A 72,089-nucleotide genomic window follows, 5' to 3' on the forward strand; every position below is an offset into this window, starting at 1 on the left:
ATATTGGGTGTCTTAATTTAATAAAATTAATATTTATTACATTTGATAATGATATAATTATTATTTTGATCTTTTCAGGGGTTAGTTTATTTAAAATACCGGTTTTGGGGACCGATGATGGAAGCTTTTCCACCTCTGAAGTTTTAAAAGTGGGGGCTGGACTTATTTCCGGTTTACAAGACCGGCGTTTTTTTTAAACTATTAAAACTAATGTTTATATTCTGTATTTTTACTTCTTTATTGATTTATTTTGCTGGTGTTTATGTTTTTTCTTCTAAACGTAAACATTTATTAATGGTTCTTTTGAGATTAGAATATATTGTTCTTTCTTTATTTATGTTAGTTATTGTTTTTCTTATTGAGTCTGATTATGATTATTTTTTTCCTGTTATTTTTTTAGTTTTTTCTGTTTGTGAGGGTGCTTTAGGTCTTTCTATTTTAGTTTCAATAATTCGTTCTCATGGTAATGATTTTTTTAATTCTTTTGGCTTATCTTTATGTTAAAGTATTTATTTATAACTATTTTTTGATCCCTCTTTGTTTATTAAATAATTGTTGATGGTTGGTTCATTCTTTAATGTTTCTGTCGGGTTTTGTTTTTATAATTTGTGTTTATTCATTTGCTGATTTGAATATAATTAGATATTATTTTGGTATTGATTATTTTTCTTTTAGTTTAATTTTACTTAGTTTTTGGATTTGTTCTTTAATAATCACTGCTAGAGGTTCTGTTTATTTAAGTTCATATCATTCAAATTTTTTTGTTTTTATGGTTTTGATTTTAATAATTATGCTTTATTGTTCATTTGCTAGATTAAGTCTTCTTTCTTTTTATATTTTTTTTGAGGCTAGATTAGTTCCTACTTTACTTTTAATTTTGGGTTGGGGTTATCAACCTGAGCGTTTGCAGGCTGGTGTTTATTTAATTTTTTATACTTTGGTTGCTAGATTACCTTTATTATTAGTTTTATTTAAGGTTTATGATTTTTCTAATACTTTATATTTTCCTTTATTGGTTGATTTTGGTTCTTATTATTTTATGTTTTATGTATTTATAATTTTGGCTTTTTTAGTTAAGATACCTATGTTTTTGGTTCATTTATGACTTCCTAAGGCTCATGTAGAGGCCCCTATTTCAGGTAGAATAATTCTTGCTGGTGTTTTATTAAAGTTAGGTGGTTATGGTATTTTTCGTGTTATAAAGGTTATTTCTTATTTGGGTTTAAAGTTTAATTATTTTTGATTGTCTTTAGGTTTATCTGGGGGTGTTATTGTAAGATTTATTTGTTTTCATCAGGTTGATTTAAAGTCTTTAATTGCATATTCTTCTGTTGCTCATATAAGAATGGTTATTGGTTGATTTATGACTATGAATTGATGAGGTTGTGTAGGTTCTCTTTCTCTAATGGTTGGTCATGGTTTATGTTCTTCTGGTTTATTTTGTTTATCTAATATTATTTATGAACGTTTAGGTAGACGAAGATTATTAATTAACAAGGGTATAATTAATTTGATGCCAAGAATGGCTTTATGATGATTTCTTTTAAGTTCATCAAATATGGCTGCTCCTCCTTCTTTAAATTTGGTAGGTGAAATTAGATTATTAAATAGAATTATATCTTGATCTTCTTTTAGATTCTTTGCTTTGATTTTTTTATCTTTTTTTAGAGCTGTTTATACTTTGTATATATATTCTTATTCTCAGCATGGGAATTATTATTCTGGTGTTTATACTTGTTCTCTTGGTTATTTTCGTGAATATCATCTTTAACTTTTACATTGATTGCCTTTAAATATTCTCTGTTTAAAGGGTGAATATTTCTTTGTTTAGTTTGCTTAAGTATTTTAATTAAAAATATTGTTTTGTGGAATCAATGATATGAAGTTTTTCATCTTAGGCCGTGAATTTATTTTCTATTTGTTCTTTGAGTTTTTTTTCTTTGTTTATTTCGAGAACTATAATTTTTATTTTAGGTATTTATTATTTAATAATTGATTATAGAGTTTTTGTTGAGTGAGAGCTTTTCAATTTAAATGGTTCTATAGTTGTTATAACTTTAATTTTGGATTGAATATCTCTTATTTTTATATCTTTTGTTATATATATTTCTTCTTTGGTTATTTATTATAGAGAGGATTATATATCTGGTGAAAAGAATATAAATCGTTTTATTATTATTGTTTTAATATTTATTCTTTCTATAGGTTTTTTAATTATTAGTCGTAATTTAATTAGAATTTTATTAGGTTGAGATGGTTTAGGTTTAGTTTCTTATTGTTTAGTTATTTATTATCAAAATGTAAAATCTTATAGTGCTGGTATATTAACTGCACTTTCTAATCGTATTGGTGATGTTGCTATTTTAATTTCTATTGCATGAATGTTAAATTTTGGTGGTTGAAATTATATTTATTATTATGATTTTATTTCTAATTCTTTTGAAATAAAGCTCATTACTATATTAATTGTTTTAGCAGCTATAACTAAGAGAGCTCAGATTCCTTTCTCTTCATGACTTCCTGCTGCTATAGCAGCTCCTACTCCTGTTTCTGCTTTAGTTCATTCTTCTACTCTTGTTACTGCTGGTGTTTATTTATTAATTCGTTTTAGACCAATATTGGATACTTATAATTGTGGTTGATTTTTACTTTTAATTGGTTGTATAACTATATTTATGGCTGGATTGGGCGCTAATTTTGAGTTTGATTTAAAGAAGATTATTGCTCTTTCTACTTTAAGACAACTTGGTTTAATAATAAGAATTTTGGCTATAGGTTATCCAAAGCTTGCATTTTTTCATTTATTGGCTCATGCTTTATTTAAGGCATTATTATTTATATGTGCAGGTTCAATAATTCATAATTTGAAGGATTCTCAGGATATTCGTTTTATAGGATCAATTGTTAATTTCATACCTTTAACTTCAGTTTGTTTTAATGTTTCTAGTTTATCTTTGTGTGGAATACCTTTTTTAGCGGGATTTTATTCAAAGGATTTAATTCTTGAGATGGTTTGTTTAAGATGAATTAATTGTTTAATTTTTTTTCTTTATTTTTTTTCTGCTGGTTTAACTGCTTCTTATTCTTTTCGTTTGTTTTATTATTCAATATCTGGTGATAATAATTTTTATTCTAGATTTTCTTTTGATGATAAGGGTTATTATATTTCATTTGGAATAATTGGTCTATTGTTTGTTGCTGTTTTTGGTGGTAGTCTTTTATCTTGATTAATTTTTCCTATTCCTCATGTGATTGCTTTACCTTATTATTTAAAGTTTTTAACTATTACAGTTGTTATTTTAGGTGCTTATTTAGGTTATCTTATTTCTAATTTTGATTTTTCTCATAATTTATTTTCTTTAAGTATACTTTCTTTTGTTAGATTTGCTGGTTCTATATGATTTATACCTTTTCTTTCAACTAAGTTTATTAGATATATTCCTTTAAAAATAGGTTATTATTCATCTAAGTCATTTGATTATGGTTGAGGTGAATTACTTGGTGGTCAAGGTTTATATAGATTATTTATTTATTTAATTGGTTATATTCAAGGTTGATATGATTCTAATTTCAGGATTTATCTTTTAACTTTTATTTTTTGAATATTTATTTTGGTAATATTGTTTTTCGTTTACTTAAATAGCTTATAATTAGAGCGTGACACTGAAGATGTTAAGGAAGTATTTTTACTTTTAAGTATTTATAAATATAGATATATTATTTTTACAGTGAAAATGTAATGTTTTATTTAAACTATATAAATTTTAGAAATGTTAACGGAGTTTAACCGCTAATATAAAAAGTTAGCCGCTTTCATATTGGCTTTACATTTCCTTAATTGGAACTATTATAGTTCAATTATATTATTAACAGTAATACGCCTCTTTTTGGATTCAATTAATAAGAATAAGGGTAGTACATACCAATCTTCCAGGTCGAAACTGACTGCAATATTTCGCTTCTTATTCTATTTAAGGTTGATTGATAATATCAAAACTTTTTGAATGCAACCCAAATGTTATATTTAACTACAACCCTTTATTCTGCTCATTGTAATGCTCCTTGGTTTCATTCATGGTATAGTCCTCCTAATAGAACTAGAATAAAAAATATTGTTGATACTGTTCAGATTATAATGTCTGAAGTTTTAAAAATAATTACAATTGGTAGAATTAGTGCAATTTCTACATCAAAAATTAAAAAGATTACTGCAATTAGGAAGAATCGTATTGAGAATGGTATTCGTGCTGATCTTTTTGGATCAAACCCACATTCAAATGGTGATCTATTTTCTCGATCATTAATTAATTTTTTTGATAGTGTTGTTGCCAGGATTATAACAATTATTGGAATAATAAATCTAATGAAAACTCTTGTTGATAGAATTAGAATTGTTTTTCTTGATTTATATCAAGCTTTCTGATTGGAAGTCAAATGTACTATTTATACTAGAAAAACAATTATCTACCTCATCAATTAATAGAGATATATAAGAATAATCATACTACGTCTACGAAGTGTCAGTATCATGCTGCTGCTTCAAATCCAAAGTGATGTCTTGGTAAAAATTGATTTATTGAGTGTCGAAGTAGACATGTTGATAAAAAGATTGTTCCAATAATTACGTGTAAACCATGGAATCCTGTTGCAACAAAGAATGTTGATCCATAAACTGCATCTGCAATGGTAAAAGGTGCTTCTCAATATTCATATGCTTGAAGTATTGTAAAGTATAGTCCTAATAACACTGTGAAGAATAATCCTTGTAGTGCTTGAGTATGATTAGATTCCATTAAACTATGATGTGCTCATGTTACTGTTACTCCTGATGCTAAAAGAATAGCTGTATTAAGTAATGGAATTTAATAGGGTTAAAGGGTTGAATTCCTATTGGAGGTCATAGTATTCCTAGTTCAATTGTTGGTGCTAATCTTCTTCTAAAGAATGCTCAAAAAAAGAAACGAAAAATAATACCTCTGATGCAATAAATAAAATTATTCCTCATCGCAATCCAATTGATACAAATCCTGTATGTAATCCTTGATATGTTCCTTCTCGTACTACATCTCGTCATCATTGAATTATAGTTAGTAGGGTAATTCCAAATCCAATTATGAATAAGTTAATATTAAATAGGTGGAATCATTTTGCTAGTCCTGATACTAGGACTATTGCTCCAATTGCTCCTGTTAATGGTCAAGGTCTATAGTCTACTAAGTGGAATGGGTGGTTTGAGTGAGTTGTTAACATAGGTTTAATATACTTCTCTAGAATATAGAGTTCTTAGAATTGAGAAAACATAGGCTTGAATTATTGCTACTGCTGATTCTAGAATTAATAGAAGTATTTGTCCAATAATTAGTAATGAGATTAAGTTTATTGCTATAGATGGTCCTGTGTTTCCTAATAAGGTTAATAATAAGTGTCCTGCAATTATATTTGCTGCCAACCGTGCTGCTAATGTACCTGGTCGAATAACATTACTAATTGTTTCAATTAGTACTATAATTGATATTAATGCAGGTGGTGTACCTTGTGGTACAAGGTGTGTAAATATATGATTAGTATGGTTAATTCATCCAAATAATATAAATCTTAGCCATATAGGTAGGGCAATTGCAAATGTTAATGCTAAATGTCTTGTTCTAGTAAAAATATAAGGGAATAATCCTATGAAATTGTTAAATAATATTATAATAAAAATTGAGATGAAAATGAATGTTGTTCCATTAAATGATTTTGGTCCAAGAAGTGTTTTAAATTCATTATGTAAGGTTAAATTATGTTTATTTCAGATAATGTTAATTCGTGATGGTGTAAGTCAAAATAGTGATGGGATTAATAATAGTCCTACAAATGTTCTAGTTCAATTTAATGATAAATTAAGGATGTTAGTTGATGGGTCAAATGTTGAGAATAGATTTGTTATCATTTTCAATTTAAGTTTTTTATTTCAATTGTTCCTTTTTCTGCTCTTTTAATAAGGTTAGGTTTAAATGAGAAGAAGTTTATTTGATTAAACAAGATTAATGTAGCTGAAAATATAATGAATAGTGAGAATCATATAAGAGGGGATATTTGAGGGATTTGGATATAATTTCCCCATCAGAAGTAGTCGTTAATTTACTATTATTTGGTTTAAGAGACCATTACTTACTTTCAGTCATCTGATGAATTTCAAGGTGTACTAATTTTTTTAGTTACTTTAGATTGACACTCTAATGTTATTTATTTTAACTAACTCCTTAAATTATCTTAGATAATCACTTAATAAATAAATTTACTGAAGTTCTTTCAATTACAATTGGTATAAATCTGTGGTTTGCTCCACAGATTTCTGAGCATTGTCCAAAGAATAATCCAGGTCGATTTATTGTGAATGTTCCTTGATTTAACCGACCTGGCGTTGCATCAATTTTAACCCCTAATGCAGGAACTGCTCATGAGTGTAGAACATCTGATGCTCTTGTTAATACTCGTACTTCTGTATTTATTGGTAGGATTGTTCGGTTATCTACATCTAGTAGTCGGAATCCATCATTTTCTAGGTCTTGTTCTGGTGTTATATAAGTGTCAAATTCTACGTCTATGAAGTCTGAATATTCATATCTTCAATATCATTGTCGTCCAATGGTTTTAATTGTAATAATTGCATCTACTGAATCATCAAGTAAATATAATAGTCGTAATGATGGAAGGGCAATAAAAATTAATGTAATTGCTGGTAAAGCTGTTCAGATTGTTTCAATTAAATGTCCATGAAGTATATTACGGTTAGTATAGGCAATAAATAATATATAACTTAGGGCACAACCTACAATTACTGTAATTAATAATAATACGACCATAGTATGATCATGAAAGAATGATAATTGCTCCATTAATGATGAAGCTCCATCTTGAAGAGATAAATTTGATCATGTTGCCATTAATAAATATTTTCTAATAAAAGGTCAAACCTATATTTGTAGAGCTTAAATCTACTGCACTAATCTGCCATATTAGAATCTAGAGATTAATGGTAATTCTGAGTAACTATGTTCTGCAGGAGGGTTATTTTGTAGTCATTCTGTTGATCTTCTTATGTTAGCTCTAAATATAATTGCTCGGTTTGTAATCATTCTTTCTCATATAATTACAATGAATATAATGATTCCTACAATAGAAATTGTAGACCCAATTCTTGATACTACGTTTCATGATGTATATGCGTCTGGGTAGTCAGAGTATCGTCGAGGTATTCCTGCTAATCCTAGGAAGTGTTGAGGAAAGAATGTTAAATTTACTCCAATGAATATAATTGTAAATTGGATTTTTAATCATGTATTATTTATAGTTAATCCTGTAAATAGTGGATATCATTGAATGACACCTCCTATAATTGCAAATACTGCTCCTATAGATAATACATAATATTAGATAAACAAAATAAACCAGAAGAACATAAACCATGACCAACCATTAGAGAAAGAGAACCTACACAACCTCATCAATTCATAGTCATCAATCCACCAATAACCATTCTTATATGAGCAACAGAAGAATATGCAATTAAAGACTTTAAATCAACCTGACGAAAACAAATAAATCTTACAATAACACCCCCAGATAAACCTAAAGACAATCAAAAATAATTAAACTTTAAACCCAAATAAGAAATAACCTTTATAACACGAAAAATACCATAACCACCTAACTTTAGTAAAACACCAGCAAGAATTATTCTACCTGAAATAGGGGCCTCTACATGAGCCTTAGGAAGTCATAAATGAACCAAAAACATAGGTATCTTAACTAAAAAAGCCAAAATTATAAATACATAAAACATAAAATAATAAGAACCAAAATCAACCAATAAAGGAAAATATAAAGTATTAGAAAAATCATAAACCTTAAATAAAACTAATAATACAGGTAATCTAGCAACCAAAGTATAAAAAATTAAATAAACACCAGCCTGCAAACGCTCAGGTTGATAACCCCAACCCAAAATTAAAAGTAAAGTAGGAACTAATCTAGCCTCAAAAAAAATATAAAAAGAAAGAAGACTTAATCTAGCAAATGAACAATAAAGCATAATTATTAAAATCAAAACCATAAAAACAAAAAAATTAGAATGATATGAACTTAAATAAACTGAACCTCTAGCAGTGATTATTAAAGAACAAATCCAAAAACTAAGTAAAATTAAACTAAAAGAAAAATAATCAATACCAAAATAATATCTAATTATATTCAAATCAGCATATGAATAAACACAAATTATAAAAACAAAACCCGACAGAAACATTAAAGAATGAACCAACCATCAACAATTATTTAATAAACAAAGAGGGATCAAAAAAATAGCTATAAATAAATACTTTAACATAAAGATAAACCAAAAGAATTAAAAAAATCATTACCATGAGAACGAATTATTGAAACTAAAATAGAAAGACCTAAAGCACCCTCACAAACAGAAAAAACTAAAAAAATAACAGGAAAAAAATAATCATAATCAAACTCAATAAGAAAAACAATAACTAACATAAATAAAGAAAGAACAATATATTCTAATCTCAAAAGAACCATTAATAAATGTTTACGTTTAGAAGAAAAAACATAAACACCAGCAAAATAAATCAATAAAGAAGTAAAAATAGAGAATATAAACATTAGTTTTAATAGTTTAAAAAAAAACGCCGGTCTTGTAAACCGGAAATAAGTCCAGCCCCCACTTTTAAAACTTCAGAGGTGGAAAAGCTTCCATCATCGGTCCCCAAAACCGGTATTTTAAATAAACTAACCCCTGAAATGATCAAAATAATAATTATATCATTATCAAATGTAATAAATATTAATTTTATTAAATTAAGACACCCAATATCAATAATGCTTTTTATTATCCTTCAAACCTTCCTAGTTGGATTAATAACAGGAACAATAATAGAAAGATATTGATTATCATATATTTTATTTTTAACATTTCTTGGTGGTATACTAGTATTATTTATTTACATTACAAGAATTGCATCAAACGAAATATTTCAGCCTAAATCAATCACTATAATTATTACATTAATAATGTGAGTATTTATCATATTAATATTAATTATTCTACATATATCTATATTTATAGACTTTTTCAAAAACACCGAAACTATAAATATTGATAATTCAATCAATTATCAAGAAATAACAATATCTTTAGAAAAATTATATAATAGACCAACATTCATTATTACAATAATAATAATAATTTATTTATTTTTAGCACTACTAGCAGTTGTTAAAATCACCAATATTAATCAGGGACCTATTCGTAAAATAAGGTAATTACTAATGAATAAACCCTTACGATTAAGACATCCTTTAATTAAAATTATTAATAACTCTTTAAATGACTTACCTGCCCCAACAAATATTTCATTTTGATGAAATTTTGGATCCCTATTAGGGTTATGTTTGGTAATTCAAATCGTAACTGGACTATTTTTAGCTATACATTATACATCAAATATTGAAATAGCATTCAGTAGTGTAGTACACATCTGCCGAGACGTAAATAATGGTTGAATTATCCGAACCTTACACGCAAATGGAGCATCTATATTTTTTATTTGTATTTACTTACATGTAGGATGGGGAATTTACTATGGATCTTATATATATATACATACCTGAATAATTGGTACAGTGATTTTATTTTTAGTTATAGCAACTGCATTTATAGGATATGTCTTACCCTGAGGCCAAATATCTTTTTGAGGTACAACAGTAATTACTAATTTATTATCAGCAATCCCATACTTAGGAACAGATTCAGTCCATATCCTATAAATGCAGTTGCTATAACTAAAAATAAAATCACTGTACCAATTATTCAGGTATGTATATATATATAAGATCCATAGTAAATTCCCCGTCCTACATGTAAGTAAATACAAATAAAAAATATAGATGCTCCTATAGATAATACATAATATTAGATAAACAAAATAAACCAGAAGAACATAAACCATGACCAACCATTAGAGAAAGAGAACCTACACAACCTCATCAATTCATAGTCATCAATCCACCAATAACCATTCTTATATGAGCAACAGAAGAATATGCAATTAAAGCCTTTAAATCAACCTGACGAAAACAAATAAATCTTACAATAACACCCCCAGATAAACCTAAAGACAATCAAAAATAATTAAACTTTAAACCCAAATAAGAAATAACCTTTATAACACGAAAAATACCATAACCACCTAACTTTAATAAAACACCAGCAAGAATTATTCTACCTGAAATAGGGGCCTCTACATGAGCCTTAGGAAGTCATAAATGAACCAAAAACATAGGTATCTTAACTAAAAAAGCCAAAATTATAAATACATAAAACATAAAATAATAAGAACCAAAATCAACCAATAAAGGAAAATATAAAGTATTAGAAAAATCATAAACCTTAAATAAAACTAATAATAAAGGTAATCTAGCAACCAAAGTATAAAAAATTAAATAAACACCAGCCTGCAAACGCTCAGGTTGATAACCCCAACCCAAAATTAAAAGTAAAGTAGGAACTAATCTAGCCTCAAAAAAAATATAAAAAGAAAGAAGACTTAATCTAGCAAATGAACAATAAAGCATAATTATTAAAATCAAAACCATAAAAACAAAAAAATTAGAATGATATGAACTTAAATAAACTGAACCTCTAGCAGTGATTATTAAAGAACAAATCCAAAAACTAAGTAAAATTAAACTAAAAGAAAAATAATCAATACCAAAATAATATCTAATTATATTCAAATCAGCATATGAATAAACACAAATTATAAAAACAAAACCCGACAGAAACATTAAAGAATGAACCAACCATCAACAATTATTTAATAAACAAAGAGGGATCAAAAAAATAGCTATAAATAAATACTTTAACATAAAGATAAACCAAAAGAATTAAAAAAATCATTACCATGAGAACGAATTATTGAAACTAAAATAGAAAGACCTAAAGCACCCTCACAAACAGAAAAAACTAAAAAAATAACAGGAAAAAAATAATCATAATCAAACTCAATAAGAAAAACAATAACTAACATAAATAAAGAAAGAACAATATATTCTAATCTCAAAAGAACCATTAATAAATGTTTACGTTTAGAAGAAAAAACATAAACACCAGCAAAATAAATCAATAAAGAAGTAAAAATAGAGAATATAAACATTAGTTTTAATAGTTTAAAAAAAAACGCCGGTCTTGTAAACCGGAAATAAGTCCAGCCCCCACTTTTAAAACTTCAGAGGTGGAAAAGCTTCCATCATCGGTCCCCAAAACCGGTATTTTAAATAAACTAACCCCTGAAATGATCAAAATAATAATTATATCATTATCAAATGTAATAAATATTAATTTTATTAAATTAAGACACCCAATATCAATAATGCTTTTTATTATCCTTCAAACCTTCCTAGTTGGATTAATAACAGGAACAATAATAGAAAGATATTGATTATCATATATTTTATTTTTAACATTTCTTGGTGGTATACTAGTATTATTTATTTACATTACAAGAATTGCATCAAACGAAATATTTCAGGCTAAATCAATCACTATAATTATTACATTAATAATGTGAGTATTTATCATATTAATATTAATTATTCTAGATATATCTATATTTATAGACTTTTTCAAAAACACCGAAACTATAAATATTGATAATTCAATCAATTATCAAGAAATAACAATATCTTTAGAAAAATTATATAATAGACCAACATTCATTATTACAATAATAATAATAATTTATTTATTTTTAGCACTACTAGCAGTTGTTAAAATCACCAATATTAATCAGGGACCTATTCGTAAAATAAGATAATTACTAATGAATAAACCCTTACGATTAAGACATCCTTTAATTAAAATTATTAATAACTCTTTAAATGACTTACCTGCCCCAACAAATATTTCATTTTGATGAAATTTTGGATCCCTATTAGGGTTATGTTTGGTAATTCAAATCGTAACTGGACTATTTTTAGCTATACATTATACATCAAATATTGAAATAGCATTCAGTAGTGTAGTACACATCTGCCGAGACGTAAATAATGGTTGAATTATCCGAACCTTACACGCAAATGGAGCATCTATATTTTTTATTTGTATTTACTTACATGTAGGATGGGGAATTTACTATGGATCTTATATATATATACATACCTGAATAATTGGTACAGTGATTTTATTTTTAGTTATAGCAACTGCATTTATAGGATATGTCTTACCCTGAGGCCAAATATCTTTTTGAGGTACAACAGTAATTACTAATTTATTATCAGCAATCCCATACTTAGGAACAGATTCAGTCCATATCCTATAAATGCAGTTGCTATAACTAAAAATAAAATCACTGTACCAATTATTCAGGTATGTATATATATATAAGATCCATAGTAAATTCCCCGTCCTACATGTAAGTAAATACAAATAAAAAATATAGATGCTCCTATAGATAATACATAATATTAGATAAACAAAATAAACCAGAAGAACATAAACCATGACCAACCATTAGAGAAAGAGAACCTACACAACCTCATCAATTCATAGTCATCAATCCACCAATAACCATTCTTATATGAGCAACAGAAGAATATGCAATTAAAGCCTTTAAATCAACCTGACGAAAACAAATAAATCTTACAATAACACCCCCAGATAAACCTAAAGACAATCAAAAATAATTAAACTTTAAACCCAAATATGAAATAACCTTTATAACACGAAAAATACCATAACCACCTAACTTTAATAAAACACCAGCAAGAATTATTCTACCTGAAATAGGGGCCTCTACATGAGCCTTAGGAAGTCATAAATGAACCAAAAACATAGGTATCTTAACTAAAAAAGCCAAAATTATAAATACATAAAACATAAAATAATAAGAACCAAAATCAACCAATAAAGGAAAATATAAAGTATTAGAAAAATCATAAACCTTAAATAAAACTAATAATAAAGGTAATCTAGCAACCAAAGTATAAAAAATTAAATAAACACCAGCCTGCAAACGCTCAGGTTGATAACCCCAACCCAAAATTAAAAGTAAAGTAGGAACTAATCTAGCCTCAAAAAAAATATAAAAAGAAAGAAGACTTAATCTAGCAAATGAACAATAAAGCATAATTATTAAAATCAAAACCATAAAAACAAAAAAATTAGAATGATATGAACTTAAATAAACTGAACCTCTAGCAGTGATTATTAAAGAACAAATCCAAAAACTAAGTAAAATTAAACTAAAAGAAAAATAATCAATACCAAAATAATATCTAATTATATTCAAATCAGCATATGAATAAACACAAATTATAAAAACAAAACCCGACAGAAACATTAAAGAATGAACCAACCATCAACAATTATTTAATAAACAAAGAGGGATCAAAAAAATAGCTATAAATAAATACTTTAACATAAAGATAAACCAAAAGAATTAAAAAAATCATTACCATGAGAACGAATTATTGAAACTAAAATAGAAAGACCTAAAGCACCCTCACAAACAGAAAAAACTAAAAAAATAACAGGAAAAAAATAATCATAATCAAACTCAATAAGAAAAACAATAACTAACATAAATAAAGAAAGAACAATATATTCTAATCTCAAAAGAACCATTAATAAATGTTTACGTTTAGAAGAAAAAACATAAACACCAGCAAAATAAATCAATAAAGAAGTAAAAATAGAGAATATAAACATTAGTTTTAATAGTTTAAAAAAAAACGCCGGTCTTGTAAACCGGAAATAAGTCCAGCCCCCACTTTTAAAACTTCAGAGGTGGAAAAGCCTCCATCATCGGTCCCCAAAACCGGTATTTTAAATAAACTAACCCCTGAAATGATCAAAATAATAATTATATCATTATCAAATGTAATAAATATTAATTTTATTAAATTAAGACACCCAATATCAATAATGCTATTTATTATCCTTCAAACCTTCCTAGTTGGATTAATAACAGGAACAATAATAGAAAGATATTGATTATCATATATTTTATTTTTAACATTTCTTGGTGGTATACTAGTATTATTTATTTACATTACAAGAATTGCATCAAACGAAATATTTCAGCCTAAATCAATCACTATAATTATTACATTAATAATGTGAGTATTTATCATATTAATATTAATTATTCTAGATATATCTATATTTATAGACTTTTTCAAAAACACCGAAACTATAAATATTGATAATTCAATCAATTATCAAGAAATAACAATATCTTTAGAAAAATTATATAATAGACCAACATTCATTATTACAATAATAATAATAATTTATTTATTTTTAGCACTACTAGCAGTTGTTAAAATCACCAATATTAATCAGGGACCTATTCGTAAAATAAGATTATTACTAATGAATAAACCCTTACGATTAAGACATCCTTTAATTAAAATTATTAATAACTCTTTAATTGACTTACCTGCCCCAACAAATATTTCATTTTGATGAAATTTTTGATCCCTATTAGGGTTATGTTTGGTAATTCAAATCGTAACTGGACTATTTTTAGCTATACATTATACATCAAATATTGAAATAGCATTCAGTAGTGTAGTACACATCTGCCGAGACGTAAATAATGGTTGAATTATCCGAACCTTACACGCAAATGGAGCATCTATATTTTTTATTTGTATTTACTTACATGTAGGATGGGGAATTTACTATGGATCTTATATATATATACATACCTGAATAATTGGTACAGGGATTTTATTTTTAGTTATAGCAACTGCATTTATAGGATATGTCTTACCCTGAGGCCAAATATCTTTTTGAGGTACAACAGTAATTACTAATTTATTATCAGCAATCCCATACTTAGGAACAGATTTAGTCCAATGAGTATGAGGAGGATTCGCTGTTGATAATGCAACATTAAATCGATTCTTCACATTCCATTTTGTATTACCACTTATTATTGCTGCTATAGCAGCAATTCATTTATTTTTTCTTCACCAAACAGGATCTAATAATCCTCTTGGAGTAAATGGAGATATTGAAAAAATTCCATTCCATCCATACTTTACCTTTAAGGATTCTATTACATTTGTAATAATAACATCATTATTAATTATACTATGTTTAATTAATCCTTACCTATTAGGAGATCCAGATAACTTTGTACCTGCCAACCCATTAGTAACACCAGTTCACATTCAACCAGAATGATATTTCCTATTTGCATATGCAATTCTACGATCTATCCCTAATAAGTTAGGAGGTGTTATTGCATTATTTTTATCAATTAGAATCTTAATAATTTTACCATTTTATAATAAAACACCATTCCGAGGCATTCAATTTTACCCTATTAATCAAATTTTATTCTGAATTATAGTAGTTGTTGTATGCTTACTAACGTGAATTGGTAAACGACCTGTTGAAGAACCTTATATTATAACAGGTCAAATCTTAACAATTATTTACTTCACATATTTCTTAATTAATGTCCATGTCGCAAACGCATGAGATAAATTAATTAAGGAATAAAGTTAATTAGCTTAGGAAAAGCATATGTTATGAAAATATAAAATTAGAAGTTTAACTCTTCTATTAACTTTTCTCAAAAGATTTCACTAAACAAATGAGATAAATAAAATCTTTAAACCAACAAAGAAAATAAAAAAATTCAAAGATAAAGGTAAAAAACTTTTTCAAGCTAAGTACATTAATTTATCATAACGGAACCGTGGTAATGTTCCACGAACCCAAATAAAACCAAAAGATATAATAGCAAGCTTAATAAAAAATATAAAAGAATAAAAATCACCGCCCAAAAAAATTAAAGCCAATAACATTCTTATGAAGACAATTCTAGTATATTCAGCTAAAAAAATTAAAGTAAAACCACCCACACCATACTCAATATTAAATCCTGAAACTAACTCAGATTCCCCTTCAGCAAAATCAAAAGGAGTACGATTAGTTTCAGCTAAGCAAGAAGCAAAACAAGCTAAAGCTAAAGGAAAAGAAATAATAATAAATCAACAATAAAGCTGATAGTTTATAAAATCAAACATATTAAAACTACCAATTAAAATAATTAAAGACAATAAAATTAAAGCTAAACTAACTTCATAAGAAATTGTTTGAGCAACAGAACGAAGAGAACCTAATAATGAATAATTTGAATTAGAAGATCAACCAGCAATTATAACAGTATAAACACCTAATCTAGTACAACATAAAAAAAATAAAAATCCATAAGAAAAAGAACACATATAAGTTAAATAAGGAAAAATTACTCAAACGGCTAAAGAAATCATTAAATTAAAAACAGGGGAAAAATAATAAAGTAGGTAATTAGATATAATAGGAATTGGCTGCTCCTTACAAATTAACTTAATAGCATCTCTAAATGGCTGAGGAATTCCAACAAAACCTACCTTATTTGGACCCTTTCGAATCTGAATATAACCTAAAACCTTACGCTCTATAAAAGTTAAAAAGGCAACACTAATTAAAACACAAATAACCAATAAAAGAAAATTCAAAATAAATATAAATAAATCATAAAGTATCAATACTATTTGTAGAAAAAATCTACATAAATGAATTCTAAATTCAACACATTAATCTGTCAAAATAGTAAATAAATTAATATTAATCAATATAACAAAAAATATTTTAACCATATGGTCCTTTCGTACTAATATGGATTAACAATCTTAGGATAGAAACCGACATGGCTCACGCCGGTCTGAACTCAGATCATGTAAGAATTTAAAGGTCGAACAGACCTAATCATTGGGCTCCTGCACCCAAAATTTTTCTTAATCCAACATCGAGGTCGCAATCTGCTTTGTCGATATGAGCTCTCAAAAACAATTACGCTGTTATCCCTAAGGTAACTTAATCTTATGATCATAAATTATGGATCAAAATAACAAACATAAATAAATGATATAATAATGAAGAGTTTATCTATTCTTCATGTCACCCCAACAAAACATCATCATTAAATATAGAAAGACAAACAAAAAACTATATAAAAGTAAAATGTCAAGCTCTATAGGGTCTTCTCGTCCTAAAGAAGAATTTAAGCCTTTTGACTCAAAAGTTAAATTCAAAAATTTATTAAGAGACAGTTGATTACTCGTCAAGCCATTCATTCCAGCCACTAATTAAGAGACTAATGATTATGCTACCTTTGCACGGTCAAAATACCGCGGCTCTTTAAAAATACGCTCAGTGAGCAGGCCAGACCTCAAAATATAAACAAGAGGACATGTTTTTGATAAACAGGCGGAAATCAATTTTGCCTAGTTCCTTATAATAAGTTCACAAGGTAAAAATTTCATACAAATAAATATACTAATTCTATCATTATTACAAAAATTTTAAAATTAAATTAATAATCTTAATAAAAAACCTAAAATATTTATAAAATCAAAATAAAAAATAATGAACTAAAACGTAATCTTAAAGATAGCTGGTTTAAAGCTTACTATTATATTTCTATAAAATAAATTATAGGTTATTAACTTCAAAGCTTATCCCTTAAAGAATAAATAAGTTAATATTTTTACTTAAAAAATTAAATAAAAAGAATAACTTTAAAAAATTAAATTTTTTCTTAAGAAACTAGATATCTTGGGAAACGATTAACATCTCATTTCTATAAATAATTTAATAATAATTATGATACATTAACTATAAATTATTTATAAATCAACCCAAATCGAGACAAGTAAAATAAATACTAAAATTTTGATAAACCCTGATACAAAAGGTACAATAAATAAAATCTACTTAAAAAAATTTAAAATAATATTTCATAAAACACTTACATTACCAATAAACTATAATTTAAAAAATCAATTCTATAAAATATACTAAGACAAAAATACAATAAAATTATTTATATTAAATAATTAAATAAACAAAAAATAAATATAATAAAATAAATAGTCAAGATATCCTGATTTGCACAGAAAAATTTTCAGTGTAAATGAAACACTTTACTAATAAGTTATATCTTGAAACTCTTCTTAGATACACTTTCCAGTACATCTACTATGTTACGACTTATCTCATCTAAATTGAAGCTACTTTAAAATAAAATAGAATAATCAATAATGAGAGCGACGGGCGATGTGTACACATCTCAGAGCCAATATCAGTTAAATTAAATAAATTAAATTACTATCAAATCCACCTTCATTAACAGTATTTCACTATCAAATCCGTTATAAACAAAAATCTATTGTAACCCACCTCCTCTTAACTATAAGCTGCACCTTGACCTGAAATATTTTATAATTATAAATCTTAAGAATTATAACTCTAAAAAGATTCTCTGATAACGGAGATATACAAACAAATAAATTAAGTAGAGTAAATCGTGTATTATCAATCATGGGGTAGGTTCCTCTGAATGGAATGAGATACCGCCAAATTCTTTGGGTTTAAAGACCTTAACTAATAGTACCCTGGTAAATATAATTAACATTTAAAATAATAGGGTATCTAATCCTAGTTTATTTTTTAAATTTCACAGATTCATAAAAAGGGCCACAAATAAATTTTAACATTTCACCTTACAAATTTATATTTCAACCCTAATAATATAAACAACTGTTTTAACCAATAATATTCACTTGTATCAATCGTATAACCGCAGATGCTGGCACGAATTATGCCGATACTAAATCAATTGCTAAATCCAAAATCACTTGATAATTAAATCAAATTACTGCAAAAAGAACATTTAGTCTAACAAAACTTACATATAATACAAAGAAAAAGTGAATAAACAAGCAAGAATAAAACTTTTAAAAATAAAAAATAAGAAAATTTTAAATCTATTAATTCAGGAAAAAATAAAAGATTCAAATATTTAAAGAAAAAAAAGAAAAAAACCACAAACATTAACAAAAAAAAAGAAACGCCCCTATGTATGACCACAACAACTTCTCTATTATATATAATTAAAGATTAATATGGAACATGTATAGCAATAAATGTATTATATTCTTTCTTATTTAATCTTTCTTTTCACTAATAAATAAAAAAAGATTAAATAATATAATAAATATATTTTATACAATTATGTAATTTAATATAATATGTTATTAATATGAATTCTTTTTTTTATATTAAGTTAACTTTCATATATATTAGTTAAATAATCTAATTATAGATAATTTACATAATTATATTATTATAATTAATATAATTATTTATATTAATTATAATATTTTATATTTAAATTAATAATTTTATTTATTATATCCAATTATAATAATATTAAATATTAAATTACATATTATTATATATATTATATTATAATAACCTATTTTAAGCTAAAAACATAAGTAGCTATTATCCTAGGTAAATAATTGCATTAAAATAATCAATTGATAATGGTAAGATGAACTTATAATACTTTAATTTCAATTAAATGTAATATATTAATATAAATTATTTATTATATATATATATAAAAAAATGAGCAGGATAACTTAATCCTAATTAAACAAAATAATACATAAAAGAATTTCAAAAAAAAACTTTCGATTTATATAATAAATAAATGAAGTGCCTGATTAAAGGGTTACCTTGAGAGGGTAAATAAAGTAAATAAAATTACCTTCATTAAAATTACATAAGATAGAATTAAACTACCTCCTTTAGTATCAAAAACTAACGTGCATCATACACCTTAATGTAAAAAGGTAAGCTAAACAAGCTAATGGGTTCATACCCCATTTATAGAGGTATCAATCCTCTCCTTTTTAATGACCAACAACTCTACAAAACTTCTCTTCCTATCAACATTAATGATAGGAACGATCCTGTCCATTTCATCAAATTCCTGATTTGGGGTTTGAATAGGACTTGAGATCAACTTACTTTCATTTATTCCGCTCCTAACAAGAAATAAAAATATAATAATAAATGAATCATCAATTAAATATTTTATTGTCCAAGCAATAGCATCGACAATATTATTATTTTCAATTTTGCTGATTCAAATAAAATATCCCATGGGATGGGAAACAGAATTTATCCCATCAATAATAATTAGATCTAGACTATTATTAAAGATTGGAGCTGCACCTTTCCATTTCTGATTTCCAGAAGTTATAGGAGCATCAAGATGAAATAATTATTTAACATTAATAACATGACAAAAAATCGCCCCAATAATGGCCTTATCTTATTGTATTCAATTAAGAACTTTTATTTGAACAATTATTATCTTAAGAACTATTATTGGGGCAATAGGAGGTTTAAATCAAACATCCTTACGACAACTTTTAGCTTATTCATCAATCAGACATCTAGGTTGAATAATTAGATCATTAACAGTCAGAGAAAACATCTGAGAACTATACTTCATTATTTACCCACTATTAAGATTAATTATAGTTTTATTATTTAAGCAAATAAATTTATTTTTCATAAATCAAATTTATTCAGCCAGAAATATAAAAACCGAAATTAAATTCATAATATTCTTATCTTTATTATCTTTAGGTGGACTACCACCATTCCTTGGATTCTTACCAAAATGAATTGTAATACAATCATTAATAGAAAACAATATAACAACTATTATAACTATTATAGTTGTATTAACTACAATTACACTCTACTACTATATACGTATTAGATTCTCAGCTCTAATTATATCATACACAGAAAATTCGTGATCTATAAAGATAAAGTCCCAAAAATCAAGAATCATTCTTCCTATAACAGTAATAATTTCAACAATAGGATTGATTTCAACATCAACCTTAATTTCATTATACTAAGGACTTAAGTTAATCAAACTAATAACCTTCAAAGTTATAATTAAAAGAATAATCTTTTAGGCCTTAGTAAAATTTTACACCTCTAGAATTGCAGTCTAGAATCATAATTGAATATAAGACCTAAATATGATAAGAGAGAAAACATCTCATAAGTAGATTTACAGTCTACCACCTAAAATTCAGCCATCTTACCGCAAAAATGATTATTCTCAACAAACCATAAGGACATTGGTACTTTATACTTCATATTTGGAGCATGAGCAGGAATAGTAGGAACATCAATAAGAATACTTATTCGTGCTGAACTTGGCCAACCCGGATCTCTAATTGGGGATGACCAGATTTATAATGTTATTATTACAGCTTACGCATTCGTAATAATTTTCTTTATAGTAATACCTATTATAATTGGTGGATTTGGTAATTGACTTGTTCCACTAATAATTGGTGCACCAGATATAGCATTTCCACGAATAAATAATATAAGTTTTTGATTACTACCACCTTCACTAACCCTTCTTCTTACATCTTCTATAGTAGATAATGGTGCTGGTACAGGATGAACAGTTTACCCTCCTCTAGCAGGAGCTATTGCACACGGGGGTGCATCTGTAGATCTAGCTATTTTTTCACTGCACTTAGCAGGTGTATCATCTATTCTTGGTGCAGTGAATTTCATTACAACAGCAATTAATATACGATCAGAAAGTATAACTTTAGATCAAACACCTTTATTTGTATGATCTGTAGCTATTACAGCATTACTTCTCCTTCTTTCACTTCCAGTTTTAGCAGGAGCTATTACTATATTATTAACAGATCGAAATTTAAATACATCATTCTTTGACCCTGCAGGAGGGGGTGACCCAATTCTATATCAACATCTATTTTGATTCTTTGGACACCCAGAAGTTTATATTTTAATTCTACCGGGGTTCGGAATTATTTCACATATTGTATGTCAAGAAAGAGGAAAAATTGAATCATTTGGAACATTAGGTATAATTTATGCTATACTATCAATTGGACTAATAGGATTTATTGTATGAGCACATCATATATTTACAGTAGGAATGGATGTTGACATACGAGCATATTTTACATCAGCAACAATAATTATTGCTGTACCTACAGGAATTAAGTTATTTAGATGATTAGCTACATTATATGGAACTAAATTCAAGTTCAATCCACCATTATTATGAGCTCTAGGATTTATTTTCCTATTTACAATTGGTGGATTAACAGGATTAGTATTAGCAAATTCATCACTTGATATTGTATTACATGATACATATTATGTAGTAGCCCACTTTCATTATGTATTATCTATAGGAGCAGTATTTGCAATTATAGGAGGTGTCATTCAATGATATCCACTATTTACAGGATTAACTATAAATAATACATGATTAAAAATCCAATTTACAATTATATTCATTGGAGTAAATTTAACATTCTTTCCTCAACACTTCCTAGGATTAGCAGGAATACCTCGACGATACTCTGACTACCCAGACGCATATACATCATGAAACGTAGTATCAAGAATTGGGTCTACAATTTCTATTGTAGGAATCATTATATTCATTGTAATTATATGAGAAAGAATGATTACAAACCGAGCAATTATATTTAGAGCTAACATAAGAAGATCAACAGAATGACTACAAAATAACCCTCCTGCAGAACATAGTTACTCAGAATTACCATTAATCTCTAGATTCTAATATGGCAGATTAGTGCAGTAGATTTAAGCTCTACAAATAAAGGTTTGACCTTTTATTAGAAAATATTTATTAATGGCAACATGATCAAATTTATCTCTTCAAGATGGAGCTTCACCATTAATGGAGCAATTATCATTCTTTCATGATCATACTATGGTCGTATTATTATTAATTACAGTAATTGTAGGTTATGCCCTAAGTTATATATTATTTATTGCCTATACTAACCGTAATATACTTCATGGACATTTAATTGAAACAATCTGAACAGCTTTACCAGCAATTACATTAATTTTTATTGCCCTTCCATCATTACGACTATTATATTTACTTGATGATTCAGTAGATGCAATAATTACAATTAAAACCATTGGACGACAATGATATTGAAGATATGAATATTCAGACTTCATAGACGTAGAATTTGACACTTATATAACACCAGAACAAGACGTAGAAAATGATGGATTCCGACTACTAGATGTAATTTTAATGAAGGTAATTTTATTTACTTTATTTACCCTATCAAGGTAACCCTTTAATCAGGCACTTCATTTATTTAATATATAAATCGAAAGTTTTTTTTTGAAATTCTTTTATGTATTATTTTGTTTAATTAGGATTAATTTATCCTGCTCATTTTATTTTTTATATATATATATATATATATAATAAATAAATTATATTAATATATTACATTTAATTGAAATTAAAGTATTATAAGTTCATCTTACCATTATCAATTGATTATTTTAATGCAATTATTTACCTAGGATTATAGCTACTTATGTTTTTAGCTTAAAATAGGTTATTATAATATAATATATATAATAATATGTAATTTATTATTTAATATTATTATAATTGGATATAATAAATAAAATTATTAATTTAAATATAAAATATTATAATTAATATAAATATTTATATTAATTATAATAATATAATTATGTAAATTATCTATAATTAGTTTATTTAACTAATATATATGAAAGTTAACTTAATATAAAAAAAAGAATTCATATTAATAACATATTATATTAAATTACATAATTGTATAAAATATATTTATTATATTATTTAATCTTTCTTTATTTATTAGTGAAAAGAGAGATTAAATAAGAAAGAATATAATACATTTATTGCTATACATGTTCCATATTAATCTTTAATTATATATAATAGAGAAGTTGTTGTGGTCATACATAGGGGCGTTTCTTTTTTTTGTTAATGTTTGTGGTTTTTTTCTTTTTTTTTCTTTAAATATTTGAATCTTTTATTTTTTCCTGAATTAATAGATTTAAAATTTTCTTATTTTTTATTTTTAAAAGTTTTATTCTTGCTTGTTTATTCACTTTTTCTTTGTATTATATGTAAGTTTTGTTAGACTAAATGTTCTTTTTGCAGTAATTTGATTTAATTATCAAGTGATTTTGGATTTAGCAATTGATTTAGTATCGGCATAATTCGTGCCAGCAGCCGCTGTTATACGATTGATACAAGTGAATATTATTGGTTAAAACAGTTGTTTATATTATTAGGGTTGAAATATAAATTTGTAAGTTGAAATGTTAAAATTTATTTGTGGCCCTTTTTATGAATCTGTGAAATTTAAATAATAAACTAGGATTAGATACCCTATTATTTTAAATGTTAATTATATTTACCAGGGTACTATTAGTTAAGGTCTTTAAACCCAAAGAATTTGGCGGTATCTCATTCCATTCAGAGGAACCTACCCCATGATTGATAATACACGATTTACTCTACTTAATTTATTTGTTTGTATATCTCCGTTATCAGAGAATCTTTTTAGAGTTATAATTCTCAAGAATTATAATTATAAAATATTTCAGGTCAAGGTGCAGCTTATAGTTAAGAGGAGGTGGGTTACGATAGATTTTTGTTTATAACGGATTTGATAGTGAAATACTGTTAATGAAGGTGGATTTGATAGTAATTTAATTTATTTAATTTAACTGATATTGGCTCTGAGATGTGTACACATCGCCCGTCGCTCTCATTATTGATTATTCTATTTTATTTTAAAGTAGCTTCAATTTAGATGAGATAAGTCGTAACATAGTAGATGTACTGGAAAGTGTATCTAGGAAGAGTTTCAAGATATAACTTATTAGTAAAGTGTTTCATTTACACTGAAAATTTTTCTGTGCAAATCAGGATATCTTGACTATTTATTTTATTATATTTATTTTTTGTTTATTTAATTATTTAATATAAATAATTTTATTGTATTTTTGTCTTAGTATATTTTATAGAATTGATTTTTTAAATTATAGTTTATTGGTAATGTAAGTGTTTTATGAAATATGATTTTAAATTTTTTTAAGTAGATTTTATTTATTGTACCTTTTGTATCAGGGTTTATCAAAATTTTAGTATTTATTTTACTTGTCTCGATTTGGGTTGATTTATAAATAATTTATAGTTAATGTATCATAATTATTATTAAATTATTTATAGAAATGAGATGTTAATCGTTTCCCAAGATATCTAGTTTCTTAAGAAAAAATTTAATTTTTTAAAGTTATTTGTTTTTATTTAATTTTTTAAGTAAAAATATTAACTTATTTATTCTTTAAGGGATAAGCTTTGAAGTTAATAACCTATAATTTATTTTATAGAAATATAATAGTAAGCTTTAAACCAGCTATCTATAAGATTACGTTTTAGTTCATTATTTTTTATTTTGATTTTATAAATATTTTAGGTTTTTTATTAAGATTATTAATTTAATTTTAAAATTTTTGTAATAATGATAGAATTAGTATATTTATTTGTATGAAATTTTTACCTAGTGAACTTATTATAAGGAACTAGGCAAAATTGATTTCCGCCTGTCTATCAAAAACGTGTCCTCTTGTTTATATTTTGAGGTCTGGCCTGCTCACTGAGCGTATTTTTAAAGAGCCGCGGTATTTTGACCGTGCAAAGGTAGCATAATCATTAGTCTCTTAATTAGTGGCTGGAATGAATGGCTTGACGAGAAATCAACTGTCTCTTAAAAAATTTTTGAATTTAACTTTTGAGTCAAAAGGCTTAAATTCTTCTTTAGGACGAGAAGACCCTATAGAGCTTAACATTTTACTTTTATATAGTTTTTTGTTTGTCTTTCTATATTTAATGATGATGTTTTGTTGGGGTGACATGAAGAATAGATAAACTCTTCATTATTATATCATTTATTTATGTTTGTTATTTTGATCCATAATTTATGATCATAAGATTAAGTTACCTTAGGGATAACAGCGTAATTGTTTTTGAGAGCTCATATCGACAAAGCAGATTGCGACCTCGATGTTGGATTAAGAAAAATTTTGGGTGCAGGAGCCCAATGATTAGGTCTGTTCGACCTTTAAATTCTTACATGATCTGAGTTCAGACCGGCGTGAGCCAGGTCGGTTTCTATCCTAAGATTGTTAATCCATATTAGTACGAAAGGACCATATGGTTAAAATATTTTTTGTTATATTGATTAATATTAATTTATTTACTATTTTGACAGATTAATGTGTTGAATTTAGAATTCATTTATGTAGATTTTTTCTACAAATAGTATTGATACTTTATGATTTATTTATATTTATTTTGAATTTTCTTTTATTGGTTATTTGTGTTTTAATTAGTGTTGCCTTTTTAACTTTATTAGAGCGTAAGGTTTTAGGTTATATTCAGATTCGAAAGGGTCCAAATAAGGTAGGTTTTGTTGGAATTCCTCAGCCATTTAGAGATGCTATTAAGTTAATTTGTAAGGAGCAGCCAATTCCTATTATATCTAATTACCTACTTTATTATTTTTCCCCTGTTTTTAATTTAATGATTTCTTTAGCCGTTTGAGTAATTTTTCCTTATTTAACTTATATGTGTTCTTTTTCTTATGGATTTTTATTTTTTTTATGTTGTACTAGATTAGGTGTTTATACTGTTATAATTGCTGGTTGATCTTCTAATTCAAATTATTCATTATTGGGTTCTCTTCGTTCTGTTGCTCAAACAATTTCTTATGAAGTTAGTTTAGCTTTAATTTTATTGTCTTTAATTATTTTAATTGGTAGTTTTAATATGTTTGATTTTATAAACTATCAGCTTTATTGTTGATTTATTATTATTTCTTTTCCTTTAGCTGTAGCTTGTTTTGCTTCTTGCTTAGCTGAAACTAATCGTACTCCTTCTGATTTTGCTGAAGGGGAATCTGAGTTAGTTTCAGGATTTAATATTGAGTATGGTGCAGGTGGTTTTACTTTAATTTTTTTAGCTGAATATACTAGAATTGTCTTCATAAGAATGTTATTGGCTTTAATTTTTTTGGGCGGTGATTTTTATTCTTTTATATTTTTTATTAAGCTTGCTATTATATCTTTTGGTTTTATTTGGGTTCGTGGAACATTACCACGGTTCCGTTATGATAAATTAATGTACTTAGCTTGAAAAAGTTTTTTACCTTTATCTTTGAATTTTTTTATTTTCTTTGTTGGTTTAAAGATTTTATTTATCTCATTTGTTTAGTGAAATTTTTTGAGAAAAGTTAATAGAAGAGTTAAACTTCTAATTTTATGTTTTCAAAACATATGCTTTTCCTAAGCTAATTAACTTTATTCCTTAATTAATTTATCTCATGCGTTTGCGACATGGACATTAATTAAGAAATATGTGAAGTAAATAATTGTTAAGATTTGACCTGTTATAATATAAGGTTCTTCAACAGGTCGTTTACCAATTCACGTTAGTTAGCATACAACAACTACTATAATTCAGAATAAAATTTGATTAATAGGGTAAAATTGAATGCCTCGGAATGGTGTTTTATTATAAAATGGTAAAATTATTAAGATTCTAATTGATAAAAATAATGCAATAACACCTCCTAACTTATTAGGGATAGATCGTAGAATTGCATATGCAAATAGGAAATATCATTCTGGTTGAATGTGAACTGGTGTTACTAATGGGTTGGCAGGTACAAAGTTATCTGGATCTCCTAATAGGTAAGGATTAATTAAACATAGTATAATTAATAATGATGTTATTATTACAAATGTAATAGAATCCTTAAAGGTAAAGTATGGATGGAATGGAATTTTTTCAATATCTCCATTTACTCCAAGAGGATTATTAGATCCTGTTTGGTGAAGAAAAAATAAATGAATTGCTGCTATAGCAGCAATAATAAATGGTAATACAAAATGGAATGTGAAGAATCGATTTAATGTTGCATTATCAACAGCGAATCCTCCTCATACTCATTGGACTAAATCTGTTCCTAAGTATGGGATTGCTGATAATAAATTAGTAATTACTGTTGCACCTCAAAAAGATATTTGGCCTCAGGGTAAGACATATCCTATAAATGCAGTTGCTATAACTAAAAATAAAATCACTGTACCAATTATTCAGGTATGTATATATATATAAGATCCATAGTAAATTCCCCGTCCTACATGTAAGTAAATACAAATAAAAAATATAGATGCTCCATTTGCGTGTAAGGTTCGGATAATTCAACCATTATTTACGTCTCGGCAGATGTGTACTACACTACTGAATGCTATTTCAATATTTGATGTATAATGTATAGCTAAAAATAGTCCAGTTACGATTTGAATTACCAAACATAACCCTAATAGGGATCCAAAATTTCATCAAAATGAAATATTTGTTGGGGCAGGTAAGTCAATTAAAGAGTTATTAATAATTTTAATTAAAGGATGTCTTAATCGTAAGGGTTTATTCATTAGTAATTATCTTATTTTACGAATAGGTCCCTGATTAATATTGGTGATTTTAACAACTGCTAGTAGTGCTAAAAATAAATAAATTATTATTATTATTGTAATAATGAATGTTGGTCTATTATATAATTTTTCTAAAGATATTGTTATTTCTTGATAATTGATTGAATTATCAATATTTATAGTTTCAGTGTTTTTGAAAAAGTCTATAAATATAGATATATCTAGAATAATTAATATTAATATGATAAATACTCACATTATTAATGTAATAATTATAGTGATTGATTTAGGCTGAAATATTTCGTTTGATGCAATTCTTGTAATGTAAATAAATAATACTAGTATACCACCAAGAAATGTTAAAAATAAAATATATGATAATCAATATCTTTCTATTATTGTTCCTGTTATTAATCCAACTAGGAAGGTTTGAAGGATAATAAAAAGCATTATTGATATTGGGTGTCTTAATTTAATAAAATTAATATTTATTACATTTGATAATGATATAATTATTATTTTGATCATTTCAGGGGTTAGTTTATTTAAAATACCGGTTTTGGGGACCGATGATGGAAGCTTTTCCACCTCTGAAGTTTTAAAAGTGGGGGCTGGACTTATTTCCGGTTTACAAGACCGGCGTTTTTTTTAAACTATTAAAACTAATGTTTATATTCTCTATTTTTACTTCTTTATTGATTTATTTTGATGGTGTTTATGTTTCTTCTTCTAAACGTAAACATTTATTAATGGTTCTTTTGAGATTAGAATATATTGTTCTTTCTTTATTTATGTTACATATTGTTTTTCTTATTGAGTTTGATTATGATTATTTGTTTCCTGTTATTTTTTTAGTTTTTTCCGTTTGTGAGGGTGCTTTAGGTCTTTCTATTTTAGTTTCAATAATTCGTTCTCATGGTAATGATTTTTTTAATTCTTTTGGTTTATCTTTATGTTAAAGTATTTATTTATAGCTATTTTTTTGATCCCTCTTTGTTTATTAAATAATTGTTGATGGTTGGTTCATTCTTTAATGTTTCTGTCGGGTTTTGTTTTTATAATTTGTGTTTATTCATATGCTGATTTGAATATAATTAGATATTATTTTGGTATTGATTATTTTTCTTTTAGTTTAATTTTAGTTTTTGGATTTGTTCTTTAATAATCACTGCTAGAGGTTCAGTTTATTTAAGTTCATATCATTCTAATTTTTTTGTTTTTATGGTTTTGATTTTAATAATTATGCTTTATTGTTCATTTGCTAGATTAAGTCTTCTTTCTTTTTATATTTTTTTCGAGGCTAGATTAGTTCCTACTTTACTTTTAATTTTGGGTTGGGGTTATCAACCTGAGCGTTTGCAGGCTGGTGTTTATTTAATTTTTTATACTTTGGTTGCTAGATTACCTTTATTATTAGTTTTATTTAAGGTTTATGATTTTTCTAATACTTTATATTTTCCTTTATTGGTTGATTTTGGTTCTTATTATTTTATGTTTTATGTATTTATAATTTTGGCTTTTTTAGTTAAGATACCTATGTTTTTGGTTCATTTATGACTTCCTAAGGCTCATGTAGAGGCCCCTATTTCAGGTAGAATAATTCTTGCTGGTGTTTTATTAAAGTTAGGTGGTTATGGTATTTTTCGTGTTATAAAGGTTATTTCTTATTTGGGTTTAAAGTTTAATTATTTTTGATTGTCTTTAGGTTTATCTGGGGGTGTTATTGTAAGATTTATTTGTTTTCGTCAGGTTGATTAAAGTCTTTAATTGCATATTCTTCTGTTGCTCATATAAGAATGGTTATTGGTGGATTGATGACTATGAATTGATGAGGTTGTGTAGGTTCTCTTTCTCTAATGGTTGGTCATGGTTTATGTTCTTCTGGTTTATTTTGTTTATCTAATATTATGTATTATCTATAGGAGCAGTATTTGCAATTATAGGAGGTGTCATTCAATGATATCCACTATTTACAGGATTAACTATAAATAATACATGATTAAAAATCCAATTTACAATTATATTCATTGGAGTAAATTTAACATTCTTTCCTCAACACTTCCTAGGATTAGCAGGAATACCTCGACGATACTCTGACTACCCAGACGCATATACATCATGAAACGTAGTATCAAGAATTGGGTCTACAATTTCTATTGTAGGAATCATTATATTCATTGTAATTATATGAGAAAGAATGATTACAAACCGAGCAATTATATTTAGAGCTAACATAAGAAGATCAACAGAATGACTACAAAATAACCCTCCTGCAGAACATAGTTACTCAGAATTACCATTAATCTCTAGATTCTAATATGGCAGATTAGTGCAGTAGATTTAAGCTCTACAAATAAAGGTTTGACCTTTTATTAGAAAATATTTATTAATGGCAACATGATCAAATTTATCTCTTCAAGATGGAGCTTCACCATTAATGGAGCAATTATCATTCTTTCATGATCATACTATGGTCGTATTATTATTAATTACAGTAATTGTAGGTTATGCCCTAAGTTATATATTATTTATTGCCTATACTAACCGTAATATACTTCATGGACATTTAATTGAAACAATCTGAACAGCTTTACCAGCAATTACATTAATTTTTATTGCCCTTCCATCATTACGACTATTATATTTACTTGATGATTCAGTAGATGCAATAATTACAATTAAAACCATTGGACGACAATGATATTGAAGATATGAATATTCAGACTTCATAGACGTAGAAATTGACACTTATATAACACCAGAACAAGACCTAGAAAATGATGGATTCCGACTACTAGATGTAGATAACCGAACAATCCTACCAATAAATACAGAAGTACGAGTATTAACAAGAGCATCAGATGTTCTACACTCATGAGCAGTTCCTGCATTAGGGGTTAAAATTGATGCAACGCCAGGTCGGTTAAATCAAGGAACATTCACAATAAATCGACCTGGATTATTCTTTGGACAATGCTCAGAAATCTGTGGAGCAAACCACAGATTTATACCAATTGTAATTGAAAGAACTTCAGTAAATTTATTTATTAAGTGATTATCTAAGATAATTTAAGGAGTTAGTTAAAATAAATAACATTAGAGTGTCAATCTAAAGTAACTAAAAAAAATTTGTACACCTTGAAATTCATCAGATGACTGAAAGTAAGTAATGGTCTCTTAAACCAAATAATAGTAAATTAACGACTACTTCTGATGGGGAAATTATATCCAAATCCCTCAAATATCCCCTCTTATATGATTCTCACTATTCATTATATTTTCAGCTACATTAATCTTGTTTAATCAAATGAACTTCTTCTCATTTAAACCTAACCTTATTAAAAGAGCAGAAAAAGGAACAATTGAAATAAAAAACTTAAATTGAAAATGATAACAAATCTATTCTCAACATTTGACCCATCAACTAACATCTTTAATTTATCATTAAATTGAACTAGAACATTTCTAGGACTATTATTAATCCCATCACTATTTTGACTTACACTATCACGAATTAACATTATCTGAAATAAACTAAATTTAACCTTACCTAATGAATTTAAAACACTTCTTGGACCAAAATCATTTAATGGAACAACATTCATTTTCATCTCAATTTTTATTATAATATTATTTAACAATTTCATAGGATTATTCCCTTTTATTTTTACTAGAACAAGACATTTAGCATTAACATTTGCAATTGCCCTACCTATATGGCTAAGATTTATATTATTTGGATGAATTAACCATACTAATCATATATTTACACACCTTGTACCACAAGGTACACCGCCTGCATTAATATCATTTATAGTACTAATTGAAACAATTAGTAATGTTATTCGACCAGGTACATTAGCAGTACGGTTGGCAGCAAATATAATTGCAGGACACTTATTATTAGCCTTTTTAGGAAACACAGGACCATCTATAGCAATAAACTTAATCTCATTACTAATTATTGGACAAATACTTCTATTAATTCTAGAATCAGCAGTAGCAATAATTCAAGCCTATGTTTTCTCAATTCTAAGAACTCTATATTCTAGAGAAGTATATTAAACCTATGTTAACAACTCACTCAAACCACCCATTCCACTTAGTAGACTATAGACCTTGACCATTAACAGGAGCAATTGGAGCAATAGTCCTAGTATCAGGACTAGCAAAATGATTCCACCTATTTAATATTAACTTATTCATAATTGGATTTGGAATTACCCTACTAACTATAATTCAATGATGACGAGATGTAGTACGAGAAGGAACATATCAAGGATTACATACAGGATTTGTATCAATCGTATTACGATGAGGAATAATTTTATTTATTGCATCAGAGGTATTATTTTTCGTTTCTTTTTTTTGAGCATTCTTTAGAAGAAGATTAGCACCAACAATTGAACTAGGAATACTATGACCTCCAATAGGAATTCAACCCTTTAACCCTATACAAATTCCATTACTTAATACAGCTATTCTTTTAGCATCAGGAGTAACAGTAACATGAGCACATCATAGTTTAATGGAATCTAATCATACTCAAGCACTACAAGGATTATTCTTCACAGTGTTATTAGGACTATACTTTACAATACTTCAAGCATATGAATATTGAGAAGCACCTTTTACCATTGCAGATGCAGTTTATGGATCAACATTCTTTGTTGCAACAGGATTCCATGGTTTACACGTAATTATTGGAACAATCTTTTTATCAACATGTCTACTTCGACACTCAAAAAATCAATTTTCACCAAGACATCACTTTGGATTTGAAGCAGCAGCATGATACTGACACTTCGTAGACGTAGTATGATTATTCTTATATATCTCTATTAATTGATGAGGTAGATAATTGTTTTTCTAGTATAAATAGTACATTTGACTTCCAATCAGAAAGCTTGATATAAATCAAGAAAAACAATTCTAATTCTATCAACAAGAGTTTTCATTAGATTTATTATTCCAATAATTGTTATAATCCTGGCAACAACACTATCAAAAAAATTAATTAATGATCGAGAAAAAAGATCACCATTTGAATGTGGGTTTGATCCAAAAAGATGAGCACGAATACCATTCTCAATACGATTCTTCCTAATCGCAGTAATCTTTTTAATTTTTGATGTAGAAATTGCACTAATTCTACCAATTGTAATTATTTTTAAAACTTCAGACATTATAATCTGAACAGTATCAACAATATTTTTTATTCTAGTTCTATTAGGAGGACTATACCATGAATGAAACCAAGGAGCATAACAATGAGCAGAATACAGGGTTGTAGTTAAATATAACATTTGGGTTGCATTCAAAAAGTATTGATATTATCAATCAACCTTAAATAGAATAAGAAGCGAAATATTGCAGTCAGTTTCGACCTGGAAGATTGGTATGTACTACCCTTATTCTTATTAATTGAAGCCAAAAAGAGGCGTATTACTGTTAATAATATAATTGAACTATAATAGTTCCAATTAAGGAAATGTAAAGCCAATATGAAAGCTGCTAACTTTTTATATTAGCGGTTAAACTCCGTTAACATTTCTAAAATTTATATAGTTTAAATAAAACATTACATTTTCACTGTAAAAATAATATATCTATATTTATAAATACTTAAAAGTAAAAATACTTCCTTAACATCTTCAGTGTCATGCTCTAATTATAAGCTATTTAAGTAAACGACAAAACAATATTACCAAAATAAATATTCAAAAAATAAAAGTTAAAAGATAAATCTTGAAATTAGAATCATATCAACCTTGAATATAACCAATTAAATAAATAAATAATCTATATAAACCTTGACCACCAAGTAATTCACCTCAACCATAATCAAATGACTTAGATGAATAATAACCTATTTTTAAAGGAATATATCTAATAAACTTAGTTGAAAGAAAAGGTATAAATCATATAGAACCAGCAAATCTAACAAAAGAAAGTATACTTAAAGAAAATAAATTATGAGAAAAATCAAAATTAGAAATAAGATAACCTAAATAAGCACCTAAAATAACAACTGTAACAGTTAAAAACTTTAAATAATAAGGTAAAGCAATCACATGAGGAATAGGAAAAATTAATCAAGATAAAAGACTACCACCAAAAACAGCAACAAACAATAGACCAATTATTCCAAATGAAATATAATAACCCTTATCATCAAAAGAAAATCTAGAATAAAAATTATTATCACCAGATATTGAATAATAAAACAAACGAAAAGAATAAGAAGCAGTTAAACCAGTAGAAAAAAATAAAGAAAAAAAATTAAACAATTAATTCATCTTAAACAAACCATCTCAAGAATTAAATCCTTTGAATAAAATCCCGCTAAAAAAGGTATTCCACACAAAGATAAACTAGAAACATTAAAACAAACTGAAGTTAAAGGTATGAAATTAACAATTGATCCTATAAAACGAATATCCTGAGAATCCTTCAAATTATGAATTATTGAACCTGCACATATAAATAATAATGCCTTAAATAAAGCATGAGCCAATAAATGAAAAAATGCAAGCTTTGGATAACCTATAGCCAAAATTCTTATTATTAAACCAAGTTGTCTTAAAGTAGAAAGAGCAATAATCTTCTTTAAATCAAACTCAAAATTAGCGCCCAATCCAGCTATAAATATAGTTATACAACCAATTAAAAGGAAAAATCAACCACGATTATAAGTATCCAATATTGGTCTAAAACGAATTAATAAATAAACACCAGCAGTAACAAGAGTAGAAGAATGAACTAAAGCAGAAACAGGAGTAGGAGCTGCTATAGCAGCAGGAAGTCATGAAGAGAAAGGAATCTGAGCTCTCTTAGTTATAGCTGCTAAAACAATTAATATAGTAATGAGCTTTATTTCAAAAGAATTAGAAATAAAATCATAATTATAAATATAATTTTAACCACCAAAATTTAACATTCATGCAATAGAAATTAAAATAGCAACATCACCAATACGATTAGAAAGTGCAGTTAATATACCAGCACTATAAGATTTTACATTTTGATAATAAATAACTAAACAATAAGAAACTAAACCTAAACCATCTCAACCCAATAAAATTCTAATTAAATTAGGACTAATAATTAAAAAACCTATAGAAAGAATAAATATTAAAACAATAATAATAAAACGATTTATATTCTTTTCACCAGATATATAATCCTCTCTATAATAAATAACCAAAGAAGAAATATATATAACATAAGATATAAAAATAAGAGATATTCAATCCAAAATTAAAGTTATAACAACTATAGAACCATTTAAATTGAAAAGCTCTCACTCAACAAAAACTCTATAATCAATTATTAAATAATAAATACCTAGAATAAAAATTATAGTTCTCGAAATAAACAAAGAAAAAAAACTCAAAGAACAAATAGAAAATAAATTCACGGCCTAAGATGAAAAACTTCATATCATTGATTCCACAAAACAATATTTTTAATTAAAATACTTAAGCAAACTAAACAAAGAAATATTCACCCTTTAAACAGAGAATATTTAAAGGCAATCAATGTAAAAGTAAAAGATGATATTCACGAAAATAACCAAGAGAACAAGTATAAACACCAGAATAATAATTCCCATGCTGAGAATAAGAATATATATACAAAGTATAAACAGCTCTAAAAAAGATAAAAAAATCAAAGCAAAGAATCTAAAAGAAGATCAAGATATAATTCTATTTAATAATCTAATTTCACCTACCAAATTTAAAGAAGGAGGAGCAGCCATATTTGATGATCTTAAAAGAAATCATCATAAAGCCATTCTTGGCATCAAATAAATTATACCCTTGTTAATTAATAATCTTCGTCAACCTAAACGTTCATAAATAATATTAGATAAACAAAATAAACCAGAAGAACATAAACCATGACCAACCATTAGAGAAAGAGAACCTACACAACCTCATCAATTCATAGTCATCAATCCACCAATAACCATTCCTATATGAGCAACAGAAGAATATGCAATTAAAGACATTAAATCAACCTGACGAAAACAAATAAATCTTACAATAACACCCCCAGATAAACCTAAAGACAATCAAAAATAATTAAACTTTAAACCCAAATAAGAAATAACCTTTATAACACGAAAAATACCATAACCACCTAACTTTAATAAAACACCAGCAAGAATTATTCTACCTGAAATAGGGGCCTCTACATGAGCCTTAGGAAGTCATAAATGAACCAAAAACATAGGTATCTTAACTAAAAAAGCCAAAATTATAAATACATAAAACATAAAATAATAAGAACCAAAATCAACCAATAAAGGAAAATATAAAGTATTAGAAAAATCATAAACCTTAAATAAAACTAATAATAAAGGTAATCTAGCAACCAAAGTATAAAAAATTAAATAAACACCAGCCTGCAAACGCTCAGGTTGATAACCCCAACCCAAAATTAAAAGTAAAGTAGGAACTAATCTAGCCTCAAAAAAAATATAAAAAGAAAGAAGACTTAATCTAGCAAATGAACAATAAAGCATAATTATTAAAATCAAAACCATAAAAACAAAAAAATTAGAATGATATGAACTTAAATAAACTGAACCTCTAGCAGTGACTATTAAAGAACAAATCCAAAAACTAAGTAAAATTAAACTAAAAGAAAAATAATCAATACCAAAATAATATCTAATTATATTCAAATCAGCATATGAATAAACACAAATTATAAAAACAAAACCTGACAGAAACATTAAAGAATGAACCAACCATCAACAATTATTTAATAAACAAAGAGGGATCAAAAAAATAGTTATAAATAAATACTTTAACATAAAGATAAACCAAAAGAATTAAAAAAATCATTACCATGAGAACGAATTATTGAAACTAAAATAGAAAGACCTAAAGCACCCTCACAAACAGAAAAAACTAAAAAAATAACAGGAAAAAAATAATCATAATCAAACTCAATAAGAAAAACAATAACTAACATAAATAAAGAAAGAACAATATATTCTAATCTCAAAAGAACCATTAATAAATGTTTATGTTTAGAAGAAAAAACATAAACACCAGCAAAATAAATCAATAAAGAAGTAAAAATAGAGAATATAAACATTAGTTTTAATAGTTTAAAAAAAACGCCGGTCTTGTAAACCGGAAATAAGTCCAGCCCCCACTTTTAAAACTTCAGAGGTGGAAAAGCTTCCATCATCGGTCCCCAAAACCGGTATTTTAAATAAACTAACCCCTGAAATGATCAAAATAATAATTATATCATTATCAAATGTAATAAATATTAATTTTATTAAATTAAGACACCCAATATCAATAATGCTTTTTATTATCCTTCAAACCTTCCTAGTTGGATTAATAACAGGAACAATAATAGATAGATATTGATTATCATATATTTTATTTTTAACATTTCTTGGTGGTATACTAGTATTATTTATTTACATTACAAGAATTGCATCAAACGAAATATTTCAGCCTAAATCAATCACTATAATTATTACATTAATAATGTGAGTATTTATCATATTAATATTAATTATTCTAGATATATCTATATTTATAGACTTTTTCAAAAACACCGAAACTATAAATATTGATAATTCAATCAATTATCAAGAAATAACAATATCTTTAGAAAAATTATATAATAGACCAACATTCATTATTACAATAATAATAATAATTTATTTATTTTTAGCACTACTAGCAGTTGTTAAAATCACCAATATTAATCAGGGACCTATTCGTAAAATAAGATAATTACTAATGAATAAACCCTTACGATTAAGACATCCTTTAATTAAAATTATTAATAACTCTTTAATTGACTTACCTGCCCCAACAAATATTTCATTTTGATGAAATTTTGGATCCCTATTAGGGTTATGTTTGGTAATTCAAATCGTAACTGGACTATTTTTAGCTATACATTATACATCAAATATTGAAATAGCATTCAGTGAATTGGTAAACGACCTGTTGAAGAACCTTATATTATAACAGGTCAAATCTTAACAATTATTTACTTCACATATTTCTTAATTAATGTCCATGTCGCAAACGCATGAGATAAATTAATTAAGGAATAAAGTTAATTAGCTTAGGAAAAGCATATGTTTTGAAAACATAAAATTAGAAGTTTAACTCTTCTATTAACTTTTCTCAAAAAATTTCACTAAACAAATGAGATAAATAAAATCTTTAAACCAACAAAGAAAATAAAAAAATTCAAAGATAAAGGTAAAAAACTTTTTCAAGCTAAGTACATTAATTTATCATAACGGAACCGTGGTAATGTCCCACGAACCCAAATAAAACCAAAAGATATAATAGCAAGCTTAATAAAAAATATAAAAGAATAAAAATCACCGCCGAAAAAAATTAAAGCCAATAACATTCTTATGAAGACAATTCTAGTATATTCAGCTAAAAAAATTAAAGTAAAACCACCCGCACCATACTCAATATTAAATCCTGAAACTAACTCAGATTCCCCTTCAGCAAAATCAAAAGGAGTACGATTAGTTTCAGCTAAGCAAGAAGCAAAACAAGCTAAAGCTAAAGGAAAAGAAATAATAATAAATCAACAATAAAGCTGATAGTTTATAAAATCAAACATATTAAAACTACCAATTAAAATAATTAAAGACAATAAAATTAAAGCTAAACTAACTTCATAAGAAATTGTTTGAGCAACAGAACGAAGAGAACCTAATAATGAATAATTTGAATTAGAAGATCAACCAGCAATTATAACAGTATAAACACCTAATCTAGTACAACATAAAAAAAATAAAAATCCATAAGAAAAAGAACACATATAAGTTAAATAAGGAAAAATTACTCAAACGGCTAAAGAAATCATTAAATTAAAAACAGGGGAAAAATAATAAAGTAGGTAATTAGATATAATAGGAATTGGCTGCTCCTTACAAATTAACTTAATAGCATCTCTAAATGGCTGAGGAATTCCAACAAAACCTACCTTATTTGGACCCTTTCGAATCTGAATATAACCTAAAACCTTACGCTCTAATAAAGTTAAAAAGGCAACACTAATTAAAACACAAATAACCAATAAAAGAAAATTCAAAATAAATATAAATAATTCATAAAGTATCAATACTATTTGTAGAAAAAATCTACATAAATGAATTCTAAATTCAACACATTAATCTGTCAAAATAGTAAATAAATTAATATTAATCAATATAACAAAAAATATTTTAACCATATGGTCCTTTCGTACTAATATGGATTAACAATCTTAGGATAGAAACCGACCTGGCTCACGCCGGTCTGAACTCAGATCATGTAAGAATTTAAAGGTCGAACAGACCTAATCATTGGGCTCCTGCACCCAAAATTTTTCTTAATCCAACATCGAGGTCGCAATCTGCTTTGTCGATATGAGCTCTCAAAAACAATTACGCTGTTATCCCTAAGGTAACTTAATCTTATGATCATAAATTATGGATCAAAATAACAAACATAAATAAATGATATAATAATGAAGAGTTTATCTATTCTTCATGTCACCCCAACAAAACATCATCATTAAATATAGAAAGACAAACAAAAAACTATATAAAAGTAAAATGTTAAGCTCTATAGGGTCTTCTCGTCCTAAAGAAGAATTTAAGCCTTTTGACTCAAAAGTTAAATTCAAAAATTTATTAAGAGACAGTTGATTTCTCGTCAAGCCATTCATTCCAGCCACTAATTAAGAGACTAATGATTATGCTACCTTTGCACGGTCAAAATACCGCGGCTCTTTAAAAATACGCTCAGTGAGCAGGCCAGACCTCAAAATATAAACAAGAGGACATGTTTTTGATAAACAGGCGGAAATCAATTTTGCCTAGTTCCTTATAATAAGTTCACAAGGTAAAAATTTCATACAAATAAATATACTATTTCTACCATTATTACAAAAATTTTAAAATTAAATTAATAATCTTAATAAAAAACCTAAAATATTTATAAAATCAAAATAAAAAATAATGAACTAAAACGTAATCTTAAAGATAGCTGGTTTAAAGCTTACTATTATATTTCTATAAAATAAATTATAGGTTATTAACTTCAAAGCTTATCCCTTAAAGAATAAATAAGTTAATATTTTTACTTAAAAAATTAAATAAAAACAAATAACTTTAAAAAATTAAATTTTTTCTTAAGAAACTAGATATCTTGGGAAACGATTAACATCTCATTTCTATAAATAATTTAATAATAATTATGATACATTAACTATAAATTATTTATAAATCAACCCAAATCGAGACAAGTAAAATAAATACTAAAATTTTGATAAACCCTGATACAAAAGGTACAATAAATAAAATCAACTTAAAAAAATTTAAAATAATATTTCATAAAACACTCACATTACCAATAAACTATAATTTAAAAAATCAATTATATAAAATATACTAAGACAAAAATACAATAAAATTATTTATATTAAATAATTAAATAAACAAAAAATAAATATAATAAAATAAATAATCAAGATATGCTGATTTGCACAGAAAAATTTTCAGTGTAAATGAAACACTTTACTAATAAGTTATATCTTGAAACTCTTCCTAGATACACTTTCCAGTACATCTACTATGTTACGACTTATCTCATCTAAATTGAAGCTACTTTAAAATAAAATAGAATAATCAATAATGAGAGCGACGGGCGATGTGTACACATCTCAGAGCCAATATCAGTTAAATTAAATAAATTAAATTACTATCAAATCCACCTTCATTAACAGTATTTCACTATCAAATCCGTTATAAACAAAAATCTATTGTAACCCACCTCCTCTTAACTATAAGCTGCACCTTGACCTGAAATATTTTATAATTATAAATCTTGAGAATTATAACTCTAAAAAGATTCTCTGATAACGGAGATATACAAACAAATAAATTAAGTAGAGTAAATCGTGTATTATCAATCATGGGGTAGGTTCCTCTGAATGGAATGAGATACCGCCAAATTCTTTGGGTTTAAAGACCTTAACTAATAGTACCCTGGTAAATATAATTAACATTTAAAATAATAGGGTATCTAATCCTAGTTTATTATTTAAATTTCACAGATTCATAAAAAGGGCCACAAATAAATTTTAACATTTCACCTTACAAATTTATATTTCAACCCTAATAATATAAACAACTGTTTTAACCAATAATATTCACTTGTATCAATCGTATAACCGCGGCTGCTGGCACGAATTATGCCGATACTAAATCAATTGCTAAATCCAAAATCACTTGATAATTAAATCAAATTACTGCAAAAAGAACATTTAGTCTAACAAAACTTACATATAATACAAAGAAAAAGTGAATAAACAAGCAAGAATAAAACTTTTAAAAATAAAAAATAAGAAAATTTTAAATCTATTAATTCAGGAAAAAATAAAAGATTCAAATATTTAAAGAAAAAAAAAGAAAAAACCACAAACATTAACAAAAAAAAAAGAAACGCCCCTATGAATGACCACAACAACTTCTCTATTATATATAATTAAAGATTAATATGGAACATGTATAGCAATAAATGTATTATATTCTTTCTTATTTAATCTTTCTTTTCACTAATAAATAAAGAAAGATTAAATAATATAATAAATATATGATTTGCATGGTTAATTCATCCAAATAATATAAATCTTAGCCATATAGGTAGGGCAATTGCAAATGTTAATGCTAAATGTCTTGTTCTAGTAAAAATATAAGGGAATAATCCTATGAAATTGTTAAATAATATTATAATAAAAATTGAGATGAAAATGAATGTTGTTCCATTAAATGATTTTGGTCCAAGAAGTGTTTTAAATTCTTTATGTAAGGTTAAATTTAGTTTATTTCAGATAATGTTAATTCGTGATGGTGTAAGTCAAAATAGTGATGGGATTAATAATAGTCCTAGAAATGTTCTAGTTCAATTTAATGATAAATTAAAGATGTTAGTTGATGGGTCAAATGTTGAGAATAGATTTGTTATCATTTTCAATTTAAGTTTTTTATTTCAATTGTTCCTTTTTCTGCTCTTTTAATAAGGTTAGGTTTAAATGAGAAGAAGTTTATTTGATTAAACAAGATTAATGTAGCTGAAAATATAATGAATAGTGAGAATCATATAAGAGGGGATATTTGAGGGATTTGGATATAATTTCCCCATCAGAAGTAGTCGTTAATTTACTATTATTTGGTTTAAGAGACCATTACTTACTTTCAGTCATCTGATGAATTTCAAGGTGTACAAATTTTTTTTAGTTACTTTAGATTGACACTCTAATGTTATTTATTTTAACTAACTCCTTAAATTATCTTAGATAATCACTTAATAAATAAATTTACTGAAGTTCTTTCAATTACAATTGGTATAAATCTGTGGTTTGCTCCACAGATTTCTGAGCATTGTCCAAAGAATAATCCAGGTCGATTTATTGTGAATGTTCCTTGATTTAACCGACCTGGCGTTGCATCAATTTTAACCCCTAATGCAGGAACTGCTCATGAGTGTAGAACATTTGATGCTCTTGTTAATACTCGTACTTCTGTATTTATTGGTAGGATTGTTCGGTTATCTACATCTAGTAGTCGGAATCTATCATTTTCTAGGTCTTGTTCTGGTGTTATATAAGTGTCAAATTCTACGTCTCTGAAGTCTGAATATTCATATCTTCAATATCATTGTCGTCCAATGGTTTTAATTGTAATTATTGCATCTACTGAATCATCAAGTAAATATAATAGTCGTAATGATGGTTTGATGGTTTGTTTAAGATGAATTAATTGTTTAATTTTTTTTCTTTATTTTTTTTTCTACTGGTTTAACTGCTTCTTATTCTTTTCGTTTGTTTTATTATTCAATATCTGGTGATAATAATTTTTATTCTAGATTTTCTTTTGATGATAAGGGTTATTATATTTCATTTGGAATATTTGGTCTATTGTTTGTTGCTGTTTTTGGTGGTAGTCTTTTATCTTGATTAATTTTTCCTATTCCTCATGTGATTGCTTTACCTTATTATTTAAAGTTTTTAACTATTACAGTTGTTATTTTAGGTGCTTATTTAGGTTATCTTATTTCTAATTTTGATTTTTCTCATAATTTATTTTCTTTAAGTATACTTTCTTTTGTTAGATTTGCTGGTTCTATATGATTTATACCTTTTCTTTCAACTAAGTTTATTAGATATATTCCTTTAAAAATAGGTTATTATTCATCTAAGTCATTTGATTATGGTTGAGGTGAATTACTTGGTGGTCAAGGTTTATATAGATTATTTATTTATTTAATTGGTTATATTCAAGGTTGATATGATTCTAATTTCAAGATTTATCTTTTAACTTTTATTTTTTGAATATTTATTTTGGTAATATTGTTTTTCGTTTACTTAAATAGCTTATAATTAGAGCGTGACACTGAAGATGTTAAGGAAGTATTTTTACTTTTAAGTATTTATAAATATAGATATATTATTTTTACAGTGAAAATGAAATGTTTTATTTAAACTATATAAATTTTAGAAATGTTAATGGAGTTTAACCGCTAATATAAAAAGTTAGCAGCTTTCATATTGGCTTTACATTTCCTTAATTGGAACTATTATAGTTCAATTATTTTATTAACAGTAATACGCCTCTTTTTGGCTTCAATTAATAAGAATAAGGGTAGTACATACCAATCTTCCAGGTCGAAACTGACTGCAATATTTCGCTTCTTATTCTATTTAAGGTTGATTGATAATATCAATACTTTTTGAATGCAACCCAAATGTTATATTTAACTACAACCCTTTATTCTGCTCATTGTAATGCTCCTTGGTTTCATTCATGGTATAGTCCTCCTAATAGAACTAGAATAAAATATTGTTGATACTGTTCAGATTATAATGTCTGAAGTTTTAAAAATAATTACAATTGGTAGAATTAGTGCAATTTCTACATCAAAAATTAAAAAGATTACTGCGATTAGGAAGAATCGTATTGAGAATGGTATTCGTGCTGATCTTTTTGGATCAAACCCACATTCAAATGGTGATCTTTTTTCTCGATCATTAATTAATTTTTTTGATAGTGTTGTTGCCAGGATTATAACAATTATTGGAATAATAAATCTAATGAAAACTCTTGTTGATAGAATTAGAATTGTTTTTCTTGATTTATATCAAGCTTTCTGATTGGAAGTCAAATGTACTATTTATACTAGAAAAACAATTATCTACCTCATCAATAAATAGAGATATATAAGAATAATCATACTACGTCTACGAAGTGTCAGTATCATGCTGCTGCTTCAAATCCAAAGTGATGTCTTGGTGAAAATTGATTTATTGAGTGTCGAAGTAGACATGTTGATAAAAAGATTGTTCCAATAATTACGTGTAAACCATGGAATCCTGTTGCAACAAAGAATGTTGATCCATAAACTGCATCTGCAATGGTAAAAGGTGCTTCTCAATATTCATATGCTTGAAGTATTGTAAAGTATAGTCCTAATAACACTGTGAAGAATAATCCTTGTAGTGCTTGAGTATGATTAGATTCCATTAAACTATGATGTGCTCATGTTACTGTTACTCCTGATGCTAAAAGAATAGCTGTATTAAGTAATGGAATTTGTATAGGGTTAAAGGGTTGAATTCCTATTGGAGGTCATAGTATTCCTAGTTCAATTGTTGGTGCTAATCTTCTTCTAAAGAATGCTCAAAAAAAAGAAACGAAAAATAATACCTCTGATGCAATAAATAAAATTATTCCTCATCGTAATCCAATTGATACAAATCCTGTATGTAATCCTTGATATGTTCCTTCTCGTACTACATCTCGTCATCATTGAATTATAGTTAGTAGGGTAATTCCAAATCCAATTATGAATAAGTTAATATTAAATAGGTGGAATCATTTTGCTAGTCCTGATACTAGGACTATTGCTCCAATTGCTCCTGTTAATGGTCAAGGTCTATAGTCTACTAAGTGGAATGGGTGGTTTGAGTGAGTTGTTAACATAGGTTTAATATACTTCTCTAGAATATAGAGTTCTTAGAATTGAGAAAACATAGGCTTGAATTATTGCTACTGCTGATTCTAGAATTAATAGAAGTATTTGTCCAATAATTAGTAATGAGATTAAGTTTATTGCTATAGATGGTCCTGTGTTTCCTAATAAGGTTAATAATAAGTGTCCTGCAATTATATTTGCTGCCAACCGTACTGCTAATGTACCTGGTCGAATAACATTACTAATTGTTTCAATTAGTACTATAAATGATATTAATGCAGGCGGTGTACCTTGTGGTACAAGGTGTGTAAATATATGATTAGTATGGTTAATTCATCCAAATAATATAAATCTTAGCCATATAGGTAGGGCAATGGCAAATGTTAATGCTAAATGTCTTGTTCTAGTAAAAATATAAGGGAATAATCCTATGAAATTGTTAAATAATATTATAATAAAAATTGAGATGAAAATGAATGTTGTTCCATTAAATGATTTTGGTCCAAGAAGTGTTTTAAATTCATTATGTAAGGTTAAATTTAGTTTATTTCAGATAATGTTAATTCGTGATGGTGTAAGTCAAAATAGTGATGGGATTAATAATAGTCCTAGAAATGTTCTAGTTCAATTTAATGATAAATTAAAGATGTTAGTTGATGGGTCAAATGTTGAGAATAGATTTGTTATCATTTTCAATTTAAGTTTTTTATTTCAATTGTTCCTTTTTCTACTCTTTTAATAAGGTTAGGTTTAAATGAGAAGAAGTTTATTTGATTAAACAAGATTAATGTAGCTGAAAATATAATGAATAGTGAGAATCATATAAGAGGGGATATTTGAGGGATTTGGATATAATTTCCCCATCAGAAGTAGTCGTTAATTTACTATTATTTGGTTTAAGAGACCATTACTTACTTTCAGTCATCTGATGAATTTCAAGGTGTACTAATTTTTTTTAGTTACTTTAGATTGACACTCTAATGTTATTTATTTTAACTAACTCCTTAAATTATCTTAGATAATCACTTAATAAATAAATTTACTGAAGTTCTTTCAATTACAATTGGTATAAATCTGTGGTTTGCTCCACAGATTTCTGAGCATTGTCCAAAGAATAATCCAGGTCGATTTATTGTGAATGTTCCTTGATTTAACCGACCTGGCGTTGCATCAATTTTAACCCCTAATGCAGGAACTGCTCATGAGTGTAGAACATCTGATGCTCTTGTTAATACTCGTACTTCTGTATTTATTGGTAGGATTGTTCGGTTATCTACATCTAGTAGTCGGAATCCATCATTTTCTAGGTCTTGTTCTGGTGTTATATAAGTGTCAAATTCTACGTCTATGAAGTCTGAATATTCATATCTTCAATATCATTGTCGTCCAATGGTTTTAATTGTAATTATTGCATCTACTGAATCATCAAGTAAATATAATAGTCGTAATGATGGAAGGGCAATAAAAATTAATGTAATTGCTGGTAAAGCTGTTCAGATTGTTTCAATTAAATGTCCATGAAGTATATTACGGTTAGTATAGGCAATAAATAATATATAACTTAGGGCATAACCTACAATTACTGTAATTAATAATAATACGACCATAGTATGATCATGAAAGAATGATAATTGCTCCATTAATGGTGAAGCTCCATCTTGAAGAGATAAATTTGATCATGTTGCCATTAATAAATATTTTCTAATAAAAGGTCAAACCTTTATTTGTAGAGCTTAAATCTACTGCACTAATCTGCCATATTAGAATCTAGAGATTAATGGTAATTCTGAGTAACTATGTTCTGCAGGAGGGTTATTTTGTAGTCATTCTGTTGATCTTCTTATGTTAGCTCTAAATATAATTGCTCGGTTTGTAATCATTCTTTCTCATATAATTACAATGAATATAATGATTCCTACAATAGAAATTGTAGACCCAATTCTTGATACTACGTTTCATGATGTATATGCGTCTGGGTAGTCAGAGTATCATCGAGGTATTCCTGCTAATCCTAGGAAGTGTTGAGGAAAGAATGTTAAATTTACTCCAATGAATATAATTGTAAATTGGATTTTTAATAATGTATTATTTATAGTTAATCCTGTAAATAGTGGATATCATTGAATGACACCTCCTATAATTGCAAATACTGCTCCTATAGATAATACATAATGAAAGTGGGCTACTACATAATATGTATCATGTAATACAATATCAAGTGATGAATTTGCTAATACTAATCCTGTTAATCCACCAATTGTAAATAGGAAAATAAATCCTAGAGCTCATAATAATGGTGGATTGAACTTGAATTTAGTTCCATATAATGTAGCTAATCATCTAAATACCTTAATTCCTGTAGGTACAGCAATAATTATTGTTGCTGATGTAAAATATGCTCGTGTGTCAACATCCATTCCTACTGTAAATATATGATGTGCTCATACAATAAATCCTATTAGTCCAATTGATAGTATAGCATAAATTATACCTAATGTTCCAAATGATTCAATTTTTCCTCTTTCTTGACATACAATATGTGAAATAATTCCGAACCCCGGTAGAATTAAAATATAAACTTCTGGGTGTCCAAAGAATCAAAATAGATGTTGATATAGAATTGGGTCACCCCCTCCTGCAGGGTCAAAGAATGATGTATTTAAATTTCGATCTGTTAATAATATAGTAATAGCTCCTGCTAAAACTGGAAGTGAAAGAAGGAGAAGTAATGCTGTAATAGCTACAGATCATACAAATAAAGGTGTTTGATCTAAAGTTATACTTTCTGATCGTATATTAATTGCTGTTGTAATGAAATTCACTGCACCAAGAATAGATGATACACCTGCTAAGTGCAGTGAAAAAATAGCTAGATCTACAGATGCACCCCCGTGTGCAATAGCTCCTGCTAGAGGAGGGTAAACTGTTCACCCTGTACCAGCACCATTATCTACTATAGAAGATGTAAGAAGAAGGGTTAGTGAAGGTGGTAGTAATCAAAAACATATATTATTTATTCGTGGAAATGCTATATCTGGTGCACCAATTATTAGTGGAACAAGTCAATTACCAAATCCACCAATTATAATAGGTATTACTATAAAGAAAATTATTACGAATGCGTGAGCTGTAATAATAACATTATAAATCTGGTCATCCCCAATTAGAGATCCGGGTTGGCCAAGTTCAGCACGAATAAGTATTCTTATTGATGTTCCTACTATTCCTGCTTATGCTCCAAATATGAAGTGTAAAGTACCAATGTCCTTATGGTTTGTTGAGAATAATCATTTTTGCGGTAAGATGGCTGAATTTTAGGTGGTAGACTGTAAATCTACTTATGAGATGTTTTCTCTCTTATCATATTTAGGTCTTATATTCAATTATGATTCTAGACTGCAATTCTAGAGGTGTAAAATTTTACTAAGTACTAAAAGATTATTCTTTTAATTATAACTTTGAAGGTTATTAGTTTGATTAACTTAAGTCCTTAGTATAATGAAATTAAGGTTGATGTTGAAATCAATCCTATTGTTGAAATTATTACTGTTATAGGAAGAATGATTCTTGATTTTTGGGACTTTATCTTTATAGATCACGAATTTTCTGTGTATGATATAATTAGAGCTGAGAATCTAATACGTATATAGTAGTAAAGTGTAATTGTAGTTAATACAACTATAATAGTTATAATAGTTGTTATATTGTTTTCTATTAATGATTGTATTACAATTCATTTTGGTAAGAATCCAAGGAATGGTGGTAGTCCACCTAAAGATAATAAAGATAAGAATATTATGAATTTAATTTCGGTTTTTATATTTCTGGCTGAATAAATTTGATTTATGAAAAATAAATTTATTTGCTTAAATAATAAAACTATAATTAATCTTAATAGTGAGTAAATAATGAAGTATAGTTCTCAGATGTTTTCTCTGACTGTTAATGATCTAATTATTCAACCTAGATGTCTGATTGATGAATATGCTAAAAGTTGTCGTAAGGATGTTTGATTTAAACCTCCTATTGCCCCAATAATAATTCTTAAGATAATAATTGTTCAAATAAAAGTTCTTAATTGAATACAATAAGATAAGACCATTATTGGGGCGATTTTTTGTCATGTTATTAATGTTAAACAATTATTTCATCTTGATGCTCCTATAACTTCTGGAAATCAGAAATGGAAAGGTGCAGCTCCAATCTTTAATAATAGTCTAGATCTAATTATTATTGATGGGATAAATTCTGTTTCCCATCCCATGGGATATTTTATTTGAATCAGCAAAATTGAAAATAATAATATTGTCGATGCTATTGCTTGGACAATAAAATATTTAATTGATGATTCATTTATTATTATATTTTTATTTCTTGTTAGGAGCGGAATAAATGAAAGTAAGTTGATCTCAAGTCCTATTCAAACCCCAAATCAGGAATTTGATGAAATGGACAGGATCGTTCCTATCATTAATGTTGATAGGAAGAGAAGTTTTGTAGAGTTGTTGGTCATTAAAAAGGAGAGGATTGATACCTCTATAAATGGGGTATGAACCCATTAGCTTGTTTAGCTTACCTTTTTACATTAAGGTGTATGATGCACGTTAGTTTTTGATACTAAAGGAGGTAGTTTAATTCTATCTTATGTAATTTTAATGAAGGTAATTTTATTTACTTTATTTACCCTCTCAAGGTAACCCTTTAATCAGGCACTTCATTTATTTAATATATAAATCGAAAGTTTTTTTTTGAAATTCTTTTATGTATTATTTTGTTTAATTAGGATAAATTTATCATGCTCATTTTATTTTTTTTATATATATATATAATAAATAATTTATATTAATATATTACATTTTAATTGAAATTAAAGTAATATAAGTTCATCTTACCATTATCAATTGATTATTTTAATGCAATTATTTACCTAGGATTATAGCTACTTATGTTTTTAGCTTAAAATAGGTTATTATAATATAATATATATAATAATATGTAATTTAATATTTAATATTATTATAATTGGATATAATAAATAAAATTATTAATTTAAATATAAAATATTATAATTAATATAATTATTTATATCCAATAGGAATTCAACCCTTTAACCCTATACAAATTCCATTACTTAATACAGCTATTCTTTTAGCATCAGGAGTAATAGTAACATGAGCACATCATAGTTTAATGGAATCTAATCATACTCAAGCACTACAAGGATTATTCTTCACAGTGTTATTAGGACTATACTTTACAATACTTCAAGCATATGAATATTGAGAAGCACCTTTTACCATTGCAGATGCAGTTTATGGATCAACATTCTTTGTTGCAACAGGATTCCATGGTTTACACGTAATTATTGGAACAATCTTTTTATCAACATGTCTACTTCGACACTCAATAAATCAATTTTCACCAAGACATCACTTTGGATTTGAAGCAGCAGCATGATACTGACACTTCGTAGACGTAGTATGATTATTCTTATATATCTCTATTTATTGATGTGGTAGATAATTGTTTTTCTAGTATAAATAGTACATTTGACTTCCAATCAGAAAGCTTGATATAAATCAAGAAAAACAATTCTAATTCTATCAACAAGAGTTTTCATTAGATTTATTATTCCAATAATTGTTATAATCCTGGCAAGAACACTATCAAAAAAATTAATTAATGATCGAGAAAAAAGATCACCATTTGAATGTGGGTTTGATCCAAAAAGATCAGCACGAATACCATTCTCAATACGATTCTTCCTAATCGCAGTAATCTTTTTAATTTTTGATGTAGAAATTGCACTAATTCTACCAATTGTAATTATTTTTAAAACTTCAGACATTATAATCTGAACAGTATCAACAATATTTCTTATTCTAGTTCTATTAGGAGGACTATACCATGAATGAAACCAAGGAGCATTACAATGAGCAGAATAAAGGGTTGTAGTTAAATATAACATTTGGGTTGCATTCAAAAAGTATTGATATTATCAATCAACCTTAAATAGAATAAGAAGCGAAATATTGGAGTCAATTTCGACCTGGAAGATTGGTATGTACTACCCTTATTCTTATTAATTGAAGCCAAAAAGAGGCGTATTACTGTTAATAAAATAATTGAACTATAATAGTTCCAATTAAGGAAATGTAAAGCCAATATGAAAGCTGCTAACTTTTTATATTAGCGGTTAAACTCCGTTAACATTTCTAAAATTTATATAGTTTAAATAAAACATTACATTTTCACTGTAAAAATAATATATCTATATTTATAAATACTTAAAAGTAAAAATACTTCCTTAACATCTTCAGTGTCACGATCTAATTATAAGCTATTTAAGTAAACGACAAAACAATATTACCAAAATAAATATTCAAAAAATAAAAGTTAAAAGATAAATCTTGAAATTAGAATCATATCAACCTTGAATATAACCAATTAAATAAATAAATAATCTATATAAACCTTGACCACCAAGTAATTCACCTCAACCATAATCAAATGACTTACATGAATAATAACCTATTTGTAAAGGAATATATCTAATAAACTTAGTTGAAAGAAAAGGTATAAATCATATAGAACCAGCAAATCTAACAAAAGAAAGTATACTTAAAGAAAATAAATTATGAGAAAAATCAAAATTAGAAATAAGATAACCTAAATAAGCACCTAAAATAACAACTGTAATAGTTAAAAACTTTAAATAATAAGGTAAAGCAATCACATGAGGAATAGGAAAAATTAATCAAGATAAAAGACTACCACCAAAAACAGCAACAAACAATAGACCAAATATTCCAAATGAAATATAATAACCCTTATCATCAAAAGAAAATCTAGAATAAAAATTATTATCACCAGATATTGAATAATAAAACAAACGAAAAGAATAAGAAGCAGTTAAACCAGTAGAAAAAAATAAAGAAAAAAAATTAAACAATTAATTCATCTTAAACAAACCATCTCAAGAATTAAATCCTTTGAATAAAATCCCGCTAAAAAAGGTATTCCACACAAAGATAAACTAGAAACATTAAAACAAACTGAAGTTAAAGGTATGAAATTAACAATTGATCCTATAAAACGAATATCCTGAGAATCCTTCAAATTATGAATTATTGAACCTGCACATATAAATAATAATGCCTTAAATAAAGCATGAGCCAATAAATGAAAAAATGCAAGCTTTGGATAACCTATAGCCAAAATTCTTATTATTAAACCAAGTTGTCTTAAAGTAGAAAGAGCAATAATCTTCTTTAAATCAAACTCAAAATTAGCGCCCAATCCAGCCATAAATATAGTTATACAACCAATTAAAAGTAAAAATCAACCACAATTATAAGTATCCAATATTGGTCTAAAACGAATTAATAAATAAACACCAGCAGTAACAAGAGTAGAAGAATGAACTAAAGCAGAAACAGGAGTAGGAGCTGCTATAGCAGCAGGAAGTCATGAAGAGAAAGGAATCTGAGCTCTCTTAGTTATAGCTGCTAAAACAATTAATATAGTAATGAGCTTTATTTCAAAAGAATTAGAAATAAAATCATAATAATAAATATAATTTCAACCACCAAAATTTAACATTCATGCAATAGAAATTAAAATAGCAACATCACCAATACGATTAGAAAGTGCAGTTAATATACCAGCACTATAAGATTTTACATTTTGATAATAAATAACTAAACAATAAGAAACTAAACCTAAACCATCTCAACCTAATAAAATTCTAATTAAATTAGGACTAATAATTAAAAAACCTATAGAAAGAATAAATATTAAAACAATAATAATAAAACGATTTATATTCTTTTCACCTGATATATAATCCTCTCTATAATAAATAACCAAAGAAGGAATATATATAACAAAAGATATAAAAATAAGAGATATTCAATCCAAAATTAAAGTTATAACAACTATAGAACCATTTAAATTGAAAAGCTCTCACTCAACAAAAACTCTATAATCAATTATTAAATAATAAATACCTAAAATAAAAATTATAGTTCTCGAAATAAACAAAGAAAAAAAACTCAAATAACAAATAGAAAATAAATTCACGGCCTAAGATGAAAAACTTCATATCATTGATTCCACAAAACAATATTTTTAATTAAAATACTTAAGCAAACTAAACAAAGAAATATTCACCCTTTAAACAGAGAATATTTAAAGGCAATCAATGTAAAAGTAAAAGATGATATTCACGAAAATAACCAAGAGAACAAGTATAAACACCAGAATAATAATTCCCATGCTGAGAATAAGAATATATATACAAAGTATAAACAGCTCTAAAAAAAGATAAAAAAATCAAAGCAAAGAATCTAAAAGAAGATCAAGATATAATTCTATTTAATAATCTAATTTCACCTACCAAATTTAAAGAAGGAGGAGCAGCCATATTTGATGATCTTAAAAGAAATCATCATAAAGCCATTCTTGGCATCAAATTAATTATACCCTTGTTAATTAATAATCTTCTTCTACCTAAACGGTCATAAATAATATTAGATAAACAAAATAAACCAGAAGAACATAAACCATGACCAACCATTAGAGAAAGAGAACCTACACAACCTCATCAATTCATAGTCATCAATCCACCAATAACCATTCTTATATGAGCAACAGAAGAATATGCAATTATAGACTTTAAATCAACCTGACGAAAACAAATAAATCTTACAATAACACCCCCAGATAAACCTAAAGACAATCAAAAATAATTAAACTTTAAACCCAAATAAGAAATAACCTTTATAACACGAAAAAACCATAACCACCTAACTTTAATAAAACACCAGCAAGAATTATTCTACCTGAAATAGGGGCCTCTACATGAGCCTTAGGAAGTCATAAATGAACCAAAAACATAGGTATCTTAACTAAAAAAGCCAAAATTATAAATACATAAAACATAAAATAATAAGAACCAAAATCAACCAATAAAGGAAAATATAAAGTATTAGAAAAATCATAAACCTTAAATAAAACTAATAATAAAGGTAATCTAGCAACCAAAGTATAAAAAATTAAATAAACACCAGCCTGCAAACGCTCAGGTTGATAACCCCAACCCAAAATTAAAAGTAAAGTAGGAACTAATCTAGCCTCAAAAAAAAATATAAAAAGAAAGAAGACTTAATCTAGCAAATGAACAATAAAGCATAATTATTAAAATCAAAACCATAAAAACAAAAAAATTAGAATGATATGAACTTAAATAAACTGAACCTCTAGCAGTGATTATTAAAGAACAAATCCAAAAACTAAGTAAAATTAAACTAAAAGAAAAATAATCAATACCAAAATAATATCTAATTATATTCAAATCAGCATATGAATAAACACAAATTATAAAAACAAAACCCGACAGAAACATTAAAGAATGAACCAACCATCAACAATTATTTAATAAACAAAGAGGGATCAAAAAAATAGTTATAAATAAATACTTTAACATAAAGATAAACCAAAAGAATTAAAAAAATCATTACCATGAGAACGAATTATTGAAACTAAAATAGAAAGACCTAAAGCACCCTCACAAACAGAAAAAACTAAAAAAATATCAGGAAAAAAATAATCATAATCAAACTCAATAAGAAAAACAATAACTAACATAAATAAAGAAAGAACAATATATTCTAATCTCAAAAGAACCATTAATAAATGTTTACGTTTAGAAGAAAAAACATAAACACCAGCAAAATAAATCAATAAAGAAGTAAAAATAGAGAATATAAACATTAGTTTTAACAGTTTAAAAAAACGCCGGTCTTGTAAACCGGAAATAAGTCCAGCCCCCACTTTTAAAACTTCAGAGGTGGAAAAGCTTCCATCATCGGTCCCCAAAACCGGTATTTTAAATAAACTAACCCCTGAAATGATCAAAATAATAATTATATCATTATCAAATGTAATAAATATTAATTTTATTAAATTAAGACACCCAATATCAATAATGCTTTTTATTATCCTTCAAACCTTCCTAGTTGGATTAATAACAGGAACAATAATAGAAAGATATTGATTATCATATATTTTATTTTTAACATTTCTTGGTGGTATACTAGTATTATTTATTTACATTACAAGAATTGCATCAAACGAAATATTTCAGCCTAAATCAATCACTATAATTATTACATTAATAATGTGAGTATTTATCATATTAATATTAATTATTCTAGATATATCTATATTTATAGACTTTTTCAAAAACACCGAAACTATAAATATTGATAATTCAATCAATTATCAAGAAATAACAATATCTATAGATAAATTATATAATAGACCAACATTCATTATTACAATAATAATAATAATTTATTTATTTTTAGCACTACTAGCAGTTGTTAAAATCACCAATATTAATCAGGGACCTATTCGTAAAATAAGATTATTACTAATGAATAAACCCTTACGATTAAGACATCCTTTAATTAAAATTATTAATAACTCTTTAATTGACTTACCTGCCCCAACAAATATTTCATTTTGATGAAATTTTGGATCCCTATTAGGGTTATGTTTGGTAATTCAAATCGTAACTGGACTATTTTTAGCTATACATTATACATCAAATATTGAAATAGCATTCAGTAGTGTAGTACACATCTGCCGAGACGTAAATAATGGTTGAATTATCCGAACCTTACACGCAAATGGAGCATCTATATTTTTTATTTGTATTTACTTACATGTAGGATGGGGAATTTACTATGGATCTTATATATATGTACATACCTGAATAATTGGTACAGTGATTTTATTTTTAGTTATAGCAACTGCATTTATAGGATATGTCTTACCCTGAGGCCAAATATCTTTTTGAGGTGCAACAGTAATTACTAATTTATTATCAGCAATCCCATACTTAGGAACAGATTTAGTCCAATGAGTATGAGGAGGATTCGCTGTTGATAATGCAACATTAAATCGATTCTTCACATTCCATTTTGTATTACCATTTATTATTGCTGCTATAGCAGCAATTCATTTATTTTTTCTTCACCAAACAGGATCTAATAATCCTCTTGGACTAAATGGAGATATTGATAAAATTCCATTCCATCCATACTTTACCTTTAAGGATTCTATTACATTTGTAATAATAACATCATTATTAATTATACTATGTTTAATTAATCCTTACCTATTAGGAGATCCAGATAACTTTGTACCTGCCAACCCATTAGTAACACCAGTTCACATTCAACCAGAATGATATTTCCTATTTGCATATGCAATTCTACGATCTATCCCTAATAAGTTACGAGGTGTTATTGCATTATTTTTATCAATTAGAATCTTAATAATTTTACCATTTTATAATAAAACACCATTCCGAGGCATTCAATTTTACCCTATTAATCAAATTTTATTCTGAATTATAGTAGTTGTTGTATGCTTACTAACGTGAATTGGTAAACGACCTGTTGAAGAACCTTATATTATAACAGGTCAAATCTTAACAATTATTTACTTCACATATTTCTTAATTAATGTCCATGTCGCAAACGCATGAGATAAATTAATTAAGGAATAAAGTTAATTAGCTTAGGAAAAGCATATGTTTTGAAAACATAAAATTAGAAGTTTAACTCTTCTATTAACTTTTCTCAAAAAATTTCACTAAACAAATGAGATAAATAAAATCTTTAAACCAACAAAGAAAATAAAAAAATTCAAAGATAAAGGTAAAAAACTTTTTCAAGCTAAGTACATTAATTTATCATAACGGAACCGTGGTAATGTTCCACGAACCCAAATAAAACCAAAAGATATAATAGCAAGCTTAATAAAAAATATAAAAGAATAAAAATCACCGCCCAAAAAAATTAAAGCCAATAACATTCTTATGAAGACAATTCTAGTATATTCAGCTAAAAAAATTAAAGTAAAACCACCCGCACCATACTCAATATTAAATCCTGAAACTAAATCAGATTCCCCTTCAGCAAAATCAAAAGGAGTACGATTAGTTTCAGCTAAGCAAGAAGCAAAACAAGCTAAAGCTAAAGGAAAAGAAATAATAATAAATCAACAATAAAGCTGATAGTTTATAAAATCAAACATATTAAAACTACCAATTAAAATAATTAAAGACAATAAAATTGAAGCTAAACTAACTTCATAAGAAATTGTTTGAGCAACAGAACGAAGAGAACCTAATAATGAATAATTTGAATTAGAGGATCACCCAGCAATTATAACAGTATAAACACCTAGTTTAGTACAACATAATAAAAATAAAAATCCATAAGAAAAAGAACACATATAAGTTAAATAAGGAAAAATTACTCAAACGGCTAAAGAAATCATTAAATTAAAAACAGGGGAAAAATAATAAAGTAGGTAATTAGATATAATAGGAATTGGCTGCTCCTTACAAATTAACTTAATAGCGTCTCTAAATGGCTGAGGAATTCCAACAAAACCTACCTTATTTGGACCCTTTCGAATCTGAATATAACCTAAAACCTTACGCTCTAATAAAGTTAAAAAGGCAACACTAATTAAAACACAAATAACCAATAAAAGAAAATTCAAAATAAATATAAATAAATCATAAAGTATCAACACTATTTGTAGAAAAAATCTACATAAATGAATTCTAAATTCAACACATTAATCTGTCAAAATAGTAAATAAATTAATATTAATCAATATAACAAAAAATATTTTAACCATATGGTCCTTTCGTACTAATATGGATTAACAATCTTAGGATAGAAACCGACCTGGCTCACGCCGGTCTGAACTCAGATCATGTAAGAATTTAAAGGTCGAACAGACCTAATCATTGGGCTCCTGCACCCAAAATTTTTCTTAATCCAACATCGAGGTCGCAATCTGCTTTGTCGATATGAGCTCTCAAAAACAATTACGCTGTTATCCCTAAGGTAACTTAATCTTATGATCATAAATTATGGATCAAAATAACAAACATAAATAAATGATATAATAATGAAGAGTTTATCTATTCTTCATGTCACCCCAACAAAACATCATCATTAAATATAGAAAGACAAACAAAAAACTATATAAAAGTAAAATGTCAAGCTCTATAGGGTCTTCTCGTCCTAAAGAAGAATTTAAGCCTTTTGACTCAAAAGTTAAATTAAAAAATTTATTAAGAGACAGTTGATTTCTCGTCAAGCCATTCTTTCCAGCCACTAATTAAGAGACTAATGATTATGCTACCTTTGCAAGGTCAAAATACCGCGGCTCTTTAAAAATACGCTCAGTGAGCAGGCCAGACCTCAAAATATAAACAAGAGGACATGTTTTTGATAAACAGGCGGAAATCAATTTTGCCTAGTTCCTTGTAATAAGTTCACAAGGTAAAAATTTCATACAAATAAATATACTAATTCTATCATTACTACAAAAATTTTAAAATTAAATTAATAATCTTAATAAAAAACCTAAAATATTTATAAAATCAAAATAAAAAATAATGAACTAAAACGTAATCTTAAAGATAGCTGGTTTAAAGCTTACTATTATATTTCTATAAAATAAATTATAGGTTATTAACTTCAAAGCTTATCCCTTAAAGAATAAATAAGTTAATATTTTTACTTAAAAAATTAAATAAAAACAAATAACTTTAAAAAATTAAATTTTTTCTTAAGAAACTAGATATCTTGGGAAACGATTAACATCTCATTTCTATAAATAATTTAATAATAATTATGATTCATTAACTATAAATTATTTATAAATCAACCCAATTCGAGACAAGTAAAATAAATACTAAAATTTTGATAAACCCTGATACAAAAGGTACAATAAATAAAATCTACTTAAAAAAATTTAAAATAATATTTCATAAAACACTTACATTACCAATAAACTATAATTTAAAAAATCAATTCTATAAAATATACTAAGACAAAAATACAATAAAATTATTTATATTAAATAATTAAATAAACAAAAAATAAATATAATAAAATAAATAATCAAGATATCCTGATTTGCACAGAAAAATTTTCAGTGTAAATGAAACACTTTACTAATAAGTTATATCTTGAAACTCTTCCTAGATACACTTTCCAGTACATCTACTATGTTACGACTTATCTCATCTAAATTGAAGCTACTTTAAAATAAAATAGAATAATCAATAATGAGAGCGACGGGCGATGTGTACACATCTCAGAGCCAATATCAGTTAAATTAAATAAATTAAATTACTATCAAATCCACCTTCATTAACAGTATTTCACTATCAAATCTGTTATAAACAAAAATCTATTGTAACCCACCTCCTCTTAACTATAAGCTGCACCTTGACCTGAAATATTTTATAATTATAAATCTTGAGAATTATAACTCTAAAAAGATTCTCTGATAACGGAGATATACAAACAAATAAATTAAGTAGAGTAAATCGTGTATTATCAATCATGGGGTAGGTTCCTCTGAATGGAATGAGATACCGCCAAATTCTTTGGGTTTAAAGACCTTAACTAATAGTACCCTGGTAAATATAATTAACATTTAAAATAATAGGGTATCTAATCCTAGTTTATTATTTAAATTTCACAGATTCATAAAAAGGGCCACAAATAAATTTTAACATTTCACCTTACAAATTTATATTTCAACCCTAATAATATAAACAACTGTTTTAACCAATAATATTCACTTGTATCAATCGTATAACCGCGGCTGCTGGCACGAATTATGCCGATTCTAAATCAATTGCTAAATCCAAAATCACTTGATAATTAAATCAAATTACTGCAAAAAGAACATTTAGTCTAACAAAACTTACATATAATACAAAGAAAAAGTGAATAAACAAGCAAGAATAAAACTTTTAAAAATAAAAAATAAGAAAATTTTAAATCTATTAATTCAGGAAAAAATAAAAGATTCAAATATTTAAAGAAAAAAAAAGAAAAAAACCACAAACATTAACAAAAAAAAAAAGAAACGCCCCTATGTATGACCACAACAACTTCTCTATTATATGTAATTAAAGATTAATATGGAACATGTATAGCAATAAATGTATTATATTCTTTCTTATTTAATCTTTCTTTTCACTAATAAATAAAGAAAGATTAAATAATATAATAAATATATTTTATACAATTATGTAATTTAATATAATATGTTATTAATATGAATTCTTTTTTTTAAGTAAACTTTCATATATATTAGTTAAATAATCTAATTATAAATAATTTACATAATTATATTATTATAATTAATATAATTATTTATATTAATTATAATATTTTATATTTAAATTAATAATTTTATTTATTATATCCAATTATAATAATATTAAATATTAAATTACATATTATTATATATATTATATTATAATAACCTATTTTAAGCTAAAAACATAAGTAGCTATAATCCTAGGTAAATAATTGCATTAAAATAATCAACTGATAATGGTAAGATGAACTTATAATACTTTAATTTTAATTAAATGTTATATATTAATATAAATTATTTATTATATATATATATAAAAAAAAATAAAATGAGCAGGATAAATTAATCCTAATTAAACAAAATAATACATAAAAGAATTTCAAAAAAAACTTTCGATTTATATATTAAATAAATGAAGTGCCTGATTAAAGGGTTACCTTGATAGGGTAAAAAATGTAAATAAAATTACCTTCATTAAAATTACATAAGATAGAATTAAACTACCTCCTTTAGTATCAAAAACTAACGTGCATCATACACCTTAATGTAAAAAGGTAAGCTAAACAAGCTAATGGGTTCATACCCCATTTATAGAGGTATCAATCCTCTCCTTTTTAATGACCAACAACTCTACAAAACTTCTCTTCCTATCAACATTAATGATAGGAACGATCCTGTCCATTTCATCAAATTCCTGATTTGGGGTTTGAATAGGACTTGAGATCAACTTACTTTCATTTATTCCGCTCCTAACAAGAAATAAAAATATAATAATAAATGAATCATCAATTAAATATTTTATTGTCCAAGCAATAGCATCGACAATATTATTATTTTCAATTTTGCTGATTCAAATAAAATATCCCATGGGATGGGAAACAGAATTTATCCCATCAATAATAATTAGATCTAGACTATTATTAAAGATTGGAGCTGCACCTTTCCATTTCTGATTTCCAGAAGTTATAGGAGCATCAAGATGAAATAATTGTTTAACATTAATAACATGACAAAAAATCGCCCCAATAATGGTCTTATCTTATTGTATTCAATTAAGAACTTTTATTTGAACAATTATTATCTTAAGAATTATTATTGGGGCAATAGGAGGTTTAAATCAAACATCCTTACGACAACTTTTAGCATATTCATCAATCAGACATCTAGGTTGAATAATTAGATCATTAACATTCAGAGAAAACATCTGAGAACTATACTTCATTATTTACTCACTATTAAGATTAATTATAGTTTTATTATTTAAGCAAATAAATTTATTTTTCATAAATCAAATTTATTCAGCCAGAAATATAAAAACCGAAATTAAATTCATAATATTCTTATCTTTATTATCTTTAGGTGGACTACCACCATTCCTTGGATTCTTACCAAAATGAATTGTAATACAATCATTAATAGAAAACAATATAACAACTATTATAACTATTATAGTTGTATTAACTACAATTACACTCTACTACTATATACGTATTAGATTCTCAGCTCTAATTATATCATACACAGAAAATTCGTGATCTATAAAGATAAAGTCCCAAAAATCAAGAATCATTCTTCCTATAACAGTAATAATTTCAACAATAGGATTGATTTCAACATCAACCTTAATTTCATTATACTAAGGACTTTAGACGTAGAATTTGACACTTATATAACACCAGAACAAGACCTAGAAAATGATGGATTCCGACTACTAGATGTAGATAACCGAACAATCCTACCAATAAATACAGAAGTACGAGTATTAACAAGAGCATCAGATGTTCTACACTCATGAGCAGTTCCTGCATTAGGGGTTAAAATTGATGCAACGCCAGGTCGGTTAAATCAAGGAACATTCACAATAAATCGACCTGGATTATTCTTTGGACAATGCTCAGAAATCTGTGGAGCAAACCACAGATTTATACCAATTGTAATTGAAAGAACTTCAGTAAATTTATTTATTAAGTGATTATCTAAGATAATTTAAGGAGTTAGTTAAAATAAATAACATTAGAGTGTCAATCTAAAGTAACTAAAAAAAATTAGTACACCTTGAAATTCATCAGATGACTGAAAGTAAGTAATGGTCTCTTAAACCAAATAATAGTAAATTAACGACTACTTCTGATGGGGAAATTGTATCCAAATCCCTCAAATATCCCCTCTTATATGATTCTCACTATTCATTATATTTTCAGCTACATTAATCTTGTTTAATCAAATAAACTTCTTCTCATTTAAACCTAACCTTATTAAAAGAGCAGAAAAAGGAACAATTGAAATAAAAAACTTAAATTGAAACTGATAACAAATCTATTCTCAACATTTGACCCATCAACTAACATCTTTAATTTATCATTAAATTGATCTAGAACATTTCTAGGACTATTATTAATCCCATCACTATTTTGACTTACACCATCACGAATTAACATTATCTGAAATAAACTAAATTTAACCTTACATAATGAATTTAAAACACTTCTTGGACCAAAATCATTTAATGGAACAACATTCATTTTCATCTCAATTTTTATTATAATATTATTTAACAATTTCATAGGATTATTCCCTTATATTTTTACTAGAACAAGATATTTAGCATTAACATTTGCAATTGCCCTACCTATATGGCTAAGATTTATATTATTTGGATGAATTAACCATACTAATCATATATTTACACACCTTGTACCACAAGGTACACCGCCTGCATTAATATCATTTATAGTACTAATTGAAACAATTAGTAATGTTATTCGACCAGGTACATTAGCAGTACGGTTGGCAGCAAATATAATTGCAGGACACTTATTATTAACCTTATTAGGAAACACAGGACCATCTATAGCAATAAACTTAATCTCATTACTAATGATTGGACAAATACTTCTATTAATTCTAGAATCAGCAGTAGCAATAATTCAAGCCTATGTTTTCTCAATTCTAAGAACTCTATATTCTAGAGAAGTATATTAAACCTATGTTAACAACTCACTCAAACCACCCATTCCACTTAGTAGACTATAGACCTGACCATTAACAGGAGCAATTGGAGCAATAGTCCTAGTATCAGGACTAGCAAAATGATTCCACCTATTTAATATTAACTTATTCATAATTGGATTTGGAATTACCCTACTAACTATAATTCAATGATGACGAGATGTAGTACGAGAAGGAACATATCAAGGATTACATACAGGATTTGTATCAATTGGATTACGATGAGGAATAATTTTATTTATTGCATCAGAGGTATTATTTTTCGTTTCTTTTTTTTGAGCATTCTTTAGAAGAAGATTAGCACCAACAATTGAACTAGGAATACTATGACCTCCAATAGGAATTCAACCCTTTAACCCTATACAAATTCCATTACTTAATACAGCTATTCTTTTAGCATCAGGAGTAACAGTAACATGAGCACATCATAGTTTAATGGAATCTAATCATACTCAAGCACTACAAGGATTATTCTTCACAGTGTTATTAGGACTATACTTTACAATACTTCAAGCATATGAATATTGAGAAGCACCTTTTACCATTGCAGATGCAGTTTATGGATCAACATTCTTTGTTGCAACAGGATTCCATGGTTTACACGTAATTATTGGAACAATCTTTTTATCAACATGTCTACTTCGACACTCAATAAATCAATTTTCACCAAGACATCACTTTGGATTTGAAGCAGCAGCATGATACTGACACTTCGTAGACGTAGTATGATTATTCTTATATATCTCTATTTATTGATGAGGTAGATAATTGTTTTTCTAGTATAAATAGTACATTTGACTTCCAATCAGAAAGCTTGATATAAATCAAGAAAAACAATTCTAATTCTATCAACAAGAGTTTTCATTAGATTTATTATTCCAATAATTGTTATAATCCTGGCAACAACACTATCAAAAAAATTAATTAATGATCGAGAAAAAAGATCACCATTTGAATGTGGGTTTGATCCAAAAAGATCAGCACGAATACCATTCTCAATACGATTCTTCCTAATCGCAGTAATCTTTTTAATTTTTGATGTAGAAATTGCACTAATTCTACCAATTGTAATTATTTTTAAAACTTCAGACATTATAATCTGAACAGTATCAACAATATTTTTTATTCTAGTTCTATTAGGAGGACTATACCATGAATGAAACCAAGGAGCATTACAATGAGCAGAATAAAGGGTTGTAGTTAAATATAACATTTGGGTTGCATTCAAAAAGTATTGATATTATCAATCAACCTTAAATAGAATAAGAAGCGAAATATTGCAGTCAGTTTCGACCTGGAAGATTGGTATGTACTACCCTTATTCTTATTAATTGAAGCCAAAAAGAGGCGTATTACTGTTAATAAAATAATTGAACTATAATAGTTCCAATTAAGGAAATGTAAAGCCAATATGAAAGCTGCTAACTTTTTATATTAGCGGTTAAACTCCGTTAACATTTCTAAAATTTATATAGTTTAAATAAAACATTACATTTTCACTGTAAAAATAATATATCTATATTTATAAATACTTAAAAGTAAAAATACTTCCTTAACATCTTCAGTGTCACGCTCTAATTATAAGCTATTTAAGTAAACGACAAAACAATATTACCAAAATAAATATTCAAAAAATAAAAGTTAAAAGATAAATCTTGAAATTAGAATCATATCAACCTTGAATATAACCAATTAAATAAATAAATAATCTATATAAACCTTGACCACCAAGTAATTCACCTCAACCATAATCAAATGACTTAGATGAATAATAACCTATTTTTAAAGGAATATATCTAATAAACTTAGTTGAAAGAAAAGGTATAAATCATATAGAACCAGCAAATCTAACAAAAGAAAGTATACTTAAAGAAAATAAATTATGAGAAAAATCAAAATTAGAAATAAGATAACCTAAATAAGCACCTAAAATAACAACTGTAATAGTTAAAAACTTTAAATAATAAGGTAAAGCAATCACATGAGGAATAGGAAAAATTAATCAAGATAAAAGACTACCACCAAAAACAGCAACAAACAATAGACCAATTATTCCAAATGAAATATAATAACCCTTATCATCAAAAGAAAATCTAGAATAAAAATTATTATCACCAGATATTGAATAATAAAACAAACGAAACGAATAAGAAGCAGTTAAACCAGTAGAAAAAAAATAAAGAAAAAAATTAAACAATTAATTCATCTTAAACAAACCATCTCAAGAATTAAATCCTTTGAATAAAATCCCGCTAAAAAAGGTATTCCACACAAAGATAAACTAGAAACATTAAAACAAACTGAAGTTAAAGGTATGAAATTAACAATTGATCCTATAAAACGAATATCCTGAGAATCCTTCAAATTATGAATTATTGAACCTGCACATATAAATAATAATGCCTTAAATAAAGCATGAGCCAATAAATGAAAAAATGCAAGCTTTGGATAACCTATAGCCAAAATTCTTATTATTAAACCAAGTTGTCTTAAAGTAGAAAGAACAATAATCCTCTTTAAATCAAACTCAAAATTAGCGCCCAATCCAGCCATAAATATAGTTATACAACCAATTAAAAGTAAAAATCAACCACAATTATAAGTATCCAATATTGGTCTAAAACGAATTAATAAATAAACACCAGCAGTAACAAGAGTAGAAGAATGAACTAAAGCAGAAACAGGAGTAGGAGCTGCTATAGCAGCAGGAAGTCATGAAGAGAAAGGAATCTGAGCTCTCTTAGTTATAGCTGCTAAAACAATTAATATAGTAATGAGCTTTATTTCAAAAGAATTAGAAATAAAATCATAATAATAAATATAATTTCAACCACCAAAATTTAACATTCATGCAATAGAAATTAAAATAGCAACATCACCAATACGATTAGAAAGTGCAGTTAATATACCAGCACTATAAGATTTTACATTTTGATAATAAATAACTAAACAATAAGAAACTAAACCTAAACCATCTCAACCTAATAAAATTCTAATTAAATTAGGACTAATAATTAAAAAACCTATAGAAAGAATAAATATTAAAACAATAATAATAAAACGATTTATATTCTTTTCACCAGATATATAATCCTCTCTATAATAAATAACCAAAGAAGAAATATATATAACAAAAGATATAAAAATAAGAGATATTCAATCCAAAATTAAAGTTATAACAACTATAGAACCATTTAAATTGAAAAGCTTTCACTCAACAAAAACTCTATAATCAATTATTAAATAATAAATACCTAAAATAAAAATTATAGTTCTCGAAATAAACAAAGAAAAAAAACTCAAAGAACAAATAGAAAAAAAATTCACGGCCTAAGATGAAAAACTTCATATCATTGATTCCACAAAACAATATTTTTAATTAAAATACTTAAGCAAACTAAACAAAGAAATATTCATCCTTTAAACAGAGAATATTTAAAGGCAATCAATGTAAAAGTAAAAGATGATATTCACGAAAATAACCAAGAGAACAAGTATAAACACCAGAATAATAATTCCCATGCTGAGAATAAGAATATATATACAAAGTATAAACAGCTCTAAAAAAAGATAAAGAAATCAAAGCAAAGAATCTAAAAGAAGATCAAGATATAATTCTATTTAATAATCTAATTTCACCTACCAAATTTAAAGAAGGAGGAGCAGCCATATTTGATGATCTTAAAAGAAATCATCATAAAGCCATTCTTGGCATCAAATTAATTATACCCTTGTTAATTAATAATCTTCGTCTACCTAAACGTTCATAAATAATATTAGATAAACAAAATAAACCAGAAGAACATAAACCATGACCAACCATTAGAGAAAGAGAACCTACACAACCTCATCAATTCATAGTCATCAATCCACCAATAACCATTCTTATATGAGCAACAGAAGAATATGCAATTAAAGACTTTAAATCAACCTGACGAAAACAAATAAATCTTACAATAACACCCGCAGATAAACCTAAAGACAATCAAAAATAATTAAACTTTAAACGCAAATAAGAAATAACCTTTATAACACGAAAAATACCATAACCACCTAACTTTAATAAAACACCAGCAAGAATTATTCTACCTGAAATAGGGGCCTCTACATGAGCCTTAGGAAGTCATAAATGAACCAAAAACATAGGTATCTTAACTAAAAAAGCCAAAATTATAAATACATAAAACATAAAATAATAAGAACCAAAATCAACCAATAAAGGAAAATATAAAGTATTAGAAAAATCATAAACCTTAAATAAAACTAATAATAAAGGTAATCTAGCAACCAAAGTATAAAAAATTAAATAAACACCAGCCTGCAAATGCTCAGGTTGATAACCCCAACCCAAAATTAAAAGTAAAGTAGGAACTAATCTAGCCTCGAAAAAAATATAAAAAGAAAGAAGACTTAATCTAGCAAATGAACAATAAAGCATAATTATTAAAATCAAAACCATAAAAACAAAAAAATTAGAATGATATGAACTTAAATAAACTGAACCTCTAGCAGTGATTATTAAAGAACAAATCCAAAAACTAAGTAAAATTAAACTAAAAGAAAAATAATCAATACCAAAATAATATCTAATTATATTCAAATCAGCATATGAATAAACACAAATTATAAAAACAAAACCCGACAGAAACATTAAAGAATGAACCAACCATCAACAATTATTTAATAAACAAAGAGGGATCAAAAAATAGTTATAAATAAATACTTTAACATAAAGATAAACCAAAAGAATTAAAAAAATCATTACCATGAGAACGAATTATTGAAACTAAAATAGAAAGACCTAAAGCACCCTCACAAACAGAAAAAACTAAAAAAATAACAGGAAAAAAATAATCATAATCAAACTCAATAAGAAAAACCATAACTAACATAAATAAAGAAAGAACAATATATTCTAATCTCAAAAGAACCATTAATAAATGTTTACGTTTAGAAGAAAAAACATAAACACCAGCAAAATAAATCAATAAAGAAGTAAAAATAGAGAATATAAACATTACTTTTAATAGTTTAAAAAAAACGCCGGTCTTGTAAACCGGAAATATGTCCAGCCCCCACTTTTAAAACTTCAGAGGTGGAAAAGCTTCCATCATCGGTCCCCAAAACCGGTATTTTAAATACACTAACCCCTGAAATGATCAAAATAATAATTATATCATTATCAAATGTAATAAATATTAATTTTATTAAATTAAGACACCCAATATCAATAATGCTTTTTATTATCCTTCAAACCTACCTAGTTGGATTAATAACAGGAACAATAATAGAAAGATATTGATTATCATATATTTTATTTTTAACATTTCTTGGTGGTATACTAGTATTATTTATTTACATTACAAGAATTGCATCAAACGAAATATTTCAGCCTAAATCAATCACTATAATTATTACATTAATAATGTGAGTATTTATCATATTAATATTAATTATTCTAGATATATCTATATTTATAGACTTTTTCAAAAACACCGAAACTATAAATATTGATAATTCAATCAATTATCAAGAAATAACAATATCTTTAGAAAAATTATATAATAGACCAACATTCATTATTACAATAATAATAATTATTATTTATTTATTTTTAGCACTACTAGCAGTTGTTAAAATCACCAATATTAATCAGGGACCTATTCGTAAAATAAGATAATTACTAATGAATAAACCCTTACGATTAAGACATCCTTTAATTAAAATTATTAATAACTCTTTAATTGACTTACCTGCCCCAACAAATATTTCATTTTGATGAAATTTTGGATCCCTATTAGGGTTATGTTTGGTAATTCAAATCGTAACTGGACTATTTTTAGCTATACATTATACATCAAATATTGAAATAGCATTCAGTAGTGTAGTACACATCTGCCGAGACGTAAATAATGGTTGAATTATCCGAACCTTACACGCAAATGGAGCATCTATATTTTTTATTTGTATTTACTTACATGTAGGACGGGGAATTTACTATGGATCTTATATATATATACATACCTGAATAATTGGTACAGTGATTTTATTTTTAGTTATAGCAACTGCATTTATAGGATATGTCTTACCCTGAGGCCAAATATCTTTTTGAGGTGCAACAGTAATTACTAATTTATTATCAGCAATCCCATACTTAGGAACAGATTTAGTCCAATGAGTATGAGGAGGATTCGCTGTTGATAATGCAACATTAAATCGATTCTTCACATTCCATTTTGTATTACCATTTATTATTGCTGCTATAGCAGCAATTCATTTATTTTTTCTTCACCAAACAGGATCTAATAATCCTCTTGGAGTAAATGGAGATATTGAAAAAATTCCATTCCATCCATACTTTACCTTTAAGGATTCTATTACATTTGTAATAATAACATCATTATTAATTATACTATGTTTAATTAATCCTTACCTATTAGGAGATCCAGATAACTTTGTACCTGCCAACCCATTAGTAACACCAGTTCACATTCAACCAGAATGATATTTCCTATTTGCATATGCAATTCTACGATCTATCCCTAATAAGTTAGGAGGTGTTATTGCATTATTTTTATCAATTAGAATCTTAATAATTTTACCATTTTATAATAAAACACCATTCCGAGGCATTCAATTTTACCCTATTAATCAAATTTTATTCTGAATTATAGTAGTTGTTGTATGCTTACTAACGTGAATTGGTAAACGACCTGTTGAAGAACCTTATATTATAACAGGTCAAATCTTAACAATTATTTACTTCACATATTTCTTAATAAATGTCCATGTCGCAAACACATGAGATAAATTAATTAAGGAATAAAGTTAATTAGCTTAGGAAAAGCATATGTTTTGAAAACATAAAATTAGAAGTTTAACTCTTCTATTAACTTTTCTCAAAAAATTTCACTAAACAAATGAGATAAATAAAATCTTTAAACCAACAAAGAAAATAAAAAAATTCAAAGATAAAGGTAAAAAACTTTTTCAAGCTAAGTACATTAATTTATCATAACGGAACCGTGGTAATGTTCCACGAACCCAAATAAAACCAAAAGATATAATAGCAAGCTTAATAAAAAATATAAAAGAATAAAAATCACCGCCCAAAAAAATTAAAGCCAATAACATTCTTATGAAGACAATTCTAGTATATTCAGCTAAAAAAATTAAAGTAAAACCACCCGCACCATACTCAATATTAAATCCTGAAACTAAATCAGATTCCCCTTCAGCAAAATCAAAAGGAGTACGATTAGTTTCAGCTAAGCAAGAAGCAAAACAAGCTAAAGCTAAAGGAAAAGAAATAATAATAAATCAACAATAAAGCTGATAGTTTATAAAATCAAACATATTAAAACTACCAATTAAAATAATTAAAGACAATAAAATTAAAGCTAAACTAACTTCATAAGAAATTGTTTGAGCAACAGAACGAAGAGAACCTAATAATGAATAATTTGAATTAGAAGATCAACCAGCAATTATAACAGTATAAACACCTAATCTAGTACAACATAAAAAGAATAAAAATCCATAAGAAAAAGAACACATATAAGTTAAATAAGGAAAAATTACTCAAACGGCTAAAGAAATCATTAAATTAAAAACAGGGGAAAAATAATAAAGTAGGTAATTAGATATAATAGGAATTGGCTGCTCCTTACAAATTAACTTAATAGCGTCTCTAAATGGCTGAGGAATTCCAACAAAACCTACCTTATTTGGACCCTTTCGAATCTGAATATAACCTAAAACCTTACGCTCTAATAAAGTTAAAAAGGCAACACTAATTAAAACACAAATAACCAATAAAAGAAAATTCAAAATAAATATAAATAAATCATAAAGTATCAATACTATTTGTAGAAAAAATCTACATAAATGAATTCTAAATTCAACACATTAATCTGTCAAAATAGTAAATAAATTAATATTAATCAATATAACAAAAAATATTTTAACCATATGGTCCTTTCGTACTAATATGGATTAACAATCTTAGGATAGAAACCGACCTGGCTCACGCCGGTCTGAACTCAGATCATGTAAGAATTTAAAGGTCGAATAGACCTAATCATTGGGCTCCTGCACCCAAAATTTTTCTTAATCCAACATCGAGGTCGCAATCTGCTTTGTCTATATGAGCTCTCAAAAACAATTACGCTGTTATCCCTAAGGTAACTTAATCTTATGATCATAAATTATGGATCAAAATAACAAACATAAATAAATGATATAATAATGAAGAGTTTATCTATTCTTCATGTCACCCCAACAAAACATCATCATTAAATATAGAAAGACAAACAAAAAACTATATAAAAGTAAAATGTCAAGCTCTATAGGGTCTTCTCGTCCTAAAGAAGAATTTAAGCCTTTTGACTCAAAAGTTAAATTCAAAAATTTATTAAGAGACAGTTGATTTCTCGTCAAGCCATTCATTCCAGCCACTAATTAAGAGACTAATGATTATGCTACCTTTGCACGGTCAAAATACCGCGGCTCTT

At 26.5% G+C, this 72,089-nt stretch overlaps 1 long non-coding RNA gene across 1 annotated transcript; it reads right to left on the bottom strand.

The window, feature by feature from the left end:
* Positions 1 to 4,458: 4,458 nt before the first annotated feature.
* On the bottom strand, positions 4,459 to 46,253 carry LOC126301299 (uncharacterized). Its single transcript, XR_007553024.1, has 2 exons — positions 45,084 to 46,253; positions 4,459 to 4,974 (listed from the first exon to the last, which is right to left on the bottom strand). It is a non-coding gene; the product is annotated as an uncharacterized LOC126301299 (long non-coding RNA).
* Between the last annotated feature and the right edge of the window lie 25,836 nt (positions 46,254 to 72,089).

The sequence above is a fragment of the Schistocerca gregaria genome, unplaced genomic scaffold (genome assembly GCF_023897955.1).
Source record: "Schistocerca gregaria isolate iqSchGreg1 unplaced genomic scaffold, iqSchGreg1.2 ptg000066l, whole genome shotgun sequence".
In the NCBI taxonomy this organism is placed as follows: domain Eukaryota; kingdom Metazoa; phylum Arthropoda; class Insecta; order Orthoptera; family Acrididae; genus Schistocerca; species Schistocerca gregaria.